This window comes from Accipiter gentilis, chromosome 14 (assembly GCF_929443795.1).
Source record: "Accipiter gentilis chromosome 14, bAccGen1.1, whole genome shotgun sequence".
Taxonomy (NCBI): Eukaryota; Metazoa; Chordata; class Aves; order Accipitriformes; family Accipitridae; genus Astur; species Astur gentilis.
Genome location: NC_064893.1, coordinates 32,257,164 through 32,318,111, shown reverse-complemented (window position 1 = coordinate 32,318,111; position 60,948 = coordinate 32,257,164). Strand labels below are relative to the sequence as shown.

Genomic DNA, 60,948 nt, shown 5'->3' with positions numbered 1-60,948 from the left:
CAGACCCCACAATGACCCCCCCAAACTAGCCCTTCCCCTGCCCTGAGCAGCTCCCAGCCAAGCTCCTGCACTGGGCCTCACCCTCAGCACAGACCACAGGACTGTCTGTTAATTTAATCAATGAGAAGCCAATTAATTGCATGTTAATGAGAATCGAGCCCTGTGCTATGCCCAAGGGGAGGCGGTGGGGATTATAAGGTGAACATCCAAACCAGCAGCCTGGGTCCCCCCTCCCCAGGCCAGGGCATGAAGCTTTGCCAGGGGCTTTGCCCCATGGTGGGACAAGATTTCGGGATCCAGTGGCTCCCTCTGCCCCTTTGCGGAGATTTCAGTGCCAAACTCTGTGCCGGGGCCCCTGCTGCTGCCTACCCCCACCCCCCCCCCCCAACATCCACGGCGTGCCCCCCGAACACCTTCCTCGGGTGCGGGGGTCCCTCCTCGCCATCCCTTTCAGTGGTTATTGCTTTGGCGAGCGAGCACGGGGCGCTGCGGACAGCCGCCGCCGTCCCTCGGGCTCAGCACAGCAAAACGTCACCCAGGACATTGTCCCCACGTCCTCGTCGTGACAGAGACCGCGACGGCTCCGAGAGCGTGGGCCCTATGGCTCCTGAAGCTCTCCTCCCTTCCCCGGGGAGGCAGGATTTGTACCGGTGATACCATCAAAACAAAGATCGGATGAAGCGCAAGCGGCAAACAGGCTGAGCCACAGTGACTAATTAAGCTTTTCCGCTAATTGCTTCGAAGGCTGGCGCAACCAGCAGCGCTCAGGCGGGTTCCCTCGCCCGCAGGCACGTGCCCAGTTTGCGGCTGAGCGTGTCGGGAGATGCAGATGGTGGCATCCAGCTGCCGGGAACCGCGGTTGGAGCAGGAGCACTGGCTCCGCTGAGAAGCTGCCCTGGCTTCAGACACTACCATCCCCTCCCTCCCTCCGTGGGTCTAATAACCTGCCAGTGGAGAAGGACGTTAATTATTACTGAGCGGCTCCTCGGAGCAGGGAAGCGATACTGAGCCTCCAGCGGGCGGTGAAGAGCAGTGAAGGAAACGGAGGGTTGAGTTTTTAATTGATAAAAGTAAAAGCAGAAGCTCTCCTCCCCCCGACACCACCTTCCCGGCTCTGCACAGGGGAAAAAAATCAAATTAAGGTTTTCTGTTCTGTTACCGAGAGAAAACGTGCCCGTTTCCCAAGGACCGAGGTAGCCTGGTTTTTGTCTGGAGACAGACACATCCCGGTCCGGGGATGGTTCCCTCCAGGCCGGAGCGAGGTGTTACGACGATATTAGTACGGACGCAAAGAAAAGCCCGGGGAAAGAGAACCAGCAAGGGACAGCGTGCCGTGCGGGGACTCCCTGTCCCCGAGGAAGATGGTTGGGGGCTTGGATGCATCTCGGGGGAGCCGAGACTCACCCCACGGTGGGTCCCAGCCCGGAGGGACAAGGCGAGTGCAACATGCCCGAAAGCAGGACCCATGATTGTCACTTGATGCCGCCCCCGTCCCCGTTACACACCTCCCACGGCTGCAGCTGTGTGACCAAAATGCCATTCCTCCTTCCTGGGCGATCGGCACCTTTGGGATGGGGCACAATGGGGACACTGAATCACCTTTTCCTCTAGCTGGACACCCCCCCCCCCCCCCCATGCCGGTCAGGCAGCTCGATGGCTGCCGGCTCACCCCGACACCGGCGCTGCCGTCGCGGCATTGCCATTGCCGCTGCAGCACTCCGAGTCCGGCTACGCTCACAAAGACAACTTGAGCACCGGGGCGCAGCTCCCCCCATCGCACCCCCCTCCGTGGTCTCACCGGGATGCTCCACGGTGCTCGCAGCATTCCCGCAACTTTCGGTTAAACCCTTCAACCTGACCAGTCCCCCAGCAACCCCCCTCACCCATCGACTTCCAGGGGTGCTCACACCTCCCGCACCCCATCTCACCGCCACAGCCAGCCCTGCCATCTCGGGACGATGCTCTGCCGGACCCCCGCCACGCTCCCGGCTCGTTCCTCTGCCTGTGCCTCACGCTGCCGAGTCAAACCCCCGCACCGAGCCGATCCCTGCCAAAACACATCCCCTCTCGACCCAAGGCTGTGGGGCGAGAGTGACCAGGACCCCCCCAGTATCCACTGCCAGACCCTGCTGTCCCTCTGCCCCTGCCCGGCCGCTTGCATGGGTCAAACATCTTTGGAAACATCGTCCTGGGAGCAGGGATGCAGGTGCTGCCTGCACCGGGAGGCTGGAGCCCACTGGAGGCTGCCCGGACGGGCAGGCAGACCCGCCACAGGCAGCCCCCTGCCCCGGCACACAGCCGCAGAGAGACCCCGTCCAAGGGGACCCTGCTGCTATTGCACTTTTCTTTCGCTCAAGCGTCACCAGTTTGGTGCAGGGAGTAAAAAGGGAAGTCATGGGAGGAGGGGGAAGGCAGCAGGGTCCCGTCGGGCAGGGGGGTATGTACATGGGCAGGGGGTGGAGAACGGTCCAGCTTCCTTGATCCTCTTTGTTTTCCAGTGTGAAACAAGGTCCGTGACTTGTTTAAAGTGGTTAATTGGTATTTTCTGTCTCTTTTTTTTTTTTTTTTTTTTTTTTTTTTTTGTAAAAAGGGGATGAGTGGAGGGTGGGGGGGGAGGTGGGATGAGGGGGACAGAAAACCGGGAGAGACCCCCACCCTGTTACCCTGGGCTGTAAACAAATCCTCGGAGACGAGTCTCTGAGCTGCTCATTTCTCGGGCATCTTACTGGCTCCCCCCTTCCGCTGGCTCGGGGGCTTGGGGACACGCTCGTCCCCGTCGGGGCTGCCTCGGGAGCCTTCCCAGTGCTCGAGGGTTTTCTTGTGATTAGTCTTTGCTGCCACGCTCTCTCTGCCCTTCGGGGACATTTCGGGAGGCCTCTCCTTGGGTTTCCTCCCCCTTTTCTTCCCGCTTGTGCTTTTCTTTTTCTCCTCTTTGCTGGAAGAAAGCTGTTCCCTGCTTTTCTTTTTCCGGCTGGCCTCTGCGGAGGTTCGGAACCAGTTCTGTGTCCGCAGGGTGACACGGGGGTTAGTGACCATCCTGGGGCCAGGCACCAGCACCGGCACGCGCAGCCCATGCCTCGCCTGCCCCAGCCTGGACCACCCCACGTCCCGCTGGCATCAATTCCCCGAGGACAAGCTGGCTGGCGCTGAGCGGCTGCAACCAGCCTGGGGGTGTCAGGGACCCAAAGGGGGACAGGGAGGTCCCCCCCCAGAATGTCACAGCACTGCTGACGCTGCTGCGAGCTGCTGTGCTCCGCTCTTGGCAGACACAGATGGATGGAGCGGGGCAGCCCGAGGATGGGCGTGTTGGAGCAGGGACCAGCCCGGGACAGCCCCAGACATTTCCTTACCTCCGAATGAGCCTTGATGATGTGGTACTTGACTCCGCTCTCAGAGCTGAACTCCTTCTGGCACAGGAGGCAGCGGTACTTGCCCACCGAATGGTCCCCCTGCAAGACAGAGCATCCTCCTGCAGCCCCAAGCAGAGCCAAAAAGGCACTGGAAGGGTGGCTGCCCCCCCGGCCCTGCTCCCCCCACCCCGTGAAGGGAGGTTGATGTTTGAACCTCGAAGCAACAGAAAATAAATGCTCATTTCTAAACCACCAGATCTTGGCCAGCCCTCGGTCTGGGAGCTCACAACCACATCTTCTGCTCTCAATTTCATCCCGTGCCGGTTGTGCCACTGCAGCGTTGGTGGTAGCGGCTGTCATGGCATCGGTGCCAGGCCTCAAAGTGCCGGGTCCTAGATGCTCAGAGGGCAGCGAGTGGCAGATTTTGCTGCCTGTGCATCCCCAACACTGGTTGTTAGCACCAACGCCATGTGTGTCCCTGGGTGTGCAGGAGGCTGATGGGGCCAACCGCCCCATTTCCTCACTGTCAGCAGATTTGTGATCTCCTGGGATTGAACCGCCATCTAATTTATGTCCAACAGACTCACCTAATTTTCCTTTTATGCTGTCAAAGAGACACAGCGACTGCTGGATTTCTGTCATTAGAGCCCTTGTGGGGATGACTGATCTCCCGGCTCTGCCGTAGTTCACAGCACAGGGGAGATAATGTGCTCTCTATTGACGAGGGGTTTATGGATGGGCCCCTCCAGGCGATATATATGCTCCCTGGGAATTTCTCCATAGCTGACTCTGTGCTGTAAATCTGGAGTTAGACAGGTCTTTCATTTCGGAGACAGGCAGGACACGGGTAGGCCTGGCTCGCTGCAGGCTGGCTTCAGAAATACTCATGCAAAAATCACCTTGGTGCATCAGTCCCGACTGAGGATGGGGTGTTGCCTGGGAGCAACCTCCTCTCTTGGTAAGGCTTGATGTACTTCAACCAATTCTGCAGGATTTTACAGCAGAAATCATAGGCCAGCTCAGGAAGGGCTGCGATTTGCTCCAGATTTGGTGGCACATGTATCCATTGCAAAACTAAATCCTCTGTAAGGGCGAGAGTCCCGCTGACAGCAGCATGTGGAGGACACAAAGCAGCAAACTCTCCCACGGCTGACCACCAACACCCAGCCCTGGCTACGCCGGACTCACCAGACCTGGAGGGTGCAGCTCTGCAGTTAAAGAAAATGCTCGTGCAAACACCTGGCTGCTTTCTGTGCACAGAACCAGACAGAAAATGGCTCCATTTTCTCTCAAAGACCGTTTTCTGCAGCCTAGCAAAGGAACTGCCCTAGCCTCCTGTGTTTGGACTTTCATCCTGCATAAATACAGCTTCTTCTGCCCGATCTCTGCAGCCCATTTTCTAAATGATCTCATTAAGGGTTGATGTTCCAGCTAGTGTTGGAGGAGCGCGGGAGTTTGTGTTTTTAATAACCACGGGGTATGTATTGGAGCTGCCTCCTGGAAGCTCCATTCAATGGAAGCTGCAGCTGGAAACGTTTCAGGGTATAAAGCTTTACCAGCTCTTACTCAGTTCCAATTTGAGGGACCTACGCTGAGCTCCCCATCCCTCCCCTGTGGCAGCTGCGGGCCACCGGAGCTCACTGCAGCCGGCAGCGTTGCTGCTCTATTGAGCGAGAGGGCACTGCTCTCTGCACAGACCGGCCAACTCTTCCAGCCTCAGCTACATCCCCAGGAGCCACCACACCAGTGTCCCTCCAGCTGGGGAAGCTGCTGGGCTTCCAGAGGGGCTGCAAGGCTGCCCGAATCAATGGAGAAAGACTCCCAATTCCCACCTGCCTTGGGAAATGTTCAGCTTCCAAAATGCAGCTCTCTGGCTCTGAGCTGCTTTGGTTGATGCATGGCTGCATGTGAGGTGCTGGCCACACTGGGTAGCCGAGGGCTCATGAACAACTCAGGGGCTGCAGGAACCAAGCTGGGCACAGGCTGCAGGACGGGGACGCCGAGGAGGGAGGATGCGAGGCAGGCAGGCTTGCTCCCGCTGCTCTGACTCTGAGGCACTTGGTGTGTTAGAGGTCTGGACTCTTGGGCGAGACATTTGCTTTGCAAGACCTCTCCTCCAAGGCTGGGGTGGTAGCTAAATCCCCTCCATCATCATCTGCTCAGCTCGAGCCTCTCTGCCTTCATCTGCCCGTGCCTGTGGGTTTGATCCTGCCCAGGAGGACAGTGCTGAGAGTGAGCAGCCGGACCAGGATGGTGTGACAACGGGCTGAGTGGTGACAATTCAATGGGCAGGGGCATTGCTCGGCCAGTCCTCCCAGCAGCCACGATCCTTTAACCTGTGCCGTCGTCCCTTGGCCTGTTGCTTCCAAACAAGCCAGCGGGGAGAGAAAACCAAAACCCAACCCCACCTCTGAGCCGAGGCTGTAAAAGGAGGGACCTACCTTGTTGCAGTTGGCCAGGTGAGCTTTCAGCCCCGAGACGCTGGAGTAAATGGCTTCACAGCACTGCGGGAAGAAACAGAGCAGGGTTTGCCACGATCCCCCCTCGACTCCGTGCCTTCATCTGTGCCGGGGCCAGGAGCCCGCTGTGCCAGCAAGGCCACCGGTCCAGGCTAAGCAGCGTGAGGTTAATGCTCTGCGAGACGCGGAGGGCTCTGGTCACACGTTTCCTATTAACGCTAATGGGAGTCATGTGGCCACATCCCTCTGCAACGGGCTGAAAAATGTCTCCCCTAAATGTCTCCATGGAAAAACGTACATTTGTGAGCAGTCGGGAGGTCCTGCTGGGCTACAGGAGTTCTTGGAGCCACAGCAGACGCTTAACGGAGAAGAGAAATCACCCGGGCAGCAGCATGACCAGTTTCTGAGCAACGTCTTTTCAAAGTGCCTGTGTATGACATTAATTAGCCAGTGTGTCTCCCCCGGCCTTGTGGTAACAGCCTCGTTCAAAACTCCCATTAGCAAGGCTTTGTTTCAGATGATAAATCAACGGCCCCAGCACGAGGGTGGAGTTCACCTCCCTGCCAGCTCAGGCCAAGGCTGCATTTTACAGCAAGATGAAGCACACGCACCATGTCCCCGAGGTCTTTGCCTGTCACAGGGCTTTAAAAAGAATGGCTTAAAACCAGCTCCAGCTTTGCTCTGGGAAAAGCAGGTTCTCTGCATAAAAAGGCTCTCGAGCACAAAGCGTGCAGCCTTTGCCCTGTCCGGACCTCGGGAGCTTCCCAAAGGCAGCTCCAGAGCCCGAATTGGGCAATGCTGAACTGTCAGCTCAAGGGCACCTGGGGAGAGGGTGGTCCGGTCCCCAAGCCTGGTGGTTCGAGCACACCCGGAGGGTCCCAAAGGTCGGACATGCTTCAACCAGGCATGGCAGCAACCCCAGGGAGAGGGGTGAAACGAGGGTCTGAGCATCAATGCTAGCTTCGTGCCGGGCCCAAAAAGAACCTGGCTTTGGTGGGTTTATGCCCCCGAAACTCTCCCCTTCCTCCTGCAGACTGAGACCAGCCAGCCTGGAGAAGAACAGAGACGTTCTTACGTTGTTGGGACAGTTGATGCGGCCCTTCTCCTTCACTTCGTTCTTCCAGTTTTCCAGCAGCCTCGGATTGAGCTTTGGAAGCCCCGGTCGGGTGTAATTGAGCTGCAAACAATAGAAGACGATTAGCAGAGCGGCACACACCAGTCCGGTCCTTGGTGGAGTCCTTGCTCTTCACATGGGTCTTTACCCCCTTCAGGAGAAGTGAATCGGAGCTGGAAACTAGTGGGGAGGCTTCCCCCAGAGATGTCATCTCCCACCCGCCGGCACCGCACAGTGGTGGGGTGGCTCTGCCCGCTGCGGTGCCATCGGTGAGGCAGCAGCCGGGCTGGTGGATGGCTGCGGGCAAGGAGCAGTGCTGGAGCCCCTGGCACTGCAGCCACCTCCACGCAGTGCTGGCAAAATGGAGAGGAGAGGCTCCTGCTCCCACTCCCGGGTTCGTGCCATGTCGCGGGCCCAGGCCCGGACCTGGTGTTTTCGGCGCATCATGTCAGCGCAGCCCTTCTGCTGCGTTTCATAACCAGGAGAATAAACAACCCTGCACGCTGGGCAGAGGGGATGGACGCCAAGAGCCTCCATGGCTGCCTTCCACCGATGAATGGGCACAACCCATTAAACAATGAAAGGCTCTTGTGTCTCTGCCTCTCCTTCTGGCAGGCCTGCTCCTTCCAAGTGCTTTTAATTACTGCTTTATTAGCAACTTTGAGGTTGAGCATAGCGGGCCGGCCTTCCTAACTCCATTTCTGCATGTTCAGCACAAGCAAACGCAGCTGCGGCATCTCCGTGCCTCCGGACCTGCCGCGCCTGGCCCTACCTGCGGGGCTGGTCTCTGCCTGCCATCGTGCCAAGGTCTGCAGGGAACACGGGGCTGCTCTGCCTGCAATCTGAGCTGCCTGCCTGCCTGCTGCACGACCACAACTCCCATCCCAACCCAGCCACCTCTGCTAGGACTGATGTTGCTTGGGTCCCAAGCCCCAAACTTGCCCCAAGTCGGAGCGAGGCTGGGTGAGCTTGCACGTGGCACCATACAGGCGCGGGTACCCGAGCGTGGGCTGCTCTCTGTGGGCATCTCAGAGCGTGGGGCACGGCTGCATCAATGCATCTGCGCTGGCCACAGAGGATGCACAGCCAAACAGTGCTCGCAGAGAGGTGTAAACCCAGGCTCTGTTTTTGAAACATGCCCTTAGGACCCAAGGCTCGTGGTTCCGACACAGCGGGGAGGCAGCTGGCTGGATTTCTTTTCCAGCTGTGATTTTCCCTGAACGTGCTGATAAAGCTGTGAATTTGCCTTTGCCCAGCTCCCCAGAACAGGCTGCTCCCAAACCTCCCTGCAAAGGGGAGCTCCCACCGAGAGCTTGGGATGTGGATGGCTTGGGATGCGGAGGGCTCAGGCTCCAACCGCTCGTTTCCACTCAAATTTAAGCGATCCACAAGTCCCCGCAGCCCCCACCTCGGCACGTGGCAGGGCACGCGTGGAGGAGAAGGGGAGAGCTAGGCTCCGTGCGAGGGGCAGGGGCAAAGGGTCTTGCAAAACGCTATGAACGCTGGTAAGGACGGATGTGGAAAAATCCCCCGAGCCCCAGCATGCTGCTATTCTGTCGTGCTTCGCGGCTGGGGGAGATGCCAGCAGAACTCTTTGAAGCTCTGGGATGGTGCATCTACCAACTGCTTGGTCCCCTGCCCGGGGAAGGCAATGCCACCTCCGGGGAAGAACACAGGAGTCCCTTTTTGTCATTGATACTGAGAGCTGGGATGCCAAACGGCCTCCTTAATTAAAAACCAATCAATCCCATGAATGAGCAAACATTAACGGTAACCGCACACAGCCCCAGCAACAACCTCTCCCTCCACACATCCCCGGGGAGGAGATGAGGGGGGATGTTCAGAGATGCAGACTCTGCTGCTCTGGCTTCCCACTCCAGAGAAAAATCCCTCCCCGCTCTCCTCCAACAGCCCTGCACAATAACATGCAAATCCCATGTCTTCCTGGGGCGCTGCGGTTCTGGGAATGTCAAAGTCATCTTTATGTCTCTATTAAGAGGGAGCCCCAGGCATGGAATATTTTTTTTTTTTCCATTTATTTTCCTCAAACAGCCTGTAAGTGAAAATCTTCTTGGCCAAATCATTAAACGACTACAACTGGATTTGGCCGCAGCCCATCTCTTCTGAACAGTCGAAGGATGCTGGGGTGGGAAGGCTTGTTTTCTTTGACTGACGGTTTTATTTAATTAAACTTTCATATTTCAATCCTCTCCACTCCCTAGACAGCTCTCCCCTTCCCCAAAATATATCGCAGTAAATGAGAACCATGCAGGCTGCCTCGGCCCTGGCCAACAAGCTCCCCTGGAAGCCTTACCGAGGTCCCCAGCGTGAGGCACGGCTCTCCCATTGCCCCGCAGAAACCACGGCTGATGCCGTCCGGGAGGCGAAGCCAAAACACACCCAGGGGTGCTGGCCGGCAGCCGGGTCCCATACACGGCTCCGGGTGGCTGGGTCACATCACGCTGGCGCTGCTGAGCAAGGGGAGGAAGGATGGACTTGGCCCCGCCAAGCTCTGGGTCCGCAGCCGGAGGTGGGATCCGGTTTGGCCCACCAGTGACATGAGTCCGCAGGGCTCAGCCTGGCTCCCACCCGGATTGCAAGGCCATTGTTTTGGGGGACAAACCCGAGCCAGGCTCTTGTGCTCTGGAATTTATCCTGGTTCCAGGATGGGGTTTTCTTAAAAACTCAAGCCTGGAGAATGACTTTTCCCCTTTAGCTTTATGTCTGGCCTACAGCAGCCCTTCACTCCGGACCCCCAGCACCCCCATCCACGGGGATGTGCAGCCTCCATGGCTGCCCCCAGCCCTGCAGCAACACCCAGACCCCGAGCCATGGGAAGCCGAACAGGATGCCCTTGCACTCCATGGAGGAGCTCTGCATCCCTCCCTGTGTGGCATGGCGGCTGCCTGGGCTGCAGAAGCCCACCACTACCTCCGGCACAAAGCACCTTGAAACAAGCAAGCCCACCTCGAGCTCTACAGGAAAGCATCACACCATGCAACTGTGGGATTTCCACCATGTTTTCTCCGCTCTTGCCTCTTAGATGCCTCTTCCCTCTGCTCGAGGAGGCTGTTTCTCTCAGTCCGGCCTCCAAAACGGGCAAGGGCATCATACCCCGCCAGATCCCAGAGCCCACCACCGCCTGCCTGTGCCACTGAGCTGGGAACCTGCCGGCCTCTTGCTCCTTCTGCGGCAGCCCCGAGACTGCTCACGGGCAGGCGATGGCCCCAGTAAAGGCCAGAGAAGGGTCGGAGGAGCAGCAGCATCTTCATGGAGCTTCTGGAAAAGGGATTTTTCCCAGAAAAGCAGCAGGGGTGTGCCCTTCCCCATCTGACATCCCCAGCAAGCGGCCGTTGTGAAACACCCCATCTGTTTCAGCTTATCCAGAGGCAAATAAAGATCGGAGCGAGAAAATAAGACTCCAGTGTATATTTAGAAATGCTGGATTTGGTTAGTGCAGAATGAAGGCAGCGCAGGGCCTGGGATCGAGCAGCAATCGTTTATTCTAATGCCATTGCTTTGGTGCGAAAGAATCCATTCTCCCGGGGAAAGGCAAACGCATCCCACCGCGGGCCACCAACGGGATCCAAACCCAACGTCCCTCTCCCCGGCCGGGACCAGCTGCCACATGGCCATGAGGGCAGGCCACGGTGCAGGGGCTGCAGCGGGGCTGTGCCTGCCGGGAGTATGCAAACCCCCGTATCCCATCAGCTTGCTAAGGAGCTGCTTGCCTTCCCCTGCAGAAAAGCTTTGCTGCCTGGAAAAGGGATGGAGAGAAAGGGTGGCTTTCTCCATCAGCTCCCATGAAATCAGCGTTGACTGCTGGGACTGTGGCGGATAACCGGAGAGCTTGGGGATGGAGTGGGTCCTGTGCTGCAGCAAGTGTGGGTGCATCCAGCCATCACTGGTTACAGACCGGAGCTGGGAAGCGTCCATTCCTCCAGGACCCTGGAAATCCCCAGGTCTTGCTGAGATGGTGCAGGAGCAGTTGAAATCTGCTGCTGATCCCTGACATCCCACCTCTCTCCAGGTCCACGTCAGTAAGGGGGCCTGTGGGCCCCACAGCATACTCCCACTGGCTGGATACGGCCCGTGGGAAGAAGAAGCGATGGTGTGGCACCTCTTCTGGGAACCGTTTGTCCTACTGTCCTGGTCATGATTAACTGGCGTTTGTCTTTCTGCCGCTCCAGTGGCTCTGGGTTGTCAGCTCCATTTGAGGGACGGCCACCACGCATGCTCGGTGGGGCGGTAGCATGGGGATATGGGGATGCTGCCCACTCCTTCGAGCCTCCCACGCTGCCTGGGGCTGGACCTGCCACAAAGCTGTCCTGCCAGCAAGGCTGAAGCCAGTTCTGAGGAAAGGACTATTTTGGGGGCTGTAACAGGGTCAAACTGGGCGCTTGCTGGCATGTTTGAGCTGCTTGCAGCTGGGAGGTTTTTTTCCACACCCTGAACTGAAGCAACTTGTAAACGTAGACCAGTCCTGAGTGATGCAAGATGCTGCTCAGCAGAGCAGCACAAAGTGTGCTGAAGTCAGCAAGCTCCCACCAGCCTCCCCGGGCAGAACCTGCCTCCCACTTCCTTCCAGCATCGCTCGTCAAGAAAAATGTCATAGACTCAACAGATAATATTTTAGAGCGTTGTCAAGGGAACGTGACAGTCACTGCAAGACGTATCCGCAGGCACACTCACAGCTACATACGTATTTGCCCACCGCACTGACCTCCTCTGAAATCCATCTGTGCAACACACAGCCGGCACAGCTGGGCAGAGCAGCCCGTGCAGGGCCCGAGGTCCCGATCCTCCAGGCCAAGAGCCTTATTTTGCCACCTGGGAGCTGGTCCAACTCCCTCCTTGCTCATCTTCACTGCAAACCTGCTTCCACCAACCCCACAGCAATACTCTTTGGTTTTTAGCACTGCAATGGGGCTCAATTAAACTTAAACAATTGGACTCTGAACACAAGAAATGTCTGATAAAAAAACCCACCACCACAAACAGCACTTTACGGAGCAATTATGCCAGCAGCCGAGACTTTTACAAGGCCTTTGTATGTCAGCTTGCACATGGGCCCCTTCTGCAGGCCTGGGAGTCCTGGCTGCTCCCTCAACTCAAACAGAAAATACCCAAAGTCAAGAGTATGGGGAGCAATTCAAGGAGGAAAGAGAGGAATGCACGTGCTGAGGCTGGAGGGGGGAAAGAGAGAACCACACCTCTCCTCCCACAGTATTTGAAATGAAACAGCTACTTTGGGCTTGATTTTTTTATGTTATAAATGCATTGCAGCTGAAGTCATCTGGAAACCAACACCACCACCACCAAGCATCGGGAAACAGAAAGTTTGCAACCTGTTCTGGCCCTAAAACCCCCAGCTCTGCTCAAAGGCAGATGGCAGCACCGTGGCTGGATCCCGTTCTGCACCAGCCGCCTCATCAGGATGCCAAGGCAGGTAAAGGAGATGCTGGTTTGTTTCTGTGCTGGTTTTTCACCTGCCCACCACATGCAGACTGGGAGCTGAGTCTGGCTGAGCTCCTCCAGGTCTCTACAGGACAACGGTGGCACTTCTGCCAAGAACACACACGTGTCAGGACAGCACAGGACAGGCTGCGGCAGCGGGAAGGCATTTCAGCTGAGGTTCTGCTGTTGTGCCGCTCATTTTCCTGGGGTGAGTTGCATCGCTTCTCCAGGCTGGCTCTGGGACTTGGGCTGTTTTCCTGGCTTGAGGCAGGCTGGGGCTGTTCTGTCTGCTCAGGACAGAGGCACCACCAAGCTCTTCAGCTGCGGCAAAGCTTTAACCTGCTGCCCTCTGCTTCTCACCTCACTCCCATCTTTGCAACATGCCCAATATCCTGCCCAGGGTGAATTTTGGAGCACTGGACAAGAAATGCCCAACTGTTCAGAGCAAGGTAAAGACCTGGCACCTAACTGCAGAGTTACTTGCTCAGGGAACAGGCTGCCACCTGTGCAGAGACTTGCAGGATGGCTCTGCGTTGAGTCCTGGCACTGGCCAAAAAGTATCAACCACAGGATTAAAAAACTCTGACTCCCTCTCTTTTTTCCCTTTTACGCTGAAAAGTTTTATGATTTACTGCTGTTTCACTCCTTTTATGGTCCAGAAGGAGCATTCCTGGAGGGAATTCCAGCTTTGGGACATTCCCAGGAATCACCACCTCCCACAGCCAGGAGGGACGTTTGATTTCACAAGTTACTCCAATGCCTCCACGAAGCTCAAGACTGCTACGGCACCAACTTTCACCATGCAGATTGTGCAGCACCAGGCCACGCATGTATCGCTGCTGGAGACTGCAGGGCTCAGCCCTGCCTCTGCGCTCTGGCTTCCTCCACTTGCAGGAGCACTGCTCCAGCGATGTTGCAGGCCCTTTACCTCTGGGGAAGCATCTCCCAGAAATTAAGGAAGAGACATGGAACGGAGGAAATTCTGCCTGAGGCATCTTTGCTCTCTAATGGTGCAAGGGAGATAATTTCAGATGCGACCTCTGCTCTCTTCACGTGTTTCTCTTGGCTGCCAGCCCCTACTTCACTGCTGAGCACGGACCAGAACTGACCTCCCTCCACAACATCCTCTGGGCTGGACTCTGATCTCTCCACCGCCCACAAAGCACCACCTTTTGCTCCATTTAGATTTGGGTCCTGGCAGTGGAAAGGGCAAAGATGCCTGCTGCCAGGCTTGTATGGAGCCTCCTGACCTCTGGGGCTCAGCCTGTGCTGGGTGGACTCTTTAGCAATAAATTTGCCATCACAGCTAATTGATTGAAGGCACAGAAAATGAGACGTGAGCCCTCAGCCAGCCGGGGCCATGCTAGCATCCCAGGATCTCAGTGTACAGCTAATGCAAAAAAAGGAGAAAGAAAGGCTTCTCACCCGCTTCGTTTCAGGCACCAGGTCATCCTTCATCCTCCGCTTGGTCCAATCCTTGGCAAGTTCGTCCTCTGCTATCTCCTGAAGGTGGAAGACAGCTACTTGGGCTGACGTCCGACGGATGCGGCCGCTCGGGGTCCTTTCAAAATCTTCTATGGGGCCGGGCTCTGGCTTCACCTCTGGCTCCTCCGGAGGCTGCAACAGAGCCAGAGTCAGGAAGGGCATGACGAGGGGTGAAGCAGAGAGCTCTCCGGCCCCAGGATGGGGATGCTGGGGTTTGGGCTGTGCGTTTGCAGACCTGCTGTGTGCAGGCGGGGGCTGCAGAGACACCAGCATGACTCTGCACCCGAGCACGGGAACAAGGGGAGCACCCCCGCCTCCCTCAGCCCAGCAGCCAGCCGTGCATTAGACTGATGCCATCCTTTCATGCTCCCACGTGTATAAATGTCTCCATTTATTAGAGTTAGGGAGTTATTAGCGTCAGATGGACTGCCAGTAGGGATCAACAGAACAGAAAAGGATGCTCCCCAGGGACGGATCCTGCCACCCCAGCACTGGCAAGCAGCCGGCACTTGCTGCAGAGGGAGCGGCCTGAGCTCTGTTTATTTTTTCCCCTGCAGAGCACGGATGCAGGGTGGGCTGGAGCGCAGCGCCGTGGGCATCAGGGAAAGGGAATGCTGCCGACCGCTCCGCTCCCATAAACACAGCATTTTTGGAGGGACAGAGGGGGCTGTAGCCTGTTCCCCCCCAACATCGCATGGTCCAACACACGCGCGTGGTGATGCAAGGGAGAAAACAACATCGGTCCGATGTCTGCACCTGCCTTGCCCGGCCCGGCCCTGCCCGGCTCTGTCCTGCCCACAGGCTCTGTAGCTCTGCAGTCACCCCCAGGGGGGGATGGCCCCGCTCCTCGGGCTGCGGAGGCGTCCGGGGGGCTCACCGAGGCCGTGTGTTCTGACCGCACATGGTAGTCGTGGCCGGCCTTGGATTTGTACTTCTTGCCACAGTGTGGACAGCTGAAGACAGGCTTGTCGGCCTCGGCGAGCTGCTTCCCACACCGCTTCTGGTGGTACTGGTAGCCCATCAGGCTGGAGAAGTTGGCTACGCAGCCCTACGGAGATGTGGAGAAAGGGAGGGTTAAGGAGGGCTGGGGCTTCATATGCCCTTGTCAAAACAGTTGGGGTGCCATTGCTCTGGGGAGGAACATGTCCCAAGGAGCCCCCTCCGCAGAGCAGCTCCACCAACCCGTCCCCTCCAAGCGATGGGGGATTGCCGGCCGGCCCCTCTCCCCCAAAGAGCCATGCACAGGCACAACAGTGTCACGGAGGGACAGGGGCTGCTTCTGGCACTACCTGCCCCGACACACCGACAGAGCTCCCTGGACAGATGTGCAGCGGGCAGCAGGAGGGAAAGACGCTGGGGAGGCACTGCCTGTGCGGAGAGTAAAGCATCTGTGGGGACAAACCTCTGCCACATGCCCCCTTTACCTGTTCGTGACTTGCCTGCCACTGGCTTGCAACTGTTTTTTGCTGCGGTTTCATTTAGTTTTATGCTGCACCCAGGACAATGCTGGTTGTGCCCCTTCCCGAGTTCAGGAGGCAGAATCTGCCCTTCAGTGCTCCTCAACCTGCCCTACGCCCATCCTCCTGCCAGGACGGCCCATCGCTGGAGCGCACGGAGCCAGCAGGACAGGGACCGGGATGGCTGAGCTAAGGTGGAAAAGTCGAGCACGTGCCAAGGGATGCCTGGAGAGTGCACGTCCCCCTCTGCGCCAGGACTCACTCCTTCCACCTTTTCACAGAACGAGAAACAGGAATCGTTCTCGTACCTCATTGGGGCATTTCAGTTTTCCCATCTGCTTTAGCACTTTCCTCAGCCTTTCCCGCTCTTCCTGTTCACCAAGTCCAGCGGTTTCCACAGGAACAGGCTAGAAATAAGGAAGTAACAGAAGCGACAGAGTCAACCATTTACTCATGTCCTCTGTGCCAGGAGTGAGTGGTAAACCTCTGCCTTGCAGGAGCTGCCCTTTCTTGGCTGGGGGTAACCTCTCGTTAAAAGAGCTGGATCTCCCACTGTTTTACTGCATGCCAATGCCTTCACGATTAGGTGCCAGATCTGCTCATGCCTTTCCTGTGTTTGCACCCCAAGGGCCAGCTGAGAAACCCAGGAGCAGTTCCTGCACGGATTCACCAGCCAGACTGAAGAGCAGGAGATTAATGCACAGGTAAAAGACAAGTCACAAATGGTAAGCACGGGATATGTAGAAATGCGGTTATGCCTTGCCCTGGTATCTCGGAGATGTACATGACCAGATTTTTAAGAACAGCATCTAAATTGGTGCCTGCCAGATTTTATTCATGAAAAATTTTATGGCTATTTCTCACATGCATCGTGGAGAGCTAAAGACTGGATTTTGAGATTCATACAAGGCAGAACCCATCAGTCCCGGATTTGTGGGCAGTTTTGGAGGCAGAGCTTTGCCACTCAAAATCCACCTCACTGTACTCACCGAATCTTCCCCTGTTCTGGTACTTGCAATCCTGTTTTATTTTTCCAGCCCTCTACTCTACTTCCCAGGATCAATGTGAACTTAACTAGCTGCCTGGGAAGGAATAGCTTTGCTCGGCAGGGAAGGGAGAAGGCCACCGTCTGGACTGAACAGCATGTGAAATACTGCAAAGATGGTGGTGTGTTGTGAATCCCTCCTTTACAAAGACAAAGAAAAGCAGACTGCCGATTGCTTCGTCATCCGCATCTGCATCGAGAAATGAGGTGCGAGATGAGAGCAGCCCAGCTCTCTTACCTTGCTGACGTGTTCAGCCATGGTGTGGTAATTCAGCCCAGCTTTGGACTTGAACTGCTTTTTGCAGTGCTGACACTTCAAGGCATCCTGCAGCTGAAGAAATTAAAGTCAAGTCACCGTGGAGGCCACAGTCCACCATTCATTTTTCCAAGGGCTGCTGCTGCTGCTTGTCAATAAGCCCCATGGGTAGCTGTTGCTGCACCAGTACCCAGCGGTGGGACCCAGCAGGCAACGCAGCATCCCTGTCCCCCATCCCAATCCCAGTCTGCAGCTCACAGTTTTCTCTCTGTTGTCCTGGATACTGTTATCAAACCCACATGCCCCAATTTTTGGAAAACATTCCATTTTGGATGTAGATTTAAAGCCCCACTGGCTAGAAACATCTGGACCTGGTGTCTTAGTTTTCCTGTTAAAGGGTTAGGAAAGAGAAGATGCTTTCATCTACCAATATGTTAGCAGGCTATGCTCTGCAGCCCTATTAACTACCACAGATGCTGGCGTACAATACACTTTCTGGGCGCCTGGGCTGTTTGAAATTAAGACGCTGCTGGACACGATCACAGCAGAATACTTCCCGCCTCATGCTGCTCTGCTGTTTGACCCAACTTGGCCTCCTGAGTGACTGGGGAGATGCATTAAATGCACACACCAATGTACAGGGGGAACTTGCAAAGTGAATAAGCAGATCATGACTTTTGCTGGGGCAGGTACAAGAATTTATTGACTTAGGAGGTGAACGCTCTGGGCACCTAGAGACAGGATGAATGAAGGGGAGCCAGTGCCTGGACAGCCATGGCTGTTCCTGCTCCTCCTGCTTGGCTGATGCCCCACCTTCACACTTCTCCTTCAATCAAGCCTGGACTAGAAGCTGGAGAGGGAATGAAGATAGAGCTGCAAAACCCTCCTCATCCTGGAGCTCTGGGGAAATGAAGAATAAATTCACTGCAGCCAGCTGGGAATGACTCACTTATACCTGTACTCCCATCAGTTAACCTTGTTCCAGACCCAAGTGCTTGAGCCTAACAAGGTGGATGCTGAAAACTCCTTGACTCATCAGATGTCAATACCAGCCAATTTGGGGTTTACTCCTCCTGTCAACACTGAAGAACATGCCATGTCCACATACTAACAAGCCCTCCCACCTGGGATGCTGGAATGATATTCCTGCCCTCTTCTCCTTCAGGCCCCAGCATGTTGCAACTGTCCCCATCCTTTTATTTCCTTTCCAAAACCAAAGGAAACAGGGCAGACTGCTTAGTGACAAGCAAGGAATGGAGAAAGCGATTTCCGTTGTTTTGTAAGAGTTTCAGGAGCCTGCACATCCTTTTCCCATTGTCCAGCTAAGAAATACTTCAATCATTAAAACAGAGAGCAAGCTGAGAGGGTGCCTGCACTCCAGGGTCACTTCTGATGGGGATACCACGTGCCTGTAGCAGCCGGGCCTCGCTAAGGACATGCCATAGTTTCATCTCAGAGATGAAATGCTGAGAGCTGGACCTGTGGTCACACACACAGAGCTCAGGGACTGTCTTCCCTGGGCCACAGGCTGCTCTGGCAGGGATTCCACAAAGCACTCCAGCTCCTGGAGCAGCACAGCCAGCCCCAGCAAGGACCGTGTCTCCCAGGGAAGGGTGACAAAACACCTGCTCCTTGGGCTGGAGCCCCGATTCCTCGGCTGAACACTCACTAGCCTATTTACAGTGGGAAAGACAGGCCTGACTGCTCTGGCGGAGTCATGCTCAGCAGGCCAGCTGGCCGTGCAGCTGATGTGGAGACTGCCTGGCTTGGGAGATGCTCTAAAGCGCAGGAGATATGAGCAGTGATGGCCAAGATCCACACTCCACCGAAGCCAGGAGGGCTTCAGAGGAGGCAGGATGCTGCCCGGCATCGATGTAGTACAGGGTTTGAAAGGGAGAGTAGCATCCCACTGCTGTATAAATAGCGAGGCAAAGGCTGAGGAGGCATTTATAGAAAATGAATGTGGAATCAAAGCCGAGCCACATATTTTCAAAGCGGGAGGCATCGATCCCACGTTGGCTTTCTGTGGTGATGGCTCTGCACCACGCCAGGTGACGGATGAAGACGTAATCCTGTGCTCTGATGGATGGCAGTGCGGCAGAGAGACAATTTTTCACTGCACCATTACTGAACTCCTGTGTCTTGACAGGCTGCCTGAGAAGATCCAAGCTTGGTGTCTCCCCGAGACATGCTCTCATTCAACCACAATTTATCTGGCCTGATGCAAGGCATGGCACACAGTGAAATCCCACAGCCAGGACTCTGGAGGAGGCCAGATTAGAGACAACCCCAACAATCTCTCCAGCCTTAAAACTATTCATTTAGCTACTAGAAATACCCAACTCTGCTGGAGACCCTAGGGCAAGGGGCCCAGACCACAAAGGGATTCAGAATTGCTGGGAATTAGGTGTCCAAATCCCTCTGAATCGATGTAAGGCAGCCAGCTCTCTGAAGATGACTAGCAAGTGTTCTATCAAACACAGCCCAGAACTGGTTTTAGGAGCACCAATACGCATTTATGAATGGCACAGGGACACATCTATTCCTCTCCAATATCCACATATGCGTGATTGAATAAAGCAAGTCCTTACTTTCTGGCAGACATCCATGTGCTTTTTGAGCCCCACAATAGTTTTCCTGGTTATAACACTGCAGGTTGGACAGGCAACTTCTCCCTTCTCGCTGATCTCCCGCTGCCACTGGTCCTCGGGGTTTGCTGGTGAGGGAGAGGAGAGAGGAGTTATGCCCAGCCACAGAGACCACAACATGCCTGGGCTGCTCGGCAGAGGATAGCCCCGTCATAAGCCTTCATTTGCTACATTGAAAAGCACTGAAGTGGGGAAAGTTCCTGATGTTAAAGAAACAGAGAAATACTCTCCCAGGCATGGGCCAAGCCAAAACTGGACACAAACCATGCAGGCATTTGCAGCTCTTCCTGCCCCACAGCTCCTGCAGCTGCCTGAGCAACTGGGGCACTGGGCCACTTTATGTGGAGTTACCTGACCTGCTGGCATTTCATGGGGAAAAGGAGGTTCATCCTTCCAACCTCACTGGTATCCTGCACACTGGGAGTTAAAATATGATGATGCTCTCGGCCACCTCATCTTGCCCTGCATGGAATAACTGCCCCTTGCCAAATGAAACAATTGGCGGGAGTGAAACAAAGGTGAGCATCTCAGCTCTACCCAGACGTGTGCCTGGAAAGCTTCCCTGGCAATCCTCTTCCCGGCAGACACCCAGGCAGCTAGGGAAGTGCTAGCTTCCAGGCATCTGTTTATTTGAATAGCTGTGACAGGCTTTAAAAACACCCGAACTAAGAGATACATGGGGCCAAAACCTGCTCCCAGGTCTGGAGTTCACACTGTGTTCTCAGCAGAACAGCGCTGGGCTTCCAGCAAGGAAAGCCCAGTCTGAATAAAATCCATCAAGCCTGTTTATTTGGAAGCTTTTGCATGGCTGTGAGATCAGAGAGTCTCTTATTTGAATTTGAAAGCAGTGCAAGGCGTTGCAGCTGTGTTTATCTTGCACATCCTGCATTCCTCCTGCTGTCAGAGCTCCCAGGGAAAGTCAGCAACCTGTGCTAGGGTGTAGGCTGCACCTCAGAGGCTTTGGAAAGACATAATCATGCCCAGAGTTAGGCATTGGTGTCATTCATGGAGATGATGTTAGAAAAGTGCCATCATCCCAGATGCCGACCCAAACTGTGGTCACAGTGAAGCCAGGTGGGACCAGGATTTGGCTATCAACTCCCAACACTTGCAGCAATCTGTCCTGGCAGTGACGCGAAAGTAAAGCACCCCTTTCAGGATGTCAGTTGTGGCTGCACCAATATTTTATTTAAGAGCAGCGGCTGTTCCCCCATCTGTGCTACACCTCAAAAGGGCAGGAGCTGCATGCTCCTACTTCTGATTTTGTGCTGCTTCTCCTCGCAAACCTGCCAGAAAACTCACCCAGCAAACAGCCTGCTGGGCCAGGAGTGGTGTGGGCACCACTAGCTGCGGGTGAAGGTGGGGACCGTGCAGGCTTGGAGCAGAGCAGAGCAGAGGGTAAGCAGCTAAGCTGCACACAGAGCTGCTGCCTGTGCTTTGCCTCTACCAGCCTCACCTGCTGGTAGATGCACAGCCGTTTCCTTCTTCACACCAGCTCCTGGAGGTTTCTTTTTCAGCTCCTCTGTGTTGGTGTTCCCCTCCAGCTTCTTAGCTCGATGGGCTTTCGCCTTGTCCTCTGCTTTGACGAGACCTGTAGACAGAAGATTTTCATTCAGGACTTGCTTTAATAGCCTCAGACCAACTCGCATTTAGATGTAAGAAATCTCTACCTCTAACCCAAGGACACTGAGCTGGCTGTAGGTCTGCCAAGGCTGTATGTGTAGGATCAGGTCCATAATTATGACAAGCAATATCATAGCAGGTTGTGGTGTTTTATAAACAGAATCATTTCCCCCAACCCAGACAGTTTATGAACTATGGAAACACCATGGCAAAGCAGGGTAGGATGCTTCTAGCAAGGCAGGCTGTGGGAAAGACAGGCTGAAGAGGAGGCAAAAGGGCATTTTGCAAGAAACTGAAAGGGGGAATTGGAACAGCAAATTCAGGATATAAAAGTGATGTTCCTGCTAACGCTCCTACACTGGAAAAGCTGTCTAACTGCTTACGCCAAGGAACCAGGGTCCCTCTTAGAAAACTGGGCAGACTTTGGGATCCCAGATACCAGATCCCGCAGGACCCTTCATGGCTGGATCCGTATGCAATTGTCACAATGAACACAGGCCTCTCTCGGTCCTGCTAGGTGCTGGGAAGGGTCAGGAAGGAACAGAAGGAGAGGAGGGGTGACTGGGCAACAGGCATATGGGGAAGACGAAACCTGCAGCAGCTGCCCTGGGTTGCTGGTGACTGTCAGCAAGGCTGCCTACAAAGCGGAGAGGAACTTGAAGGCAGGGTTCTCCATGCAGGCAGAGCGCCAGGCTCTCAGTCAGCTTCTCCTGCACGCATCCACCCTCCCACCTTGCCTGTGCCTCATCCCGGCACGGCTGCACAGGCAAAGCGTGTGCTTCCCATTCAGACTGCTAAAGGCGTCACTGCCAACCACCGAAGTATCCTCTCTGCACGGAGCAGGGCCAAGAGAGCAGGAGGAGGCTCAGCACATGCTGAGGCCATGCCAGCAGCAGCAGTGCTACCCGATCCCCCTCTGCTGCACCGAATCCCTCACCAGTTCCTGGGCTGACATAAGAAATGGAAAACACAACTTGTAAACGACACTACGGAAAACACAACTTGCAAACGACGCTTTAGAAAGGCCGGCGAAGAGAGCAGGGGGGCTCTCCGCTGGGTCCACCTCCCCCAAATCCATGTGGAGTTCAGCCCTGTGCCTCCACTTCCACAGAAGGTGCTGGAGGCAACACAGTAAGTGCCAGGGTCAAATCCAGGCCTGCCCTGGAAGGGTCCACATGTCCTTGAATTTGTGGGTCGTGGCTCTTGCAAACCCAGGGTCTGAATGGAGACAGCAACCCACGACGGTGTGCTGGTTTTGGCTGGGATAGCTGGTGGCACCCTTGCCTTTGGGCAGTGAACTGCTGCATTGAACCCCGGGGAGGAAGGCAAACGCCTGCCCCATCTTCACTCTCTGTTTGAGGCAGCAGGTCACCAGGGGGACCGGCTTATTCTCAAGGAACCCACAGCAGACGTTTCAGTCTATGGCAGTGCCTCTGTGGGGAAGTTAAGGGTAACAACCCCAGACTTCCCAGGAGCCAGGGGAAAGGAAATTGCAGAGACCACATCCAGCCTGCTCTTCGCTAAGTGTTTAATTCCTTCAAAGCCATTAGTGCCTCTCCGCCAAGTGCCTCTTGTACTAGAAGGTGCTGCCTCCTGCGGTGCCTGGAAATCTGCTTTTTATTTCCTTGGTTGAATGAATCTCATAGCCAGTCCGAATCCAGCCACTCTCGTGCCAGGGATGCTCCAGGTTTCCTCCCTCCTTTCCAGCCCAGCCGCGTGTATTTATGGAGCACGACCACAGTCCCACTTGCCCTTGCTTTGTCAGGCTGAAGCAGCCAACTCCTGAGGTTCCTCTCAGAAAACATCCTGGTAACACATCTCTTCCCCCTTGAATTCACTTTCTTGAATGTGGGCGACCAGCATTGGAGACGATGTCTGAGGGACGGATGCGTCACCCAGCCTTTCTACACAGCAGAAATCCTTCTTGACGCTATTGGAAATACTGTGACATCCCAGGATGGTGGGATGATGATGAGATGATGTTTCTCATGTCTCGTTTGTGTCAGCAGCTCGTTATTCTTGTGTTACAGCTGGACACACCTGGATCCTCTCCTCTCTTCCCTCATTTCCCGGTGACAAGCTCCGGAGCAGAGCAGACAAGGTTGTTATCAGTGACAGCTCTGTTGCTGCCTTTCATTCCCGTTACGACACTCTTAGGTTAAAAGGCACCAGCTCCCCCAGTGTGATACCCCCAGGCTCTGGGTGGCTGCCATCTATCTCCACCACAGGGAGGGCTCTTGGGGAAGGGGCTTCCCTGAAATACGCCAGGGAGAAGCTACAACACTACAGCTGACCAGAGTCATCCCTGTATTACCTTTCAGTCCAAATGTCCCCGAGATGGACGGCTGCTCCCCCGTAAATTTCTTAGGAGTTTTCTGTTTCCTTCCTGACTCAAAAGAGAGAAACAGAGAGAGAGATTTGGTCAAATAACTGTACTGCCAGGGGGGCTTCAGCAGTCCCAGGGCACGGGGTGGGCACATGCTCCAGGAGTGGATTACCTTGAGCAGGCCTTTACCCTGTGAAATACAGGGGCTGCCAAACGAAGCACCCACCCACCAAACAGTAACGGGATGCTGCTTCCCACCCCACAAAACCAGGAGAGAGAATGGTATCCAGGGCTAATTCAATGAGTGGAAGTGGTGGCTCTGGCTAGTGCCAAAAGCTGCGTGATTTCTGCAGCTAAGGTGGCTGGGGGTGGTTCACTTTGGTGCTGCAAGCAGTGTAAACCCATGCCATGATGGGGACAACCACAACCCTGCCTGCCAGCCCCACAGTGGTAATGGACAGAGTGAGCCTCCTTACCCTGTCCCAATACCTCAGGATAATGGGTTTGCCAGAACTACCCTGGTTTAAACTGCCACACTCAGTGAGAACAGACAGGCTGACATGGCAGCTTGCTATGCTGCGGGGAATTCAATCCATTTCCAATCCTATAGGTCCTATAGAAATACCTCCACCACAGCTACAACTGGTTTTTAACTCCCAGTGGAACTGCAAGAAACTGGGGGGGCAAATTATCAGGATGTTGAAACAAGGGTTGGATACATTCAGAGAGACACTCGCAGCAGCGTTGGCTGGAGCAGAGCCCCTTCCCGTGGGACACCATTCTCTGGGCTCCTGAACCAGCATAGCCCCAGGCTCTAATCTTACTGTGCTTCATCCTCTCGGGGTCTTCCTCCTGCACCGAGGCCTGGCTGCCCCCCTGCTGCACGGCATCCTTGCCGCTCGAGGACTTCGCCGTGGGGGTGGCGGCTGCCATTGCCTCAGCTGCTGCGATCTGAAACTCCTTGCTCTCCCGGCTCTCCACCAGGCACTCGCCATTCTCGGCGTGGTCCTGGGCCACGGCTTTTTCCGTCTTTGCCTGTTTGGGATGGATGGTGGGGCAAGCTGAACTCTCAGCAGCTCTAGGGCAAAGCACAGAGGGCTTGTTTAAAGAGGGGTTGTTAGACAAATGTCCTGACACCTCTCCCCCCTTCACCAGCCCAGATCATGGGAATGGAGGAGGGCTTGTTTCCCTTCTCCCAGCCGTCCCTACATCACCACCATGCAGCCCAGCCACAGCCTGGTACCTTTTCTTGCCACTGCTCTTCCCAATGGCCTTCGGCACTTTGTTTTCTGCTTTGCTGGTTGGCACTGGCCGGTCCAAGTGATTCCAGAGCCGATGCTTTTCTAGCTGGGTTTTGGAGGTGAAGGCAGCTTCGCAGTAAGAGCACGAATACGTCAGCTTCTCTGAGATCGCACCCTGGGGGGAGCAGGGTGATATAGGTGAGCACGGACGTTAGACCATAAAAGGGGCTTTTTCTGATGCAGGCACAAACACCCTTCTGCCCCTCCAGGCACTTACCAATGGTCCACGATCCCCCCAGGCCAGACCTCACACTGACCTCAAGGGATCCCAGTCCCTCTCGTATACACCTCACGAACCAGCCCCGACCCATCTGTGCCCTCCCCATTTTAACCTCACATTTCTCCTGGGGTTTAAGGCCTGAGAGGGGCTTTACCCTGTTGATGGCAATGTAAGAGCTGGCCACTGGAAAGGACAGACAGCTCTCTGGTCTCCTTACCCCTTGGCAGCGCTGATAGTGGTACTTCAAGCCATAAATGCTGGGGAACTCCAGCCAGCAGCCTGAATTGGGACATTTCACCCTCGAGTGGGCTTTGAATTCATCCTTCCACTGGTTCATCAGGGGGAGCTGGGAACAGGAGAGACAAGAGACACAGCTGAGCAAAGAGCATTGCATGCCTGGGTGCGTGCTGGTGCATCCTGAGGGGGTTGCGTGGGGGGGGCAAATGGGACCTTTGATCATTCCTGTCCACCCCTTCCCACCACGCAGCTGCAAAGTGGACCCCAGGGCTGTGTTTCAGTGCAGCAGCGCTCCCTCCAGCAAGAGGTGCCGGGACAGATGCTGCAGGCTCTACAGGCTAATGATTCTTCGCAAGACTACCTTGCCGTGCCTCCCAGAGCACAGACACGCTCCCGGCCAGGCTGGGGAATAAATCAGGCCAGAAGTCACCCGGGTGATTTAACCACCCCACATTTCATCTAGTCAGTAAATCACCCCAGGCCCATGCTCTCATGACAAACTGCTCTGTGTGTTGTCCACACTACTGTGCAGGAATTAAACTGCACAACTCTGAGGGGAATAAATCACGCTTTCGCCAGTGCTGCCGGATCATTAGCCAAACCTGACGTGGCTGCAAAAGAATCCGGCTCATCTGGGCATGGCCCCGGCAAGGGGAGGCTGCAGGTGGGTACTGTTGCCTAACCAGGGCTTTGGAGGATGCTGGATGCCTGCATGGAGGGGATTGAGGGGCCAAGCTCTTGCTGAGCCCAAGACAAGGTTGCTCTGAAGATTAAACCACCGGGAAGGCAGGTTTAACCCCAAAGTGGGGCTGGCTGGAGCACACGGTACAGCAAGGCACAGAGGGCAAGTCAGAGGGAGTGAGGCAGGGAGGGCATTGGGGATCAGAGCGCGTGTGTTCTTACAGGGATGTCTTTCAGAGCCTGGTTCTCAGCCTTGGGTCGCCCTTTCTTCCTGCCTTCGGTTTTGTCACTGGTTGCATTTCCTGCAAACAGACGCAGCGCACGTCACCCACCATCCGGCCAGCCGTGACGGAGGAGCTGCTGTCCCGGCAATCCTGCTGCCCGGCCCCAGCCTCCCGCCGCCCAGCCAGCTCCCTCGCTCCACAAGGGGTCTGCCTCGGCTCTGGGCTACCGTGTCCCTACCCTGGCCAGGATGGAGATTCCCCTTTGGAAGGCAAGCCAGCTCCCCTGCAATTCAGTGCACAGCCCCTACACCTGCAGATACCTGCACGGGAGGTGGCTGCTTCTCCTGCTGTTTGCTGACCCCTCTCCTTTCATTTACACAGAGCAGTTTCAGCACAGCTGGGGCTTCCTGCGGAAAACCATCCTTCAGCTTGGGTTGGAAGAAATCCTTCAACAACTACGCTACTTAGCAAAAGAAATCTGCGTCTAGGTCGGCACGCTGGGCCCTGAGCAGGCTGTCGAGCACAGAAATCCCACATCCCCTTTGCACGGCCAGTGTGACTGAGCAGCCCCAGGGCTGCAGAAGGACACTGGCCCAGGGGATGTGATGAGCACATGGGGAGCAGCAGGGATCGGGATGGCCAGGGAGTGAGGCCAGGGCAAGGCAGTGCTTGGGGGACTCAGGTGGGGAGGAGAAGCCACAAGGACAGCTTTGTGAGGGGTCACAGCTTTGCGTGTGCTCAGAGCAGACTCTTTCAGCATCCTGAGCACGAGCTGAATGCCAGCGGGGCAGAAACGTGCCCAGTTCAACCAGATATTGCAAACAGGGGAGGTTACAAAGTCTCTGATGTCTCATGATGTGCCGTGCCAAATACAAGCACGTTAAACTGCCAAGCCCCAGACCAGACACTTCAGCTCACAATGGTAGCAAACTCCCTGATTTCACCTACTTCGCACCCAAAATGGATTGAGCAAAGCAGTACAAACACCACGACAACTTTCACCGGGGTTTGTACGCAGGGCCTGAGAGCAGTTAACCACATCAATCCACTTCCACATCTAACCTCCCATCACTCCAAGCAGGAACAGAGCACCCTGGTTAACCCGCGCATCTGGGGAGCCTTGGCAAGACCCCGCTCCTTTCGCCCAGTGCCGTCCTCCCACGGCTCTGCGCTCCTGGCAGGCCTTTAGCTGCTTTTTGAGGGCTGACCTGTAATTTTAAGTGATGCTGGGAGTCATTGTAACCCGAAGACAAACAGGACAGATGCGAGCAGCCCACGGAAAATGCCGTGTACAGAAAACTGAGACTGAGATCTGCAAGGGCTTAATGAACGGGACTGGGAATAAAAGCCATTTGCTACAAAAACAAAAACAAGCCAAAAAGCATACCTGAGAAGGAAACCCTAGAACAGCTAGGAGAGGATAAATGAGATTAAAAAACCTAAACTCAGCCTGTAAAACACCCTTCTCTGTTGAAAATCAGGTAAGAAGAAGAGGTTGGAAGCCGAGCCAGCAGTCCATCCAGCTCCTGAGAAACTGGAGCTCAGCTCCAAGTCTGGCACTGGCTGTAATCAGAAGCCAATCCAGGATTTTTTTTGAAACAAGGGAGAGAGATCAAATGGAAAGCCAACCAGTTACCTACAAAGGAACTGCCAAAACTACACACACTCTCCCTTTTCATGCCTCCTGCCCCAGCAGCCAGGGGTAAAATAGCAAAGACAACAGTTGGCACATTTATTTCCAGTCCCCTGAAGTCCCGCCAGCTGGTTTACTCCACTTTGATACCTGTTAAAAGCATCCCTTGGTGATGTAGCATCCTTTGGGAATCCCTCTAGCCTAGAAGGCCTTGTCTGCGAGAGGCCTATAAGAAAAAGTCCCTAAAAAGCCACTTACCTGCCCCCCCTGCAAGGCAGCCTCTGAGCTGTCCCAAAAACACCCCCTTTGGTTTGGACTCCTACCTGCCTGGCTCCTGCCCCAAAATGACTCATGGCCCTAAGGAGAGGGGAGAGTTTTGTAAGGTTGGCCTCAAACCATGCTAGGTCTGGAGCAACAGTGCAGGCTTCATTTCGAAATTCTCGGTGCGTGCCCAAGAAGGATGTCTGTGCATCGCAGCTGACTTCTGCATTTTGTATCTTCTCCAATGCTCCTAAGTGCACACCTAGACCGGGTTTTTCCCCCACACTCATGTAAGCGAGGGCCTCACCCTACACATGAAATAGAGCTACGTTTCTTGCACATCAAGGGACTCCACAAGCTGGGAGTTAATGAAAAAACACCAAATTATACAGGATTTGCAGCAAAAGCTCACAACACTGCAGTTAACTGCTTATTGCTCTCCCTGTTTTTCGCTTTCTCTCCTAAACACTTCAAAATATTTCAAATTCGAAATGTCCCACAGCAGCACATCCCTGCCCCTCCAGGCAGCTCTCCCCGGAAGCCCAGCATGTCTGGGGTCATGGCTCATGCAGAAGCTCGGGTGAAAGCTCTCCTCTCCTTTTCACAACCCGCACAAGTTTCAAAACTTTTGGAGACGTTTCATGCCAAACACAAGAGCTCCCAGTCTAGCTGCCCCTCAATGTCCTCGTTATCAGCTGCTGTCAGGGGACAGCGAGGACAGGGACGGGAAGAGCAGAAAACACATCTCCTCTCCCAGCATCGCGCTCCTGGCTACTCACCAGTGGCTGTGCTAAACCCTGACCCTCACAGGCCCTCGCAGGAGTCACAAACCCGACGGTGCTCAGTGTTACAGCTGGCACCGTGGCTGTGCCCCCCTGCAGCAGGTTACCACAGTTTTGGGCTGAGTCAGCCACGTGGAAATGTTGTGCTCATTAGAAACGGGGAACTGGGGATGGCCTGCTGATGGACTTGAGGCTTCTCTGGACCAAGAGCTGGCTTGGAAAGGATGCTCCCTGTGCCAACCAGGCTGCTGCATCTGAGGGGGGGCCAGCAAAGCAACTACAGGAGAGGCCCCTGGCTCCCCAGTCTGCATCAAGCCTAATTCACCCCAATGAAGTGAACCCTGGCAGACATTTCCACCTCCAGCACTTTCCCAGGGAGAGCAATGAAGTATCTTCATCACGGAGCATCCCTTACTCCGCTTCATCGCTTTCAGTCCATCTAAAGCAGAAGGGTGGGCTAAAAAAAAGGGCTTTTCTACTTTTGAAGGTGCTGATAAGATTTGGCGCAGGGAAAAACACTCTCCTGAACACAGGTATGTTCATGATGTGGACAGCTGGAGTTCATTCCCCTTAGTAATAAGTTACACCCCTCTGTTAGCAATTACGGCTTCAACCCCCTCAAGAGAAGAGTGGCATTTGGGAAACATTTAGGGCACACGCCATTTCCCTGTAAGGCCACTGATTTTGGGTGCCTGTCTGAGATACATCTCTGGGGTCTGACCCTCGCCTGGGGTGCAGGTAGCCCTCAGCATCCAGGGCCGCTGCTAGCAAGGTAAAGGCAGCGACAGCCTCTCCGTGCCCACCGAGGGGATCTGCCCAACGTAAGCAGACAGGAGAAAAAGTCTCCTTGGGTCTGGAGATTCCTGGATAGAGAAATCAGCTATCCATCAGAGTGACAGCCCTTAGCAAGCAGGTCCCCTGGGGCTCATACGCTCACAAGGCTCCATCCCGGGGGCCGCGACACGGGAGACAGCAGATGGTCTGAACTCATTTAAGCCTTTCCATCCTTTGATGTAACACTTAGCCACCAACACGATAAATAGGCAGCGAGACACCCATCTCGTTAAGCCAGACGCACACCTCTCGAAAGGGAGAGACAAGTCTCCATCCCTCCCCTCCCGTTCCCAGGGACTGGCTCTCTGCAGCTCCGAGGGCCTGGGGCTTTTTTGGCCCAGCACAGCCCTCGCCAGTGGGTCAAAGCGAGGAGCGGAGGCATGCCGAGATCCGACGCACTCACACCCCCTTGTTTTGGCAGCTGCCCCCCAACCCCTGCCACCGGGCTTGTCCCCTCTGCCCCATCCACACCTCCATGGAAAGAAAAACCCAGTTCCTTACCAAGCTTGGGCAGCTCTGCTGGCGCGTTTATCCTTGTCTCCGTCCTGCTTTCTTTGCTGGCAGCGGGTTTGTTAGAGCCTGCAGTTTTCCTTCCACCTTTACAGGTATAGGAATCCGCCATCTCTGAAAGAAGCAGGGGAGGCATTAAAATTCACTCCTCGGAGCCGGGAGCAACACATGCTGAAAGCAAGGAGAGGTGCTGGGGAGGGAGGGAAATTAGAAAACTATCACGCAGCTTAAAGCTTCCCACAAAGAGAAGAAACGGAATGTGTTTCCGAGCATTTGTTCTACGGTCGAGCAACGCCATAGACATGGCTGAAAAGCTGCTTTCATTATAGGCTGGTTTCCCCTCCACATATAACAGCAAAGACTTTATTAAAAATTATGGGCTGACTTTGCCCAGAGAAGTAGCGAATAAATGGCTTTTCCTCTTCGTTTATTTCTCTGCTTTCATTTAAGACACCAAAAGAAAAAAAAATAGTGAGTTTTAATGAACAGATGTAGTGATAAATTTCCAATTTTCCTTATTAATGGGAAACTGTTATAAACTGAGAATTGTTAATGTTATCTGAATTTTCCGTATTAATAATTCAATTTGGCTTCTCTATAAATAATGAACATCAGGAATTATCGCAGAAGGCTCGGTCTTGCTCCCAACAGAAGCGGGCAGCAGGACACCTCTCCACTTTGGCATCGCCAGGACGAAGCCCATGGCGTGGCTGGCTCTGCCCCCGCTTGGTTTTAAATACCTTCCTCCCCTCCCGACAGCACAAGCAAAGACACGTCTGAGGACACGGGCTGCATCAAGAGATGCCGCATATAGCCCCAGGAGAAAGGAGCCCTCCACGCCCCAACAACGAGAGCATCGAGCCCTCGGGAGGCGATTCCCCGGACCACCACAGCCTTGAGACCTTGATCAGGACACGATGCTGATGCTCAGCCAGGCACCAGCAGCGTGACTAAGGGAAGTGCTAACTGATACCTTCTTCGCTTTTGCTCGACACTTCTCTCCCACACACATGGGTTTTTTAAAACACAGATCTGACTCGTCACCCCCAATCCCTCCCACGAGATCACGTTTAGCATCATTTAACTCTGAACAGAGTTGATGCCCTGAGCATCCAAACTTATCCTGCCTGTCCGGGCAGCCCAGAGGGATGGCACAGGTCAGGGGAGCATCTCCCGTGTGCCCGGATCGCCGGCTATGCCATCAATAAGTGGGACATGAGGGTGCAACAGGCCTTTCTGAGGTGCCCCTAGGGGACTTTCCATGCAGGATTGGGCACTGCGCATCGCATACAGCCCAGATGCTCCAAGAACTGGCAAACGCTTCCAGCATGTGTTTGGCGGGTGACACATATGTGGTTGTTTGCACGGACACAAAGGTTAATCAGATCAAGTGAGAAATTCCAGCCTTGGCAACAGGTTCTCTGGCATTTGGTGCTGAACATCGGGATCGTTTATTCAGCTAATTTGGGCTCTTTCGGTGGGAGACCTGGGTAGGAGCTGCAGCCTGACTGCCAGCAGCTCCTTCCCAGGAATGGCTGGTCTCCGGAGCAGGCACAGAGAGGGGTCCCTGCAGCCCCTTCCCAAATCACCGCTCCGCTCTCACCCTCATGGGCACTGCTACAGTCCCCGATCCTCTGAGGACAAACGTGCCAGTCCCCTCCTTCCTGTGCTGCCTACTGGCACCTCTGCTCCTCTGAGCAATCCTCAGTCAAGTTGCTTCAAGAAAAAAAAAAAAAGAAAAAAAAAGACTCACAAAAGACCAGCGAACTGCAAGCTGAAATCGACACAATCTCTGCGCTTTACAACAGGATGAAAACCAAGGGGAAACCCATGCAACTGGTGCCTTAATCCAAACCGGGCTAGTGCTGAAACACAACCATGCGGTGGCTTCGCCCCTTGGGCCGGACACACATCCCAGTGGGAGAGGGCAAGACCAGCGCCGGGGCCCCCCTACACCAAACGGCACCCACCGGCACGCTCGCACCCCGGCGCAGGCGGGCAGGGCTGCCATCTGATGGGTGACAGACCACAAAAACTCCGTGTCTGCCTTGCTGGGCAGCTTGAGGATGACTTGTGAAGCGCAGCGCAGAGGGCAGACCTCACCAACAGCCGGGCTGCCCATCTCCTGCTTGCTGAACACCCCGCGGCAGCGCACATCAAACCACGGGAGCTGGGGCTGAGCAACCCTTCCGAAACCACTGCCGCGTTCAAGGTGCCCGGCTCAGCTTTGCTCCCAAATGCTTCTTGTTCCCCTTAACACATCTGTCCCCTCAAAGGGATCCTTTCTGGCCAGCTTAAGAGGTTTTGAACGCCTTTTGTTTTTCCACACCAAATACTTCTTTGAATTTTGTTCCCTCCTTATTTTTTGGCTAAATGAAAAATAAAAATCCCATAAACCACTTAGTGAGAGCCAAACTCTGCTCCCTGGCCACTGATACAACCCCAGGGATCCCAGAGGAATTGCCCCAGAGCCAGAGAGCAGAAATCAGCCCATTGTTTTTTTGTGGGGCTTTTTTTTTTTTTTGTAATGTCCAAACTTCTCACTTGTTTTTGAGTAAGACATGCTGAAACCGGACAACAGCCCGTGCCCTTCCACGCTTTCATTATATTTTTGGTAAAAACTCTTTTGCAACTGGCAGTGGGAGAAGATATTGGCAGGTCCTGCCTGTGAGCAGGGCTAGGATGTGGCAGGGGAAGGTCGGGGCTGGCAGCGTCTTCGCTGATGAAGCCCCCAGCTCGGCTGTAGGCACCTTTTAAGAAGTTCGCAGCAGCATTTTTGAAGTGTCCCACTCCAGCTCCGGAAAAAACCCCCCTCATGTCAACAGGGGAGCCAGCGCAGGATGAGCAGAAGCCAAGTTGGTGGTGCTGGGAGCAGGGGCGAGGAGGAAACCTGTGGCTGCGGGAAGCAGGGAGCAAAGCCTGGGAACCCAGCATGTGAAAGGGACTGCTCCCAAGCCACCGGCAGCCCTGCCCGGCTGGCACGGCCAATGCTCCTCTGCCGGGTTTTGACGAGGGATGGCAACATCCCAGCCACTCGCAGGCCCAAAAGGCTCTTTCCCTCCGTGACAGATCCCTCCTGCCGAGCTGCCGGGCTCTGCAGGCTGGGCACAGCCTGGAAATTGGGCATAAACTCGAAAAGGGGAAATAATTCCATGTATAAATGCCTGTCTGTGACCTTGGATCGAGTCCACGGAGTATGTGTGCAGCCAGGGATGGCCATGACCCTCTCAGCCCGACGACGTCCTTATGGCTTGTTACAAAGGGGAAAGTCGACCGTGGGTTCTGAGCACAAATTCTCCCGCCCCGGTCCCATTGCTGCGGATGCACTGTTCTGCGCACTGACTGGCCCGATCGCCCGTCGATCCGTTCCACTTATCATTAATAATTTACCAATGGCTCCAGATGTAGGCAACGCCAAAAAGGCAAGCGAGCTGCCTGCCCCTGCCTGCGGTGCCCTGGCACAAGCGGTATGACAGGCAGGGTGCAGGCAGAGATGCGACGAGGCCGACGCGCATGATGGACGCCAAAAGGCACTGCCGTCTCCGTCGCTGCCGGAGGAGCCGTGCTCCCTCCCATGAACTCGAAGCCGAACCGCAGCTGCGGCCACGCGCTGGGACAAACTTCCCGGGAATCAAGATGAGGAAGCGGCGGGAGAGGCTTCCTCGGGAGGGAGTGGAATTGCCCTCGATGGAAGTTTCCCCAAGAGGGACCCACATGGAGGGTGAAGCCTCGCAAGCCGATCCCTCCCCGGGCACGGTCGGTGACCGGGCAGCTCCGGAGCCAGGCGGTGCAGCCCCTCGCCATCGCCCACGCCGAGGGAAGGCCGGCTGCTGCTCCCGGCGAGTCTCTCCTGGAGGAAACCTCTCACCCCGTGGGTGTGAGGCCACCGCGCTCCTGCCGAGCGGCTCCGTCCGGGCGCCCGGAGGAGGCTTTTCGATGGTTTAAAGTTTCTGTCCGAAGCACGTTAGCCAGTCCGTCCCCCCCTTGCCCGTCCCCAGGCACAAAAGCAAAGGGGAAAAGCACAGGCACACGCTCGGCACACAGACAATGAGACCTCGACCTCATCGTGCCGAGGTGGGGACCGGGGCGTCCCCCCACCGCTACCCCGGGCATCCCCGGGGCCAGCGGGCACGGAGACCCCTGCCCTGCCTGGTCCTGCTGTCACCTCCCCGGGCCTGGCTGGGCCATCGCCCCTGTCCCCGTCCCCTCAGCCGTCCCACCCCGCCGTTCACCGGTCACCGAGCAGGCAGGGCCGCCCCGGGGCCTGTCACCTCACCGGGCCTCACCGGGGGCCGCCTCGGCCGCCTGTCAGCCAGCCGGGCCGCCCCGCGGCCTGCCGCCTCATCCCCGGGCCCGGCCGCCCCATCCCCGGGAGGGAGTCGGGGCTCACCGCCTCCCTCCCTCCTCCTCCTCCTCCTCCTCCTCTTCGGCGGACCGGGGCCCAGCGAGGGGCCGGCGGGGAGGGCCCCAGCCCGGCCGCGCCGCCGGGAGGGGAAGAACTAAGCGGCAAAATGGCGACGCGGCGGCGGGCGGAGCGGGGCGCTGAGAGGGGGGTGAGGGGGGGGGGATTCCCCGCCGCGGCGGACCGGGCCCGGTGGACGGCGCGGGGCGGAGGGTTGAGGGGTTTTGGGGGGGTTAGGGGGGGGGTGGTGGTGTGGTGCGGGTACCGGCGGGGCCGAGCCGGGCCGCAGCTCGGTGCTTACCTCGGCGGCGGCGGCGGGCCGCGGTGCGGGGCGAGCAGGGCCGGGCGCCCCCCCGGCCGGCGAGGCGGGGTACCGCCCGCCGCCCCCGGCTGCGGGCCGCCGTGCGGGGCTCCCCGGCGCGCCCACACCCGCGGCGGCGGCGCCGCGCTCCGCTGCCGCGCTCCCGCCCGCTCGCCCGTCGCCGCCGCCGCCGCCGCGGCTCATGCGCGCTCCCCGGCCCGCCCCGCCCGGCCCGGCCCGCCCCGCAGCCCCGCCGCCGCCGCCGCCGCCGCCGCCACCGGCCCCGCGCCGGCCGCGCGGATCTCGCGTGGCTCCGCCGACGGGGCCGCGACCGGCGCCGGGACCGGGGCCGGGCGCGAGGGCGGGCGGGGGCACCGCCCCGGGAGGGCGGGACCGGGCAGCGCCCCCCGGCCCGGCCCGGCCTGACCCGGCCCCCGCTGCGGGCACGGCACGGCACGGCACGGCACGGCACGGCAGGGCACGGCAGGGCAGCCCTCCAGCCTGCCCCCGCTGCCTGTCCGGGGTGCGGGCAGGGTGTCCTGCCTGTCGTCCTCCCCTCCAGGGTGTCCTGCCCGTCCTCCTGCCCTCCAGGGTGCAGGCAGGGTGCCCTGCGTGTTGTCCGGCTCTGCCAGGTGCAGGCAGGGTGTCCTGCCTGTCACCCTCCCCTCCAGGGTGTCCTGCCTGTCACCCTCCCCTCTGCCTGTCATCCCGCTCTGCAGGGTGTCCTGACCATTATCCTGCCCTCCAGGGCGCAGGCAGGGTGCCTTGCCAGTCATCTTCTCCTCCAGGGTGTCCTGCCTGCCGTCCTGCCCTCCAGGGTGTAGGCAGGACACCCTGCCCATCTTCCTGCCCTCCAGGGTGCAGGCAGGGTGCCCTGCCCGTCCATCCCCAACAACTAAGCCCTGGGTGCTGGCAGCTGGAAGGAGGCTCCGAGTCCCCTTGCGAAGCCACCCCGGCTCCTGGGTGCGAGGCTGGCACGGTGCCTGCGGGACAATCCGGTTTTCCCAGCTCCCGGGCTCAGGGTGTCACCCACGCAGTGCTGGTGGCACCAAGGAAGGTGCCATAGGGCAGAGCCAGCCTCAGTTACCGGCACCGGGAACGCACAGCCACGCCGGGATCCGGCATCGCCATCTGAGTGGCCGCAGCAGCCCAGAAATTAGGGAAAACTGGACAAATTTTGCCATGCGAGAGCAAAACCCAGAGCGACTGTTGCTGTGGGGGCCGCCCTGCAGCACCATCGCCGGTGCCGTGGCTCACGCGGTGCCGCCGGGAATCGGGAGGCCCCGTGGCGCGGCCATGCAAAATCAAAGCGAAAAACCCATCAACCCAAGTTGGGAGTTTCCCCGCAGTTCCCCTCTTTGTCTCCATTGCGGGGAAAGAGCTTAATTAACGTCTGTGGAGAGCAGGGGAAGCTTTGTGTAATTGCTAGGTATTATTATCGACGGAGCGGAGGGTGATCAGCGGGGTGGGAGGGACAGGCACAGCCCACCTTCTTTGTATAAAATGAGGCATATCCGAGGCGGCTTTGCTTCCCAGCCAACGAGCTGCCTGCCGGGAGAGCTGCTAACCTGCAGCAGGCAGGAAGGCAGCTGCCTGTTAGGGCTCTCGGGCAGCTTCTCGTGCCCACCGGGACCAGGCAGCATCTTCAGCACCTTCAAAGTCTTGTCCTCGCTATAAGGCTGCAAACGGTGCCCAGTCGCCTTCGCTCGTCCCTGCAGCATCCCGACGGCCACCCCGGGCACGCTTGCATGCGGGCACACGCGTGTGCAGAAATGCCACCGTGTTTGTTTTCTGCTATCTGCAAAGCACAATTTTTGCATCTCGAGGAGAGGGGTGAGGGTGTGAAGGAGATGCTGGGGAACCTGGCCAGCTGGGGGATTAGAGAGTGGCCAGCCACGGGCTGGTTGAGGTACAGAAACTCTGAAATAATGCAATATAAAGGCAACCACAGCTGCTATTTTCAGGCCCAGCTGAGCAGAGGGGAGGGGGCCAAGGAACGGACTTGAAAAGAACAGCAAATGTAGAGCAGATGCTGAGGAGTGCTTTGTTTCATGTGCAGAGTTGTACCGGTGTGGAAGAGCTGTGCTGGGAAGGAGAGGAGGAGGAGGAGGAGGAGGAGGAGGAAGAGCAGCGGGGGCAGTGGTGCTGCTTTTCTCCATGTGCTCACGGGAAACCATCGCATCCCCTCTTGCATCGTGGCTTTCTCACAGAGGTGGGTCGTGGATGAGAGCTTGTCCTCGCAGACCGGCGCGACGCTGTGGGAGGGACGGGGCCACGCGTACCGAGCGGTGATTCCCTGGTGCTCTGGCCCCTGGGACACTGTTCCCACCATTGCCACCGTGCAGGACAGGAGGAGGCAGAGGAGAGGCAGCCCGGCGCACGCTGCGGCTGTAAATGCCTGAGAAGGTGCTTGGCAACGGGGATGAAGCAGTTCAAGCCGTCGAGCATGTAAATGAAATTGATACAGACCCCAGGAAGAGGAGGGGGGGGGGGGGGGCAAAAGCAATTATATAAATCTTGGTGTGCAGCCCGTCTTACCGGGCTTCCCACGGAGGCCGTTTCGTTTGGTGCGGCTGCTCCTTCGCATCGCCTCTGCTCCGTTCCCGCAGCGGGCTGAACAGAGGGCAGGGGCTGCAGGCAGCGGTGCAGGCAGGGTGGGAGCCTCTGCCTTCTCAAGAGGGCAGGGAAAATTTGGGTGTATTCAAGGCAGCCTTTACCAACCCTGGCGTCATCCCCCCACGAGGGGCAGGGGTGAAACGGGGCGACCCAGCGGGGTGTCACTCGGGACAAGCACACTTATGCCTTCCCTCCTCCTGCCGCTTTTCCTCGGCTCAGCGAGGACAGCTGAGGTGCTGCCATCCTACGTGTGCTCCCGACATCGCTTCTCCGGCCTCTCGTGCTGGTGTGGAGCAGAAGGTCTCCCCGGAGCTGCTCCTGTGTCTGCCGGGATGCAGCCAGCGTGGTGACCCCCACCCATGACCCAGCATCAATCTCGGGTACCCCTGACAAGGGTCAATTCTGGCTTGTAAAGGCGCCTGGCCAAGAGTGAAAAACACCACAAATGAGCAAAACCCCCTCTTCCAGGAAAGGCAGGAGATAATCTGATTTTCTGGCTGCAGATCCTCCCAGGGTGTTGGGACCTGAAGCCAGGACCATGCCCCTTGCTCAGATCAGGGCTGGCCGATCAGGAACTTATGCAGCAGGTAACTTTAAAACATATATTAGCCTGACTGGCTGCAGCAGCACCTTTCAAACCATTAAAAATTTTAGAATAAAATGGATCCTGGGTGTGCAGAGCCTCTTCCACATGCCTCTGGCTCTGGAGACACCTCAAAAAGTCCTGCTAAATGCTGTGTGCATAGAGCTGTGTGGGGCCAGCACCAGCATCTCTGCTGGGGGGGTGGGGTGGGATGCTCAGTGCATGGGACTGGGAGGCACTGGGAGGGACTGGGAGCCCAGACTTCAGCCCATGCCTGCTAAGCCTCATGCACCAGGCGCAGAGACAGGCGAGGGAAAGGGCACGACCGCGATGCCCAGATCCAAGGAGGAGGACCTGGCACTTCCACGTCTCCCAGGGCTTTATCCTGGGATAAAGGATCGCAGCCAGGTCCGGAGCCTGCAAACCCACTCCGCGGTTGCTCCGTCCCCTAATATCCTCAGAGTATGTGCGTGTGGGAGGGGGGCACAAAGCCCCTCGGACCGGCTCAGCGCTCCCGCATCCGCAGGACGGGCTCTGCGTGGCTGGTTTGGCTGAAGAAAAGCGATCCCAGAACAAAGAGAGAATCGCTGCTGGTTTGTGAAGCAGCATCCGGGCCAGCCCCAGCCCTCCTCCCCAGCGCGCTGGCTCCACAGCCCGGGCCTCTGATTGGAAACCGGAGCCCGCGATGACTGTGAGAGCCATGAATTATGCTGATGGCTTTTTTTATTATTTTTTTTTCCCCCTCCCTTTGCTTGAATGCACTCAGCAAATATAAGCAAAAGGAGGAAAAAAAAAAAAAAAAAAAAAAAAGAGCGAGAGAAAATCCTAACAGATTTAATTTTAGATATGGCGAGAAAGCAAAATGGCTGCAGTGCAAAGAAGGAAGGTTAGCAGAGGAAACGCTCCTACAAAGAGAAACGAAGCTCGCAGCAGCCCTGAGGCTGCTATTTATTATTTACAGGGTTGTATTGGCTTGGAGGGCATTTCAAGAAGGGAGCCAGTCCCAAGCCAGGGGGGTCGGGTCCCTGGGGCACCCAAAGCCCCATGGAGGGTGGTGGGGAGATGCAGGGTCACGGGACAGGACTGGGGGACCGCAGGCTTGGTGACAAAGCTGTACGGCTGCAAAACAACTGCACAAACCCCCAAATCCTCCCTAATTTTAAAAAACGTATCCTCTGATGGGAAGTGAAGCAGCTCATTTCGTTTGGGGGGATTTGAAGGTTTTTTACTGGAGCCCCCCGTTAATGGCCCGTGCAAACATACAGCCTGGAAATGTTGCGTCAAAACCAAGCCCGAAACTTTCCCTTCCAAAAAAGGCCCAAGTGAAATGCTGCGAATGTTTCAGCATGTTTCCGCAGGGCTTATTTTTTGCAGCAAAGCTACTCATGTTTCCAGGCTGGGGAACAGCGCTGGTCGAACCAAACGATATTAATTTTGGACAAATTATTTATCTCAGCCCCGCTGCCTGCCCTGGGCTGAACTTCAAGCGGTCGCTGCTGCCCCGCAGGGCTGTCCCATTCCTGCCGCTTTCTGCCCATGCTGCCTGCCCTCCCTCGGGTCATCGCTTGGCAGTTCTCAGCCTGCAAATGCCATCACCCCCTTCCTCCAGCCCTGCCAGACCCCCGGCCCCGTGCCGGGCTGTCCCGTGTGCCGCCGAACGCGGCGTGCACAGCCGGGGACCTGCTCCAACCCTGCCTGGGTGCTGCCGGTGCCCGGCGTTGCTGCAAGCAACGGTGAAAGCTGCAGTTCTGCAGCTGTACCTGCACCCACTCTTCTCCATCCTTCCCGGCTCCACATCGTGCCTACTGGACCTGGGAGCGTTTCTGGCTCTGGGGAGGCAAGGCTCTCGGCAGGCATGCAGGAGCTGAGAATAAGGACCCCAAAATGAATGAAGTAATATAGGGGAAAAAATTGAAATGAAGCAATTATCCCTGCTCCGATACTTTCTAATTAAGGGAACTGTCACCCTTATTAAGAGGCCATTAATTCATCGTCATAAGTCACCACCAGCGTGCAAGTACCAAAAACGTGCCTGGGCCACCAGGAGCGGAGCAGCATCCTCTCCTCCCAGCGCCGCAGGCTCCAGCGCCGTGCGAGAGCCGCTCCTCGAGGCCACGGGGCCACTCACAGCTTTCTGCAAACTGTGACCTGCTCCCCGTGCTGCGGCTGGTGCTTTAGGAAGCCGTAAGGTCTGCCGTGGTGCTCAGTCCGTCCCGGGCAGGGATGACCCCATCCATCTCCTCCTGCATCCCTGTGCCTGTGCGCTTTGCTCCGCGTGTTCCAAATGCATTTGCAGTGCGAAGGATGCAGTGATTTCTTAGCAGAGGTCAGCTCTCGGCCGCTCTGGGGGAACCAAACCCCCAAAGAGTTGCCAAAATGTCCCCAGCCCTGTGGTTAAGGTCAGTGGTTCTCCCAGCATCACCTCCCCCTAATAGCCAACTCTGTCTCCGGCAGCCTCTCATTATGCATTCTGCATGGAGGGCCCCGCATCAGCTTAATTAACAAGGTAAGAAAGACGGGACCTTTGAGGAAATCTTAATTATATTATCCATCTCACCCTGAGTGGCATCTGATCCATCCCAACACTGTTCTCAAGTTCATTAGCAATGAATCAAGATTGATTAGTCCTGGACATGCAATGAGGACACGCTGGGGCAGGCGGCTTCTGCTGAGATTGCTGCGAGACCTCGTGTGTCCCCAAGCCCCATCCTTTCCTCCGGTGCCCGGCAGCTGGGATGGCGACCAAGGCTCAGGGATAAGGCAGCCGGAGGTTTGCCAGCACCGGGCTGCGGCTGCCGGAGCATCCCAGGAGCAGCCGTTTTGCTGTGCCACGCAGCAGCATCTCCCCCAGCTCCCGCCTGCCCGAGATGCTCTGATTTATACCAGCACCCGTGCAGCCCTACAGGCTGCTGTGCCCCCCACCACCCGCACCCTGCTCTCCTTCCCCGGGGTTTGTGTGGCCCTCACATGTGGCATGTGCCACCAGTGACTGGGATTCCTCCTTTTTTCTTGCCTGCCATCCTCCGGCGATGCATTCAGGTGCCGGCAGGTCTCTAGTGCAAGAAACTTTATGAGGAGCTGCCTGAGAGCACCAAAAAGGGGATGGTTTGAGATGGTTTGTAATCCCCCCTGGACACCTGATGGGAGGACAGGGTCCTAATTAGGTCAAGCGTGTAATCTACTGGGGACTGGCATTCAGATTCAAACCGGCTTCGGTTCAGCAGAGCCTGTGGTAGGCGCTGCCATCCCTCCCTGCTCAGAAAATTGTGTCCTCGAACCCCGTGCAGCCAGGGAAATCGCAGGCTGTGTTCTTAGCCCAGCATGAATTTCAATGTTGGGGGAATGGGCATCGTTTCCTGAATCAGAGATGCAATCAGCAGCATTTCAGAGCTGGAGGTATCTGTATCATCAAGCCGGGCTCTGTAATTACTTGGACAAATTAGGCATGCATTTTCTATGTGCAACTGTGTTGGCTTTTTTTTTCCTGCTTGAAAACCTCGCTAGAATCTTCAGACTGCCTCTACCGCTGGAAAGGGATTGCTGGATTTTTCCTTTATAAGACAAGAAGATGCTGAACATTATTTCTGATGCCAGTAGTGCATTGTCCTGCTTATTGCAGAAAATCACCACGAGCAGAAAAAGTTAATCAGAGGCGACAAAGTCGCATGCTCTCCGATAGCTGCCGTTGTCTGCCCCTTCGCTAAGGCGCTGCTGTCCGCATCCTCCTGCCCGCTGCACGGGATTGATTTATGCTTGCTGGTGTTTTCTGTTTACTTTAATTGTTGTCTGGTTTTAATATTGCATGAATCTGCGCCCAATTCATCTGCGTTTCATTGTCTGGTGCTGTTTGTTTTGGGGCAATGCCTGAAATACCACTGGCAGATAAGTGCTAGACAAATGTAAGGTATTTTTCTTCCTCGGCAAAAGCTGAGGATTGACCAAGCTGCCTCTCGGTCCGGAGAGGAACCCAAGCGCCCATCTCCCTCCAGCACCCGGGGGTCCTGGTGCAGCACCCACCGGCCCAGGTTCTCGCTCAGGAGCCCTTGAGGAGGACGGTGCTTCCTCAGTGCTGCCGTGCAGATGGATTTTGCTGTGGATTTTTTCCTGGATTGTGTGCCCAGGATGACCAAAGGCAAATCCGCGGTCAGGGCTGCTCTGGATGTGTCCCTGCTACCCCAGGCAGAGTCCAGCCCTGGATGCCCCTCGGACGATGGCACCAGACACTGGTCTGGAGCCAGAGCCAGCCTGGAAGGATGCTCCGCTCTCACCATCACCATCCTCGCCCGGACGAAGGCGCAGCTGGCACAGACCCCTCTAGGGAAGGGGACTGGGGGGCAGGATGGCATCCTCCCACCCGCCCCATGACCATCGTTTCACGCGGCTCCTCCAGCTCTGTCCTGCCGGGTCTCGGGAAGCCCAGGTGGGTCTCAGAGGGACACCCCAAGAGGGCTATTCTTCGGGCTCCGGCCGAGCGCGCTGGTGGGGTTTCTGCTTTCTTCTGTGCAGATAAGGAGCCGGAGGGAGCCGGAGCACAGCCTGGCACGGGTGGACATGGCACACGGGGAGGGGAGCCCACGGCTATGCGCACCCTCAGGAGCACAGCAAGGGGCAGCCAGGCTTTGGGGCAGAACTTGGGGGGGCACCCTGCCTTTGCAGGAGGGGTCACGGGCAGCCCCGGCACTGCTTTGTGCACCCCAGCTGCGTTTCAAGCAAAACCACCACCAACTTGCTGCGTGAACACAGCAGGAGCCTGGAGAAGTCATTTCTCCTCCACGCAGCTCTGGAGAGAAGCTCAGCATCTCCCTCTAACGATGCGCCTCACCCACAGCCAGACACCCGGCAGCCTTCGTCTGCTCTTGGGGATGCTGCCCGCTCCCTGGCCACCCCACAGCCCCGTGTGCCCCCACCACGGCTCCTGCTGCCCCCCCCGGCACCCACCGCCTGGGCAGAAATTAAACCCGTGGTGGGGGAATCAACCCAGCTCTTGGCCATGGGTTGTCTCGCTTGGGTTTTATTTAGCTCTGATCCATCCAGGATTGAAAGTTTAATAGTTTCCTACATGGCTGCATCAGGAGGGGATAGGGCCGCATCCTGCGCAGGGCTCTGCTCTCCGTGTAAGGGGGTAACAAGGACCAAATGCGGATCCTGCACCGGCTGGGATGGGTGCGTGGCTCCATCGTGGCTGTCGGTGCAGAGCCCACGGCTGACAGCGCTGCTGCTGCAGAGGAGATGAGTGTTTTTCCTGGTTGTTTTCTTTCCTTTTCTTAAAATTCAATAAATTCCCCCAGCTTTGTTGCTCGTGAGGTTCTAGTGAGGTGAGAAGAGCCAATTTCACTGCATTTTTTAAAAGGTCAGTATGGGCAGAGGAGGAAATTCTCATTTTTGTGTCCTCGGGGGGGCGGAGGCTACGCACAGCAAAGCCCCAAAGCCGGTTCCCTGCGGACGGAGCCCGGGGGTCACAGCCCCCCCTCTGCGCCCACCACAGCAAAGCTCAAACGGGAACTGCCCGCTGGCAGGGTCCGGCCAAGGCAACCCACACGCAGAGAGGGGAGAGGGCGGCTGCTGCGGTCTGGGTCAGCCTGTTGCAGGTGGTGCCTTTCTCTGAGTTGGTAGAAATTTGGATTTTGGAAATTTGGAGGCTTTGCCTTCAGCCTGGCACCACACCGCTGCTCTGAGGGTGACAGATATGAGTTATAAATTCCTTCGGCAATGCCGGTGTCGTGAAAATCACCCTGGTGCAGGAGAGAGAATTCACCTGCTTGGATCTGAGTACCATTTGGTGAATCTGTTATCCAAACCAAAACAGCTTGAGAACCGGATTTTGTTTCTGAGACCTTTCCATCACCTGAGCCTTGTACAAACCCCATTGGGGACCCAGCATGACCACTGCAGTCGGAGCCCGAGGATGCTCTGTGCATCCTACATCCCGCCCGGGCCCTTCCACGTCCTTCCCTGAGCCCCGAGCCGGGCGCTGGCTTGAAACCCCCGTCCAGCCTCAGTCGGCACTCAGGGGTCCAAGCCCTGGGGGGTTCCTGCCCTCCAAATCCCGGAGGCAAATCCCTGGAGAGTTACATCTCCTCCTACCCCACCAACACTTTGAGACTACCTGGAGGGCTCTGGGGACAGCTTTTCTTGAGGATTTCAGTGGGGGCAGACAAAAAACCTTTGGGTGCAATCACAATTTTTGCTAGCTGTGGGCAAACAACTCGTTTTCAGCTCTTCTCTGATCCCACCCCCGTGGAAATCTTCCAGCTCCTTCACCAGTGAGCAGTGTCACAACGATGGGACAGGGGTGACACCGGGCTGCTGCTGCCCCGTGCCAGTCCCAGGCTCTGCTGCCGGCTGCCTTAACCCTGCCCGCAGCCCCACGCTCTCCCATCCCACTTAGCAAGGCTTGTTAGCCAGGGTAATGCTGCTCACAGACGAGCTTTGGAGATCTTTGCTTTGCCACGAGCCGTTACCTGCGCTGGAGTGGTAACTACGACCCCAAATCCTTCCCACTTTCCCCATCCAGCTGCTCGCCGGCAAAGGTCAGCAGCTTCGTAATTCTCAGCAGTTCTGTGGAGCTGGGGGAGGGATTTAAATAGTGGCAAAGCCCCCAGGCTGAGGCTTGTTCCCGCAGGGCCATCTCTTGGGACCCCTGGCCCCCGTGGAGATGCTTGTCCTGGGGGATTTAGGGCTGTAGACAATTCCTGAGCATCCCCGGGAAGGGCTGGAGGGATTAAACCCATGGCGCAGGTTCAGGTGTGGGAAGAGTCAGAAGAGCAGCAAGTTAAAATAACAGTCTCTTATTTTATTACCAGCGGAGGAGCAGGCGAGTGGTGGGTGGGCACCCAGCTGGGGGGGCCACCGTGACCTGCCTGTGCACCCCTGCCAGCTCCGATGCTCCAGGGGCTTTGGGGTGCTGCTGTTTTGGGACCCCCCTGGCCCCACAGCCCTGTCCTTGTCACCAGAGGAGGAATGCGGGGAGGCGACAGCATCCACCCTGCCCCCAAATCCTCGGTTTTACACATCATTTTTCCTTACCTGCCTGCATGAGCGGTCTGTGGCTCCGGACAGTGGGGGGGTTCGGGTGGTGGGGGGGGTGTAACAGTAAAAGTTGCTTCACCTTAATGACGAGCTGGGTCATCAGGACGGTGCCTTGGTTTGGTGGCACTGTCACCAGCCCCTGGGCAGGAGGTCGGGACGAGCAAAACTTTGCAAAGAGCTGGTGGGAGCACAGAGGGTGTGGGAAGGAGCACGACTAGGCACCGGGACTGGGGGGGACCTGGCACCCACCCGGCACTGGCTGGCAGCATCCTCGGTTTCTCCCACCCAGCCCCTACATCGGCTTCCCCGTCTGCCCGCAAACAAGGACGGATGAAGGACGAGATCCTGGCACAGCTTCCTCCAGGTCACGGCACCCTCCCGGCGCGTCCACCCTGCCTTTGCTCCTGGATTTTCCAGCTCCGATGACTCAGCTCCCTTTTTAACTCACCAAGTGGAGCCGGGCACTGGTGGCTTGGCGCTGCTTTTAATTTTTTTTGGCTGGTCAGGTCGTCTTATTTGCTACTGATAATGTTACCTCCTGGGATGCTGGAAGACAGCCCAGTCTGAAGAGAAGACTAAAGCTCCCTAAATAAGCTCCAAGGTACGGACACGAGCCGCCGGGTGCTGGGATGTCGCCCATGTGCATAAGGCTTCATCTTCCTGTGCATGGCTCTGAGCCGTCCCAGGAATAACCGCGCTCGATTTGTCCGCAATGCTGAGCCCTGCCTGTCGCCGTCTCCTTTTTTCCATCTCTTTCCCTGTGAACCCTCAGGCTCAGGTGGGCAAAAGTTCATCTGTCCCAGCAGCTTTTTTGCTAATTTTCCTCCAGCCAAGAGCCACGTCTGCTGGAAGAAACCTCCCATCTCTGCACAGAAATGTATTCATAAAAAAAGAAAGAGGGAGAAGAAGAAGGAGAGAAGCCCCGGCGTGGCTGGGAAGCTGTCTCTTCGTATTCCGAGTGTGCGGTTCAGGTCTCGTATCGGCGGTGCACAGTCCATCCCAGAGGTGCTCGGTTCACAGTGTTGGTGCAATCTGCCAAACAGACGGATCAGCTAGGAGACATTTCCAAAAGAAGCTGGAACAAGGGGGGAGAGGAAGCAATAAACAGCCTGCAGGGTGGCACGTTCCAGCTCACCCATTGCCAGCCCCGGAGAATCCCATGCAAAATGCCGCTAATGGATTTTGGGTTGTGCACAGCAGTGGCACGTTCCAGCTCACCCATTGCCAGCGCCGGAGAATCCCATCCCTTCCATGCAAAATGCCGCTAATGGATTTTGGGTTGTGCACAGCAGTCTGCCCCTGCGCACCACAGACCGTGCACCGCAACTCGTCCCTGCGTACCACAACCCATCCCTGCGCACCACCGCCTGTCCCCACGCACCGCAACCCCTCTCCATCCACCCCAACCTGTGCTCCGCACCCCATCCCAGCCACGGCGTGGGTTGCATTTTGCATCGGCGACGTGCATGTGGGTGCCTCGGGTTTTGGCAGCCACCCAGCCACCGCTCTCCTCGTCTGGATGGGCCGCAGGAGGGGCACAACCTCCCCGGGGTTGGGATTTGTGGCATCCCTCCCTGTTCGGGCTCTCGCCAGCCTTACCTTGGCTGAGCAGCTGCAGGTTTCGGACCTCCTCGCGCACCTGGAGCTGCAGGACCTGCTGCAGGACCTCCTGCCGCTGCGCTTCGTGAGCGATGCCCATGCGCTGCAGCTTCTCCCCGTTCAGCCGCAGCAGAGCCCGACCTGCAAACACGGCATCGCTCAGTGCCCGGCTGGCAGCAACCGTAAAAGTGCAACTCAAGTGGGAGCCCATCTTCACGTGGGAACAAGGAGAGGGAAAGGGAAGCAGTCCTAAAATGCTCTTTCACCACCTGGACCCCCAGGGATGGAGAAGCCTCACAGGTTGCCCCACTTTTGGAGAGCGCCGGGTGGCAGCTCGAGGTCCCCAGCCTTGGGACAGGTACTGGCTCCAGCAATCACGTAACCCATCCCTGCAGGCAGGAGCTTTCCATTTCTCCACTCCGCCTCCCGCATCAGGAGATGTTTTTCCGAGCGCACGGTCCCGGCGCGGGCTGGCCGTCCCGGGGCAATGGCGGTACCCATCAAAATGCATTAGCGTTGCCGTCCCCGTCCCCGGTGAGCCACTCTCCTTCAGTCCGGGGGCTATTAGACGAGGGATTTACAACCAGCTTTTGTCCTTGTTTCCCAGCGTACATTTGCTAATGCTGCCTTTGTTTCCCATGCAAGGGCTGGCTGTGCTCCTGCATTAGGGTTTTGCATCCCTCCCGGGCAGCTCCAGCGCTCCCTTCCCTGCTGTTTTCTCCTGGCCCTGGCAGAGCTCTGCCCGGCCATGCACACGTCATGGTCAGACCAGGACGATGCTCATACGTAAAGGTCAAAGCCACTGTCCCCAGGGGGCAAAAGGGAGAGAGCAGGTCCTAGAGGTTATTCTCCTCCAAGGACTTGGCTGGGAGTTGGATTCAGACCTGGAGGAAGACATTTGCAACTTGGACTCCAGCTGGGTGGAGATCTTTCCCCTTCTGCAAAAATTTTCAGTATTTAAAAAACTATAAAAATAATCTTATTATATTAATCTAGGCGAGGAGAAGACTCTTCCCCATTTCATAAACTACAATCTCCCCTGGGCAATTTATGCTCGTTTTAAACAACCTCCAGCCTGTCCTGGAGGTCACCCCGGTGGCGGATTCCTCCTGCCCAGCCCGGGTGGGTGTCCCGATGCTCGGTGCCATGGGGCGGCTCTCCTCCATGGGGAGAGGGGACAGAAATGGGGGGGTACATCTGCCTTCCAAACCACAACCCCCCAAACAGCTATTTCCTAGGAGCGCGTGCCAACGGCAATCAGTACCGGTGATTAGTGAGGGTGTATACCGTACCTGTGATGGCATGGTGGGAGAACGCCTCGACGTAGATGAGATAATTATGCGGGCAGTGTTTCTTCAGCCATTTGCACACATCCTGCTGGGTCCAGAGCACCACTGGCTTGGCCAGGCTGCCCAGTGTGGGGCTGGTGTGGTAGATGCCATAGTGGTCACAGGCACGGCCCTGTGGGGAGTGGGAGGGGAAGGGGTTAACGGGATTTGGCCCCCGAGGGGGAAAACGCCTTGGCCGGGAGCCCATAGGGACATGCGACGATGCCAGCAGACTTTGGCTTTGCACCTTCTGGAGTCCCTCGGCTTACCCCAAAATAGTAGCATCAGGGGAACTGGTGAGAGAAGCCAGGGGAGTGGGGACGGGAGGCCGAGGTGGGGGTCCTGCCCTACACAGACCCCATACCTGGGAGCTCCCTGGCCCTCCTGCTGCAGGCAAGAACCCTGATCCCCCTCCCCTACATGTTTCCCAGCCCAGCAGAGCATCGTATGGGCTCAGGAGGCGTCCTGGGGGTCCCCAGGCTCCCCCCCCACCAGGCAGGGAAGGGCACTCGCTGGCAGCTCTGTGGGGATGGAGCCAGCGAGGTCCTGGGGGGCAGTGGGTACCAGTGCAAAGCCATCCCCACCAGAAATTGGTACTGGTGCAAAGCCATCCCCACCAGAAGTCCTTGGGGAGGGACCCACCAGCCAGTTGATGCCCTGGCACAGGAGGGACTCTCTCTCTCTCCTGCTCAGCCTCCTTCAACCCTGAGCTGACCAGCCACGATGGTTGGTGTCTAAAGCCACCTCTGAACCCCACAGCTCTTTCTTGGGGTGCTGCCATGCCTGGAGACACCTGGGGTTGCAATCCTCATCACCCTGGTGTGCCCTGGCCATCCTCCACCTCCTGGAGACCTCTGCCATGCATCCTCGCCCCTTGCCCGGACTGCCCCGGCCCCCAACGCAGGCTGCTCCCTCCGGTACCGGCCGCCCACCTGGCCTCGGTGCCCAGCAAGCACTGCCTGGTGGCAGGATGGGACCAGGACCTGCAGAGCAGAGGGGATGGAGGAGGCAAAGCGGTGCCCGCGGGGAGATGGCGCTTGTCTGCTGGCATCCCTCCCTCCCTCCAGCTGGAGCAGCTGGTCTCGCCCCGAGCCTCCCGGTAGCTCCATTTCCTCGTGAGGTCCTTGCTGCCCGGATTTATCCCGGTACGGAGCAAACCGAACGCCTTGAGCTGTAACAGCCCAGAGAGATGAGCCCCCTTCTCCCAGGGGGATCTTCAAGGCTGGCTGCAAAATGGGGCTGGGGGATGCAGGAATCCACCGTTTCCTGGGTTTAGCTCCCGGGAGGAGATCGATGAGGAGATCTCTGCTGCCAGCGATGCCAAGACTTGATCCTCAAGCAGCACCAGCAAACATCGCTCCTCCGAAGCGGCTCCCTGCGCCCGAGCTGCCGGGGCTGTCCTGAACTGGACCACGGGCAGGTGGGGATGGGAAAGGGGTCCCCGCTGCCCGCAACAGCAGGGGACCCCAATTGCCAGGGTCCTCACCCGTGTCTGGGACACGGCAGGGGCATGGCAGAAGCAGCAGCCGATGCAGGGATATGCCAGCATGGGAAAGGTCGACAGCGCTTGGACCGCGGTATGCCAATGTCATCCTCCATGTGCGAACATCGGCTAATTAAGCATGCCTAATAGAGGAGCGGAGATAATTAGTGTAACACTGACTCCAGACATCCCGCGGTTACTGATACTAATGACGCGTCCCTGAGAGATGCCAAAGAGGAGGTGGCAGAGGGTTGAGGGGTCTGGGACGTTTCCCCTGGCCCCACGTTGGGCAGTGCTCACCCCACGGAGCCCGGCCAGCCTGCTGCGCCCAGGGGATCCCGGGGGCTTGGAAAGGGACTTTGCCTCAAGGAGGGCTCGCCCGTGGCAGCTGGGGACATAAGCGAGAGGCAAGAAGGCAAAGTTGGGAGGCTGTAAATTAATAACCAAGGAGTCCATCTCCAAAGCAGAGGGGAAACGTGATAGGCAATGCGCACAATTTGGTTTCCCAACCAACCCAAACCCCACCTTTGGGGGGGCCCCCGGACACATCCCGGGAGCTGCCTGCCTGCGGGAGCAGCGCCGGCCGCTCAGCTCCTTCACACTCGGCTGAGCGTGCCGTGGGGAGGAGGAGGCGATTTGTTCTGGGTTCACTAACGAGCGATGATGAGAAGCGGAGGGGCTGGGAGAAATAACAGCCAGCTTCCCGTAAGCTTCCTGCGAGCTTCCCGTGAGCTTCCCGCAGCTATTATCCAACTAACCCTCGGAGGCACTGGGGAAGAGGTGACAAACAACCTGCAATTTCCCTGGGCGCTCTCACATCTGCAAGCACTTCGCCCATCAGACACAGCCCCAAGCTTGGCACCCACCTCAGCATCCCTAAACCCTGCGTTGCCGGCTCGGGGCGTATCGTCCCCTCCGGCTGGCGAAGCCCCCCCAGCGGGTCCCCGAGCGAGCCCCTGCGCATCCTGGGTGGGAAGGGGAGGTGTAATGAATCACAGACTCATTTTCCAGCCGGTTGAGCTGCGCTGTCTCTCTGATAAACTCTCAGCCGTGAATATCGAACGCCGGTGTTGAGGAGAGCAGGCGGGAGGGCTCGGAGGTGGCTGGGGGGGGGGAGCTGGGTGGTGGGAGCCATCCCCTGGGAGCTCCAAGGAGCAATTCGCATCACCTCCCTCCTCTTGGGCATTTTTCCTTGCTTGTGGCAAAATTAAAGCCTTTCTTCCCATCAAATCCCTCTGGGAGGTAGGTGGAGGCAGACAAGAGAGAGCCATGATGAACGCAGCTGGTACCCGGAGAGTGGCTGGCGTGTCCCTGTGCAGGCAGGGCTGTGCAGGCAGGGCTGTGCAGGCAGGGCTGTCCCCATGGTTTTCGCAGAGGTGTGAGAAGGAAAGAGCCACCGGGGTGCTTGAAGGGGTGATGGGGACAGTGCCACCAGGACAGGGGACACTGCACCCCTGGGGCTGCCGCTCCTGGGAGCATCACAGCATCTCCATGTTGGAGGCTGGAAGCTGGGCAGTTCCATTTTTCCCATTTTCTTTCCAGCGCTCACCAGCTGGATGTGCCGCCTCTGAACGCCGCTCCCAGGGTGTTGCAAAGGGGTTAGGAAGCACCAGGAGCCGCACGCTGGGAAGATGCTCCTTCCCGTGGCTGTGCAGAGGCAGGGCAGCAGGCAAATGGCTGGAAACCTTCGGCTCACAGCCTCCTTAACGCAATGAAGTTCAGAATTTTAGGAGGACAATGGCCCAAACCTGGCTAAGAGACATACCCAAGGGCTCAGGGATTTTACGGCATTACAAGGAATTTGGTTCCAGCACATTTACTGCAAAATTGTATTTCGTCCCATGTCCAGGCGTGGAGGGGAGGCGACACGCAGAGCTCACCCCAGCCCAGCCCCCAGCCTGATGATAATAATTAAATTATATTTATGTATATTACTATAATTAAATGCCCAATAATCATGAGGGCTTTCAGCAAAACGGCATCTAAAGGCCTGATCCTGCAAAGAAAGGAGAGATGTTCCTGCAGGGAATCAATGGGATGGGGGGGACAACGACAAGGAGCCGTCTTCCCCCGGGCATCCCCGGGGCGGGGGCCGGGGGTCACGGAGGAGCCCGGCGGGTACCTGCGAGCCCTCGGTCCCCGGCTGCCGCAGGAGCTTGACGGTCCGGCCGCCGTCGGCCCGCTGGCTCCGGCCGTCGTGCCAGGTGAGGCTGCTGCCCGGGTTCCTCTGCAGGCGGTAGCTGAGGTTTTCGGCCGAGACCGTGTGCTCCAGGAGGCTGCGGCAGAAGCTGAAGTGAGCGGCGGCGGCTGCGGAGGGAAGGGGGGTGAGAGACGGCCACGTTTGGGCACCCAAAAATGCCTCTTGTAACCCACGGGACCTGCCGAGCTCGGCTGTACCCCCCCACTGCCAAAAATCTCTTCCCTTCCCATTGCCAGGGAGAAAACCCATCAGCCCACGAACTCGCTGGCTGGCGCTGACAAGATATTTGCCCACACAAACCCCTCGAGAGCGACTCTTGTTTTGACACCCCCTTGCCGAGCAGACGTTGGGACCCCACAGCTGATCTCTGCCGCGTGGTTATAACCTCCTGCTCATCACCGCCGCTCTGCCGGGAGAGGCGCCGGGAAGGGGCGAAGGGGAAAAGCCACTTTCCATGGACCAGGCTGACATTAAACTGCTGCCGCCTCGGGATGGCGAGCAGAAAAAAACCCCCATCCTGGGCAGCCTGATGGAGAAGGGGATGCAGGTTGGTCCCCCCCCAGCACAGCCCGTGGTTGCGTGGGGACGGCTGCTGCCCCACAGACGTGCAAACCTGCACCCCCAAGCGAGGGCTGAACACGCGCCAGCCCTTCTACCGGGGCCCAAAAAGAGCCATTTACCCACGACGAGGGTTTTTGTCCCTCACCCTTTGTGTTTTAAGCAGCTCGGGGGTTTTGGGTTGCAATGAGGATGCGAAGCTTTCCTTTGGGGGGGCTGAAGGGACCCGGCTGCTCTGGGAGGAGGATGTGTGGGTATTAGGGGTTCATGCACTCATCTGCTCCGGATAAAAGCCAGCCGGCTTGACATAAGCAGCGCTGATCCACAGAAGCAAAGACCAGAGCATCCCCCAGCTCACCTGCTCCCACCACAGCAAGCCGGGCAAGTCATGAACCACCACCGAAGTCAGAGCAGCACCCGAAGGAGATCTACCTCCAGGGTAACCCACCCTGGGAGAGCAGAAGGGCTGGAGAAAACCTGCTGCAGCTCATTTTCCTCATTGGTGGGTTTTAAGAGGGAAGAGGTTTCAAAGAGACCTCTCGAGCACACCTTCATGCAAGAGGAGACCAGCCAGCCCAAAGAAGACAAAACAGAGCAGGAAACGGTTGTTGATGTATCCGTGTGGCCCAGATTATCCAGACCACATCACACCACCTTGCCCCTTAAACACACCCAGCAACAAGCATTGCCTTGGGGAAACTGAGGCAGGGGACCTGACCGACGGCTGGGGAAGCGATTTTATGGAAAACAAGCTGAAGGGAGATCCATGGAAAGGCTCAGTGCCGAGCAAAGGCAGGGCTGGCAGGGGCGGTCTCTGTGCCTGTCTCAGGCGATGGGGACGTCTCTGATGGCATCCTGCAGCCTCAAACACCCCGGACCCAGCGGCTAAGGACCGCAGCAAGTTGCGTTCCCTCCAGCCAAGGATCCCTGAGATGCCCCCGGCTGTCCTGCCCCAGCACCCAGCCCTGCCGTGGCCATGCTGGGCTACCCCTGAGCTGAAAACCACCCATCCCACTGGGCACTGGGGGCAGGTATGGTCCCGGCAGGTCCGGAGGGGCTGGTGCCAGAGCCGCGTCCTTCGGGCTGTGCCGGGGCTTCCCCAGGACTGGTTGCAGAAAGGCTCAGTTAGGGAGCGGTGAGGAAGAGGGCTCTGGCCATCATCAGAATCTATATCCATGGGGGGCTATAGAGCATCTGCCACCAGCAGCAGGACGTGGGCATCTACGCTCCTCCAGCAAACAGGGCTGGAGGCGAGAGAGCCGAAGCGAGAGCAGATGGGAGAGCAGGGGGGAAAGACGAAGGGAAAAACAAGACAAGAAGAAAGGCAGGGCTGGGAATGCCGGCGGCACCGCTCCCGTCGGGGGCAGGCAGCTGCCGCCCCAGAGCCCAGAGCTCCAGCCAGCTCCTCCAGCAGCTCCTCCGCAGCCTCCTGCTCCCCCGGTCCAGCCCTCGGGTCCCAACTTTCCCGTTGCCCGGTGGCACTTGACCCGGGTAAGGGTAGGGGGGGAGCTGAGCCAGGGCACACGGGAGCGTTTCGGAGCAAGGGAAGGATGGGGGTCAGAGGAACCCCGCGGCCGGGCAGCCCCTGGGCTGGCTCCCCGCGGGGACACGGAGGTGGCCTCCGCCACGGGCTCTCCTCTCCTTCCCGTGCCCTGCACGGGAGCAGCCACAGCGATACCACGAGCACCCAGCCGCCCTCCATCCCCTCCGCTCCTCTTTCTGCTGAGCCGGAGGCTGTGCCCACCAGCCGGGGATGCACACGCAACATCTCCCCCCAACCCTGCCGGCCCCTTAGCCCCCCTGGCTGTGGCCTGAAGACCCCAGCCATGCCCTGCAGCCCCCCCTCACCTGGCTCGGGTGGTCCCTGCGAGCTGCGGATGGTGGAGACGCAGCAGAGGGATGGCCGGCCCTGCTGCATCTCGGCGGGAGGAGGGATGCGCGCGAGCGTTCGGCAGCACCGGCTGTCACGAGCACGGCTCCATCCCTGCCTCCCCTCATACCTCGTCCACACCTGACTGACTCCCCCGATCGCTTCCCTCCCGCTGCCAATAAATGGTGGCTGCACGCTCGCCCCAGCTCCGGCGTTGGGCAGCCCCCAGCTGGCCTCGCGCGGGGAGGGGGAGATGAATGACACCCCCTCCCTGCTGCCCCGTGGGCGTTTGATCCGGAGAGATGCTCGGTGTTTTCCCTGTGTGCTCCCGCCTAATCCCGTGGCAGGGCCAGCTGGCACTGGGATGGATGGGAAGCCTGGGGGGGCTGCCGGGGGGGACACTGGACCCGCCGGGCATCGAAGTGCCCCGGGGCTGAGCTGAGCCGTGGCAAGCTCGTGTGTGGCGGCACCGGGGTCACCGGTGGCTTGAGGCGTTTGGGACGCAGGAGGAAAAGAAAAGAGGGAGCGCGGTGATGAGCGTCCTTTTCAGGCAGGGGCTGCGGGGCTCAGCATGGTCTGCTCCTGCACCCGGCCAAAGCCGTCATGGTTATGGCCATGGCTGGGGTCCGGGCAGAGGGGGGTCCCTGCAGCCGGCAGCGTGGGTCGGTGAGCAAACGCTGTGCTGAACCTTGAAACAGAGCTGCAGGAGCCTTCAGGCTGGCTGAGCCCGAGCCGGAGCAGAGAGGAGAGAGCTCAGCTCTGGACCCCAAACACCCGCTGTGCCCCCATCTTTCTGGGTCCCCACAAACCGGTCCACGGTCCCCGTGCCCCGTCTGGCAGCCCCGTGCGATGGACATCCCATCGCCTGCTCGCGGGCTGAGGAATCGCCGTCGGCTCATTTTCTCTCGGTGGCTCATTGATCCATTTTGGGCACCTCTCCAGCCACCCAGGACAGGCGGAGGGGGAGGCCAGGGACTGGGTCACCGCAGGGAGACCAGCGGCCGCCTGCCCCGGGGCGGTGGGACAGGGTTTGCAGCAGCGGCGGGGACAGACATCGCTCCCTCCCCTCGCCCGGCACGCCACGGCTCCCTTTCCTTCTCCAGACACTTTTATGGCTGGTGAAACGTGAGCGCTGGAGAGGCTCAGAGCAGCAACAGTCACTGCTGGGGAGAGGGACGGGAAACCTCCCGGGGATGGAGACCTCAGGGCAGGACGTGGCAGCACGCACCGGCAAAAGCATCCCCGGATCGGTTCCAAGTTGGGAACGAGCTGCTTGCTGCCAGCAAACCAGCTTTGAGCTGACTTTCTGGGGGCATTGCCTGCCTGCTCACCGGTGTCCGGGACCTGCCCCAGGGGAAGCGGTGACAGGCAGCCAAGCTGCAGGAGGAACAGGCAGGGGCACGGAGAGGGGAGCCCAGCACCTGGACAGGCAAAACACCGCCTGCGTCCGTCTCCCTCCTCTGCCACCGCTTCCCAGCATGGCCTCGGGGACGTTCCCCCCCGTGTTTTTGACGCTGTCGCACGCGTGGGTGTCCCACAGACCTGCCCTCTTGCTGGGGACGTGTCTGTAGGCAGCTGCCGTGGGGGGAAGCCAGGTTTCCCGGGGTCGGTCAGGCTTCCCGGGATTAACGGCGGGCCCTGGGAGAAGCTTGGAACAAGCTTTGCAAGGAACGAAATCCCTTTGTCGGTTTGCGTGGTGGCTGGGAGGGAAAGAGACATTTAGCACCAAATGGGGCGAGAGATTTGCCTACAGGCGCAGAAGGATTGGCGGGGAGCTGGTTGTTCCTCCTGTGTTCCTCCAGGCAGGTGAAGAATGGATGAGACCAGAACTCTCCGGGGACTCCTAGGATGGGGAATCCACTCTGCTCACGGAGCAGCTTTGCGAGGGACTTATCTCGCTTTTAGTGGCATCTGCATGAGCCACGAGCCCGGCTGGCATTGCCATTGCCCTGGTCCCCTCTCTCCCTTCCACGTGGCTTCACCCTGGTGCAGGGCAGAGCTGCTGCTTGCGCTGGCAGAGCCCCTGGGGAGACGGTGATGCTCTCTGGGCCCCCCCAATGCACGTAATCTTTGAAGCCGTTCCCATAGGATGGCCTTACGGACCAGATCCTGCCCTGAGCCATTCCCTAAGACCTGCTGGCCCCGAGAAGGATGAGACCAACCCCCCTTCAAGCCTCTCCAGCTTCTCCTGGGGCATACTCCCCCCAGGCCCCGGCTGCGATGAGCATCACCCGGCATTTCCCTCTAAATTCTCTGCTTGCGGAGGTGAGCTGGGAGCCCCGCGCAGGGACGGAGCTCAGGCCGGCGGCTGCTTGCCGCTGGTGCTTCCCGAGGAAGGTGGAGGAAGGGAACAAAAGGCAAATGCCCTTTCCATCCTCCCGGTGCAGCGCGGTGCCCTGGGTGCACATCGGGGGAGCGTGCATGGGTGCTGCCTGCCTGCCTGCCTGCACGGAGGGGCAGGCAGCCCTGTGACAGAGGGCCCTGGGGCACAGTCTTAGTGGGGGGACTACCTGTGTCTTTGGGGGTGTCCATGCTCCTGAGCCCCCTGGGGGTGCTGTTAGGAGGTCCCCAAGCATCCCAGGACAGGGAAGCTGTGTAGGGTTGGGTAGCCAAGAGGGTGTGGGGTGAAGGCAGCAGGCAGGACCTCGGGGTGGCTCTGGGCAGGGTCTCCCGGCAGGAGGCAGGCATGGGAGCCCACAGGCATGGACACCCCTGCCCGCAGCGAGCCCCCCTTCCACCTCGACGTGCTCTTCCCGGGGGTCTTGGCCAGCTCCAGCACCCCCAGGCCTGCCCTGCCCTGCCCTGCCGTCACACCCGCTCCAGCCAGATTTCCCAGCCCATTTCACTGGTATCCCACAATACTGGGGGTAGGGAATGGGGACAGACCCTCCTCGGGATGCTGAGGGCAGCAAAGGGGGATGTGGAGGAGCAGACCCCGGGGATGGAGAGGGCAGCACCGGGGGGTGGAGGGCGGGCAGACCCCCGGGATGGAGCAGGCAGCATTGGGGTGGGATGGAGAGCAGACCCCTGCGATGGAGGGGGCAGCACCGGGGGGTTGGGATGGAGGGCAGACCCCCGGGATACAGGGGGCAGCACCGGGGGGGGTGGGATGGAGGGCAGACCTCCGGGATGGAGGGGGCAGCACCGGGGGGGGTGGGATGGAGGGGGCAGCACAGGGGAGGGATGGAGGGCAGACCTCCGGGATGGAGGGGGCAGCACCGGGGGGGGTGGGATGGAGGGGGCAGCACAGGGGGGGGATGGAGGGCAGGTCCCCGGGATACAGGGGGCAGCACCGGGGGGGTGGGATGGAGGGCAGACCCCCGGGATACAGGGGGCAGCACCGGGGGGGGTGGGATGGAGGGGGCAGCACAGGGGGGGGATGGAGGGCAGATCCCCGGGATACAGGGGGCAGCACCGGGGGGGTGGGATGGAGGGCAGACCCCCGGGATGGAGGGGGAAGCACCGGGGTGGGATGGGATGGAGGGCAGCCCCCCGGGACGGAGCGGGCAGCCCCCCGGGGACGTGCCCGCCGCGTTTGGGGCTGGGGGAGGCGGGTCCCGCCGTGCACCTGAGCCCCCCCCCGGCCCCTCCCCGGCCCGTGCCCGGTACCTTCCATGTCCTTGGGCTGGCCGCAGCTCATCCTCCGCGCAGCGGGGCCGCGCTCAGGCGGGGACGGAGCCCCGCGCCCCCCAGCGCCGCCGCCGGCACCGGGCGCTCGCGCCCCGCCCCGCCCCGGTGCCCGCGCCGGGGGCGGTGCCGCTCTCCGCCACCCCCGGGCGCCCCGCCCGCCGCGCCGCCAGCCCGCCCCCGGTGCTGCCGCCCCCTCCCTTCCCCGAGGATGCTCCCAGCGTCGTGGGCCCGGATCCCGGCCCGGAGAGCACCGGGCATCGTCCCCTTGGATCCCTGCCCGGAGAGCACCGGGCATCGTCAACCCCCGGATCCCTGCCCGGAGAGCACCGGGCATCATCCCCTTGGATCCCTGCCCGGAGAGCACCGGGCATCGTCCCCTTGGATCCCTGCCCGGAGAGCACCGGGCATCGTCCCCTTGGATCCCTGCCTGGAGACCACTGAGCATCATTCCTCACCCTGATCCCTGTGTGGAGAGCACCGGGCATCATCCCCTTGGATCCCTGCCCGGATAGCACCGGGCATCGTCAACCCCCGGATCCCGGCCCGGAAAGCACCGGGCATCATCCCCTTGGATCCCGGCCCGGATAGCACCGGGCATCGTCAACCCCCGGATCCCGGCCCGGAGAGCACCGGGCATCATCCCCTTGGATCCCTGCCCAGAGAGCACCGGGCGTCAACTGCCCCGGATCCCGGCCCGGAGACCACTGAACATCATTCCGCCCTGGATCCCTGCCTGGAGAGTACCGGGCATCATCCCCCTCCCGGATCCCTGCCCAGAGATCACCAGGCATCGTCCCCTTGAATCCCTGCCTGGAGACCACTGAGCATCATTCCTCACCCTGATCCCTGCCCGGAGAGCACCGGGCATCATCTGCCCCGGATCCCGGCCCGGAGAACACCGGGCATCATTCCCCCAGATCCCTGCGCGGAGAGCACAAGGCATCATCTACCCTGGATCCCTGCCCAGAGACCACTGGGCATCATTCCCTCCCGGATCCCTGCCCAGAGACCACTGAGCATCATTCCCTCCCGGATCCCAGCTCGGATAGCACCCGGCATCTTCCCCCCATATCCCTGCCCGGAGAGTACCGGGCATCATCCCCTTGGATCCCTGCCTGGAGACAACAAGGCATCACCCTCCCAGATCCCTACCTGGTGATCACTGGGCATAACCCCAGATCCCTCCCCAGATGGGGCGACAGGTCCTGGGGACATCAGGGTGCAGTGGGCACCACGCACAGGTTTTTTGGTCGTGCTTGCGGTGGACACCGCATGGAAAACAACGCCCGGTTGTTCCTTCCTCCCCAAATTTCTCTCCTCCTCCCAACCTGCAGCTCCCTGGATGGGTGCCAGCGGGGTGGGTGAAGAAGGATGCTCGTCCCCTTGTGCACAACATGGGCTCTGGTGGGTGGCCTCAGCGTGAGTGGGCACCCGCCAAACCTCACTGAAGCGCAGCACACCGGCATGGAGCAGAATGGCATCACCAGCACCCGTCACTCCCCCGGGGATGGCAACCCCATGAGTATTTTTGGAGGTGCCTGCCTTCAGCTATGGCACCTGACTCCCAGCCAGGGACCGTCACTGTCAGCCCAGGCAGCCGCAGAGCTGCTGGGGTCTGGCTGTGCACCCTGTGGTTATCCAGCGCTGGGGTGGGACAGGGATGGGGACACCCCTGGGTGCCCAGGATGAGGACAAGTAAATGCCTGTGCTGAGATGCTTCACCTTTGCAAGGTGCTCCCTGTCACAAACCTACCACAGCACCCTCACCCTTGTTTAAAGAGGAGGAAAACTCAGGCTTGTGGGATGCTGCTTCCAAAACCACGCTCCCTTCTTAGCCGACAGCTCCGGCAGGGTTAGGCACGTTGCGTGGTGATCAACCACCGTGGGCTGGGGCTGTAAAGGTGCAGCGGGTGACAGTGACCTTGCATGTGGCCTCGTGCCAGGGGTTGTGTGGTTGTTCATGGTGCTCTGGTATAGCTACGGCATAAAACCCACTCGGATCCCGGCTATGCAGCCGTGTGTGTGTGTGCAGCACCCGCAAGAATTAAATTCAGCTCCCCAAATCAATACAAAATTTCCAAAATTTTGGATGCTTGCTCAGGAGCTGCTCTGGATGGGGCTCAAGCTCCCCACCAGGCTCGATGACGAGGGTGCCGGCTCAGCTCTGCACCGTAAACTGGCCAGGGCTGCCGCATTCGGCGAGCCAACCGTGCTGCCGTGCACGGAGTGGGGACGTCGGGCCACAAACCGTGCACTTAGCGTGCAAACCGTCTACTACTAAAATACTCACCAGCCCTGGTGTTAGCATTCCTCCTCCTCCCGCTGCAAGAGAGTGGTCAGGGCAATATTGCTCATTGCAGGCATCCGACTCCATCAAATAAAGAACGAACTTATTTTCCACCACCCTGAAATTCCCACTTCTCCCTCAGTCTCTGTCTACGCACAGAGCTTTCAAGCCATGGCAGAAATCTTCCAAGAGAAATATGGTTAAAGATGGGGCTTGGCAGGAAAAGGCTAATGTCGCTTGAAAAATGTGTGCAGATTATGCCAAGCTGTTATTAAAAATAAATGCGGCACTGTTTCCAGTCTTTGCTTTCCCGGATTTTTCTGGTAGTAATTGCACTTCTCCAGGAAAGGTTTCATGTGTCTGGGGGAAGGAATTTTTTTCCTCATCATCACTTGCGAACAGGTCAAGTGCCAACCTAGCATCCTGATGGTGCAGTGGGGTCTGGGTGTCTGGGGAAGCCTGGACCACTCACCCGTCTGTAATTCCAAAGGATTTTCAGGAAAACCCCATGCCTCGGGGCTGCCCATTGAGGGTTGGGGAGATGCTGTGGTCCCACGCAGTTCCACATCTGCTCCACGCTCCAGCTATCCTTGGCTGTTACAGCATCCAGCCTCATCCTTGGGTTATCAACTCAATCCCTCCCTAGTTGGAGCATCTCTTAACCAGCCCCAGCAAATCTGCCTTGGGTTTTGGGCTGTCTTGGGGTCTTTTAATATCCAATTGAGGGGTTTCTGCAGTTGAACAGGAGTTAAATAACCAGAGGGAAAAGCCTGGGCATTGCACTCAAACCCAGAATACAGCTCGGGAAGCTCAAAGCACTGGTCAGGGGCTCCTTTCCCTGGTGCCTTGGTGGGGTGGGAAGGGGATAAGCTGGGGCACCAGCTCCAGCCAGCCCCGGACCTACAGGTTTCCCCTCTAGTTGTGCATGGATTTGGGTAGGGAGAGCACTCATGTCATCGTGAGCCCCGTCCCTCCCCTCCGCCAGTCTCCGGAGAGGGTGCAAGGGTGGGATGATTCAGCATGTTCGTTTTTCAGAGAATAAAGGAAGTAATTAAACATCAGCTTTCCTCCCGCCGCAGCCCTGCGAGGATGAGAGGGAGAAGATAAAAAGCCTTCAGACGGAAGTTATTTGTCTAAGGAGAAAAGTGGCTAATTTCTC

General features: G+C 57.9%; 2 protein-coding genes across 8 annotated transcripts; both read right to left on the bottom strand.

Moving 5' to 3' along the window:
- Positions 1 to 2,541: 2,541 nt before the first annotated feature.
- ZNF512B (zinc finger protein 512B) lies at positions 2,542 to 34,706 on the bottom strand. 5 transcript variants are annotated; one of them, XM_049816519.1, is made up of 17 exons: positions 34,607 to 34,706; positions 29,895 to 30,017; positions 25,882 to 25,961; positions 24,959 to 25,087; positions 24,464 to 24,636; positions 24,045 to 24,298; positions 23,209 to 23,280; positions 20,728 to 20,862; positions 19,215 to 19,339; positions 16,606 to 16,698; positions 15,631 to 15,729; positions 14,626 to 14,913; positions 13,806 to 13,997; positions 6,885 to 6,986; positions 5,792 to 5,854; positions 3,351 to 3,449; positions 2,542 to 3,000 (listed from the first exon to the last, which is right to left on the bottom strand). In XM_049816519.1, the coding sequence occupies exons 2-17, from the start codon at positions 30,013 to 30,015 to the stop codon at positions 2,707 to 2,709; spliced, it is 2,319 nt and encodes a 772-aa protein (XP_049672476.1). In that variant the 5' UTR covers positions 30,016 to 30,017; positions 34,607 to 34,706; the 3' UTR covers positions 2,542 to 2,706. The 5 variants fall into 5 exon arrangements, 4 of the variants coding, with proteins under 4 accessions (XP_049672476.1, XP_049672474.1, XP_049672473.1 ...); XR_007508078.1 differs by lacking the exons at positions 2,542 to 3,000; positions 34,607 to 34,706 and adding exons at positions 3,938 to 4,558; positions 32,654 to 34,313 and having other exon boundaries at positions 3,365 to 3,449; XM_049816517.1 differs by lacking the exon at positions 34,607 to 34,706 and having other exon boundaries at positions 29,895 to 32,616.
- A 9,887-nt stretch (positions 34,707 to 44,593) lies between these two features.
- Positions 44,594 to 57,592, bottom strand: SAMD10 (sterile alpha motif domain containing 10). Of its 3 annotated transcripts, none has more exons than XM_049817118.1 (5): positions 53,851 to 54,290; positions 51,367 to 51,551; positions 47,726 to 47,894; positions 46,434 to 46,574; positions 44,594 to 45,909 (listed from the first exon to the last, which is right to left on the bottom strand). In XM_049817118.1, exons 1-5 carry the CDS (start codon positions 53,918 to 53,920, stop codon positions 45,887 to 45,889), a joined length of 588 nt encoding a protein of 195 aa, XP_049673075.1. In that variant the 5' UTR covers positions 53,921 to 54,290; the 3' UTR covers positions 44,594 to 45,886. The 3 variants fall into 3 exon arrangements, with proteins under 3 accessions (XP_049673075.1, XP_049673074.1, XP_049673073.1); XM_049817117.1 differs by having other exon boundaries at positions 44,594 to 45,866; XM_049817116.1 differs by lacking the exons at positions 44,594 to 45,909; positions 46,434 to 46,574; positions 47,726 to 47,894; positions 53,851 to 54,290 and adding exons at positions 48,010 to 50,946; positions 57,482 to 57,592.
- Positions 57,593 to 60,948: the final 3,356 nt, after the last annotated feature.

Excerpts from the sequence above, each read along its gene's own strand:
- ZNF512B (XM_049816517.1), bottom strand. The coding sequence starts at position 30,039 with ATGCCTCCCCTGCTTCTTTCAGAGATGGCGGATTCCTATACCTGTAAA. Across the intron at positions 19,340-20,727 it reads GGCTGTGCATCTACCAGCAG|CAAACCCCGAGGACCAGTGG; the intron begins GTGAGGCTGGTA and ends CTCCCTCACCAG. Across the intron at positions 14,914-15,630 it reads AACTGAAATGCCCCAATGAG|GGCTGCGTAGCCAACTTCTC; the intron begins GTACGAGAACGA and ends ACATCTCCGTAG.
- SAMD10 (XM_049817116.1), bottom strand. The coding sequence starts at position 57,512 with ATGAGCTGCGGCCAGCCCAAGGACATGGAAG. Across the intron at positions 51,552-57,481 it reads CCAGCCCAAGGACATGGAAG|CCGCCGCCGCTCACTTCAGC; the intron begins GTACCGGGCACG and ends TTCCCTCCGCAG. Across the intron at positions 50,947-51,366 it reads CGGGGACCGAGGGCTCGCAG|GAGGCTGTGAGCCGAAGGTT; the intron begins GTACCCGCCGGG and ends CATTGCGTTAAG.